At 40.6% G+C, this 72,089-nt stretch overlaps 1 protein-coding gene across 1 annotated transcript; it reads left to right on the top strand.

Annotated features, from left to right (window-relative positions):
- Positions 1 to 38,164: 38,164 nt before the first annotated feature.
- Positions 38,165 to 71,728, top strand: PLEKHG7 (pleckstrin homology and RhoGEF domain containing G7). The gene is made up of 16 exons (XM_074144238.1): positions 38,165 to 38,869; positions 40,042 to 40,064; positions 45,549 to 45,676; positions 47,022 to 47,062; positions 48,969 to 49,064; positions 50,197 to 50,346; positions 52,327 to 52,422; positions 54,541 to 54,636; positions 55,800 to 55,913; positions 57,193 to 57,367; positions 59,295 to 59,410; positions 60,169 to 60,262; positions 63,349 to 63,428; positions 64,750 to 64,909; positions 68,817 to 68,914; positions 71,621 to 71,728. Exons 1-16 carry the CDS (start codon positions 38,165 to 38,167, stop codon positions 71,726 to 71,728), a joined length of 2,280 nt encoding a protein of 759 aa, XP_074000339.1.
- The last annotated feature ends 361 nt before the right edge of the window (positions 71,729 to 72,089 follow it).

Here is a 72,089-nt window from a genome sequence, read left to right as displayed (position 1 = left end):
CTTACACTATTGTTAATAATGGTAATAAAAGAGAGGTCCAAGTGAATGAAAGAAGTGCATTTAAAGATAAAACAATGAAATGGTACAGTTAATGGGAAGATTTCGGGCCTTTTCTTGACTTGAAAGCTGATCCTTAACAAGGCTGCGTAAAGCTCTGGAAATCCCACTATAGGCAGCAAGAGGGGCGGTGGATTTGACTCTGCTCTACATTCCCTCTGCTTCTGTGAGAGTACCGTATGGATTCATGCAAGGAGTGGGAGATAGTCACTGCCCCATCACTATATTTACAGACCTCCCCAAATGGTCAGGGATTTGTTAGTGACCACTGGTGAACATGGCAAGTCTGTTCCACTTTCAAATCATAAGGTCGTAAACCTATAAGTTCAAGAGCACTGCGATGACTTCTACTTTATTGATCCATTTTTTAGGGCTGTTTTATTAATGCTATTTATTAGATTTATGAGTGCTATTTGATTACAGCCTCTGGACCCTGCCATGCAGAGCTTTATTTTATCAAGCAGAGAGACTATAAGGTACACCAAGGAATCAGATGATGGATAGAAAACGATTTCTCATTAATATTGTTTTTCCCATTTGCGAGAGTTTTCCTTATTTTGGAAGGAATAAACAGGGAATTTTCAGTAGTCTGGGGTACATGAAAGCATTATAAACTTCAAGCCATTTTTCTTCAATTTTCTGAAACAGTGGCCACTCCCACCCTGCTTTTTCGTTCTTCTTTTTCTGTCTCAGACGCCTTCCTGTGAACCTCCTTTTCTCCCTGTGCTCCCCTTGAGTTGGCAGAAGCTCAGTTCCTCCAGGTCGGGAAAGGAAGAACAGGCTGTCATTACTGGATGCAAGCATAAGCATTCATTTCCTCGCCCAGCGAAGTACCAAGCTGCTGCCAACTGACTCTACGTCTTCCAGCATTTTGCGGTCTCCTCTGAATCTTTTCACGACTCCCCACCGATTGTGACCACAGTTGGAGAAAGGCTGATGCAGAGTAAAAGTGAGAAGCAAAGGTGCACAGACAAAAGCGTGAAGGATCTTATGACTTGACAGAAGAGGGCAAGTCCAAAGGCGCAGGTGGCAGGACAAGTGAAAGGGTTCACAGGTGCCAACATCTCCCCATGAGGAGTGTCCGGGCACACAGGGCACTGCCAGGCAATGCCACAGCCTGATTCGCAGAACTCCAAGAAATAGTGTGACTAATTGCAGAGGAAAGGTTATGCTTTTACAGAGCAATAAGGAGGTCTAGAGCAAGTTTATAAAGAGATAAGATTCATCAAGAGACTAATACCCGGAAAAGTGCATTAAAACAGCTCCTCAGTACACTGGAAAGCTGGACATATCATTTACTCATCAGCCTTATTCTAAGCAGTATCATTCTTTGGTCTTCTGCCTTTAACACAATAACTGAAAATAAAATATTGAACTTATATTGCCTTTTTCATGTGGTAAGACTTCTACAAGGTCATAATACCTTATTACTGGCAGATAGTTGCCACAAGACCTATTAAAACAGGTCAGTCTGTGAGCTGAAAACAAGCTATTTATTTAAGGTTTTCTGTTTGCAATGAGTGCCTTTTCACCTCATTATATCATGGTGTTTCTGACCCTGGTTTAGAGTTTTATAGAGAACAGCATGGGCTCAATGGCAAACAAAACAATGATTGCTTTGGTACACTCCCACGTAAATAATTCTTTTATTAGGAGGCAGCTACTAAAACTTGACAATCTTTATCATATAAAAGAAGGCATATGGAAACAAAAATATATGGGCCAAGGAAAGGCAATGTCTTGCACCCAATGTTTTTCCTAACTCACACATTTTTACTAGAGAAAAAGTAGAAAGGGACAGTCTCGAACAACTTGAACTGGCTCTTGAACAGATGCATTTCATAAACTGAAAGAAATGGTGCAACATTTTTCCTAGTGTTGGACTAAGGCCACTGATCCAACAAGCACAGGGTTCTTTCCATTCAGCAGGTAGGGAGGTAATGCTTGTTATACATGGCATCTTTTTACCAATGTTCTGAATTATATAGGTAAAAGGAGGATCCATGTAGAGGATCTTTGAAGAGACATACCTGAAGTTTCAGAATAATTGCCAAGACACTTGTATGCATGGCCCTAAAACTGAAGGCATAGCAAAGAAATTCTCCTAAGTTGGCATGCTTTCTGCTTGTTTTCCCTGCTTCGTAACTGATATACTGTTCTCTTACTGGTGGCAGTGTGCCATCACCTCCTCTGCTTCTGACACGTTCTTGCATCTTGAACCTAGTCCGAGTCCCTGGTTGTGTTTGTTTTTTTTTCTAATGCTGTGGGGACTGTTAAAGGAAAAACAAACTCTCTAATTAGGACATTTTCCAGCTGGAGAAAGCAAAGTTCCAAAACTATATATTAAAAGAAGGGAGAACTTCCCCAAACGTGACTGCAATAATAGGTCACGTATTGTACAAGTGTTGAACTTAAGCTTTTAAATGGAGCCATTAGAAATTGAAGCTTTTAGTGCTGACTGTACTGTAATGTGCTGAATGCTTTGTAATCCTTAAGAGTAAAAGCAATACAATGTCATTTTCTATATTTTTCATCCTTAAATCATCAGCCTATTTACACTGGGGCTAAGGGTTATTGTCTCCGTTTATTATGTGATGAACTGTAATGAAGACAGGCTAGGTGCCTCACTGAAGAGCACAGAGAAGTCAGCGAGAAAGTCAGGTCTACAGACCACCGGGTACACATGCGGCACTTCCTACAGTGTAGATTTGTTGCCATTGACCAGCTCTTGTTCTCCACCAGAGTTTCTGTATTTGAGCAAACATTTTGCAGAAAAAAAGATCTGGCAGCATGAAACGCTGCTTGCTTTTCTATGCATGCTGAATAAATATACATGTGTATATAGAATCATAGAATCATCTAGGTTGGAAGAGACCCTTGGGATCATCGAGTCCAACCATCTACCCTACACTACAAAGTTCTCCCCTACACCATATCCCCCAACACCACATCTAAATGGCTCTTAAACACATCCAGGGATGGTGACTCAACCACCTCCCTGGGCAGCCTATTCCAATGCCCGACCACTCTTTCTGTGAAAAATTCTTTCCTAATGTTCAGTCTAAACCTACCCTGCTGGAGCTTGAAGCCATTCCCTCTCGTTCTGTCATTAATTACCTGTGCGAAGAGACCAGCACCAACCTCTCTACAGCGTCCTTTCAAGTAGTTGTAGGGAGTGATGAGGTCTCCCCTCAGCCTCCTCTTCCTCATACTAAACAGTCCCAGCTCCTTCAACCGCTCTTCATATGATTTGTTTTCCAGGCCCTTCACCAGCTTCGTGAATGATATGGACAAGTAGATATGATATGATATGATATGATATGATATGATATGATATGATATGATATGATATGGACACAGTAGTCCATAGTAGATATGATATGGACAAGTAGAGATAAGTCAATACGTAGATGGAAATGAAGAGTATAATTGCAAATTTAATTTCTATTTGCTTGCTGAAGGCTGATCCTCTTTTGTGAAATCAATGTAGAGTACGATAGCTGAAGTCATTATTTACTTCTTATTTATTCTGAATTCTTACCAATGGCCTAGAATGGGGAACTTCAGCCTTTACGCCCCTGTGAGTTGATTGCCAGATCACTGCAACCTTTGTGTTGAAACAGCTGACCCGGCAGCACACCAGCAGAAGTCAAAGTGGTGACACTTTTAATGGCAAAGAGATCCATTGGGGAAGAGACAGGGCACAGCTGTGATTATTCTGTGGCCATGACAAAGGACACTGCACAAACACAAGGAACCTGGGTGCTGAGTTTCTCGTAAAGATGAATACTGAAACCCACATCCATGAGGAGCAAGAGGTCTTTAGCAATTAGGAGATCTACAGTGGTGCAGCACAGCTAAGGTGAGGAAAGATTATTCAGGCAACTGTAGGTCACAGCAGAAAAACATCTTTGAGTTATTGGAAGAACAATGTCCTTGCCAAAACCCTCTGCCATTTTTCATAGTTTTCTCTGCAGCTGAAGCTAGACTACCCTCAGCTGAAGGTACCAAGTTTCTGTGTTGGCGTGTTTGGGCCACAGGAACTGGCAGGGCAGAGGCAAAAGGCAAATCAAGATGTGAGAGAATGTGGTGCAACGAGGAAGGAAGCAACCTGGTAGGAGATGAAGAAGAGAGTCAAAAATGGAAGAAATGTGCCAGTCTAACAGCTTGCTGCTGCTAAGGGAGTGGTTCTGCTTCCCAGACCTCCACTTTGGGTAGCACTTCTTCATCCTTTCCAATCGCTCTGGCACTTGGCACTGTCTCAGTGAAGCAGTTCAGCTCACTAAACCATAGGAAAAACAGCCTTTCTTCTTTCTCATTTCTTTTTTCCCTTTCTTTCTCTCCCCTTGTTCCCCCAGCTAAGTCTGTTCCCCAGCTGGACCACCAGCCTCAGACAGGGCAAGTTGAGTTTACAGGATTCAGGGCAGTAGATGCGGGACTGCCATGTTCCTGAGCTCAGACCCTGCAGATGGATTCAGTTCCCTCCTGAAGCTTCATCCTGAGCACAGCCATCCCATCCTCAGGCAGTTGCAGGCACATTTGCCTGCACATTGAATCTGTACTGAATTCCCATCCAAACTGAGGGAGGAAGGGCAGATGGTTGCTGGTCTGAAGCTCTTAGGGAGGCAATATTGCATTTAATAGATCTTTCTTTATTAAATCTCATGATTCAGAGGGTCTGAATCAATCTGTTTGTTGGATGCTGCCAATGCTGTGACTTAGGGTGCCTAAAGAAAATTCAATAACAGGCTCTGAGATTCTATTTAATCCTTTCAATCAGATCATGCTTGAGCACAAAGTTATTTAACAAACGAAAACTGTTTAGTAAAAAGTGTTATTGTTACATTATATGTGGATACATCCCTCACATACTGTTATTACAAGATTCTCTTCAGGTTCTGACCTCACAAGCATTTTAATCTCATCCTTTGAGCATTAACCAGCTTTTGTAAATACAGGCCAATGCTTCTATGCCAGAGTGGACACATATAGAAGCATATTCCAGCTGCTATTAGCTTCCAACAACTTCTACTGATGCAAAGATTCACACATACAAATCACAAACAGAAAATCTGAATTAAATGTGTCCTTAACTGCTCTGTCCTTCAGATACTGTTAAGATGTTGAATTCAGAAGAGGGTTAAAAAAACAGCTTGATCTCAAGAAAAATCTCTCTTACAGAGAGACTGGTAGGCAAAATAGTTTTAAATTCTTTAAAGAAAAATTCAGAGGAGATCTAGCCATGGTACATGGGTAACTGTATAGGGAAGATATTTCTGACAGACTAACCTTTGTGCCTGCAGTGTCAGAGCAAGATTCGGTGGCTGGTCTGGAAGCTAAAGTTAAAGAATGGTCATCACTCCCTCCCCTGCCACAGCATCCCAGAGTGAGAGGGAATCAGGATAAAAGAAGATTTGGGGTCATTTTCTTGCTTTCATGTAAAGGGCTCCTTACAGTGTGGTAAGTGAGGGACATCTGTCATAGGCTATCTGCTAGCGACTGTAACACCTGCTGGAGGAACGCTCATATGGCTTGGTAGACAAGGGGAGAGCAGTGGATATTGTCTACCTCATAGTTCAGTAAGGCTTTCAACACCGTCTCCCGTAAGATCCTCAGAGAGAAGCTGATGAAGTATATGCTGGATGAGCAGACAGTGAGGTGGATTGAAAACTGGCTGAATGGCGGGCCTGGGGTGTGGTGATCAGTGGCACAAAGTCTAGTTGGAGTTGGAGACCTTCAACTAGCGGTGTACCCCAGGGGTCAATACTGGGTCCAATCATCTCTTCATTTAAAGGGCACTTTCTACCACAGAGTCATGAATCCTAATACACTACAATACACGGCAACACCCAGCTTTACTACTGATCATCTTGTTAATATGTAATACGAACAGGTTGCAAAAAATATTTCGTAAATACTGATAAAAGTCTCCCACAGTTTTCCAAGGAAGGTAAGAAAATTGACAAGTTTTCATAAAAACATGCATCAGTCTAGCTGATCTACATGTACCATATTCCATTAATAAAATCCATCATAAAGCGCTTTCCTACTCAGCTCAACAGTGTTATCATTGTGGTTTAATGCATTTATACAGCAGCCAGATAGACATTTGCATTTTATTTGCATTTTAACATGAAAACCTGACTCAAGGACTGTACTACTTCCACTGTTTCTTCGGTATTGCATATTGCTCACTAGTCTTATCAGAAAACAAGAAACACTTGAGCTGATATTGTGAAGTACCTCGTATAAGAGAGAACATTTCAAAAACCTCTCTTTCATGTGGTTCTCAGCAGCACTTCATATGCAAAGAGCTGGAGCTGACCCTCAACGCTGTTGTTGCAGGAAGGAAAAGATGTTCTCATTCTCAGAGGCTTAAGAACTCCCTGCAGATGGGATCATCTTTGCCTGGTACCTTTGTACATTATATAACATAACAGAAGCACATTTTGAGACAAACTTCAGTAGTGATATAACATAATCATATTTTGGAGCGAGAGAAGCAGCCCTGTCAGAGTAACATTCATTTGCACATTAGTGTTTAACCCTGTACAGGGAGTCAGAGCTGCAAGGGTTTCCGCTAATTACAAGCATATTTTAGTTTCTCCCCAGCAGGAAAAAAAAAACAAACAAACAAAAAAAACCAAACAAACAAAAACAAAACAAAACAAAAAAACCAGCATCCTACCAGTAGAACCTCTATTTTGTAAATCCAGCCATGAGAAATTCAGGATGCTGTATTCAGAGAAGCAACCTGATGCAAATGTATGCAAAGTATAAGACTGCACGTTGCTTCCAAGGTGTGTTTTTGAGTTAGAGTTTGATACCGCAAATGTTTCTATAACTGGCACTTCTTAGCTAAGGCACTTGTATATTTCTTCTTTCCTCTTTCAATTGTTGATACCACCTCAATGCTGTGGAGACATGGCGGCCATTACCCCAGGACCTGCAGCTGACCAGCACCCAGGTTGACCAGCAGCCAGACCAGAAGTGTTGACCAGGTTGTTTGACACCCATGGAGCTAAACAGAAACTTCTTTACCTATTCTGTCAATTCAGATGTACAAGCTAGATACAACAACAGCTTTTGAGACAGTGGGTGCCCACTGTGGATCTCGAACTCACAGTTTACTGTTCATGTCCCCAGTATAAGGTATGCAGATGATTATAGATTAGACATCCAGGAGGCCCCTTTCTGTGTAATGAAAGATGTAGAGCTAGGCAACTGGAAATGGTAGGCACGGATGTCCCTCTGAAATCACATCCCTTATTACTTTGGAACTTGGACTTTAAATCTGGCATAGATGCATTTTCTCTGTTTGTTTTTAATGTATCAAATGTGATAAATCAGTATTTTTAACTCATTGCCTAGTAGTATCATTTCCCCAGAGAAGGCTTTTAACATTCCTTCCAGCCAAGAAAAAAGTGAACTTTTGAACCAGGGCTTCAAGCTATTCAGAGTACTGACAACAAAACTACACATTCATATTACCCAGTGAAGCCTACTACAGTCAAGTCTTGTTGCAGTGACCCATCTAGAGTAATCACATGGACTCACATGGTGTTTCTGTGGTCTCTCTAGCGCCAATAATAACTGCAAAATTCTGTGTGCTACCACTACTGAAGTCTCAACAATATAAAAAAATCTTTGAAGCTTTAGAAAACTTAAAGCTTCTGCTTTGGCCAGCTTTTTAATGTTGTTTTTTTTAATCACTGTAAATGAGCCAGAATTAAATGTAGAGTTCTGGGGCACCGCTGTCAGGCAGAGACAAGAACTCCATGCTGCTTTGTTCTATATCATGGATGTTACGTCCATGTGTGCCTGGAAAATTAACAGGTTGAGTGGGTTGGGTTTTATAGGAAGCCTTAGTTCTTTCTCTGTGTTTTCTTGCTTTATTTAAAACCACAACTTTCAACTTGTGGGTATGGCCTTTATGTAAAGCCAACAAAAACTCTTTAACAATAGTGTGATGCAAAAGAACAAACTTAATGACCTCTGTCTACTAAAAAAATTACATGTAGTCACATGGACAGAAAACAAATTAATGGCAGTCATTAATTTCTGGTGAAAGAACCAAATATGGAAAAAGCTTACCTGAACATGTAATGAGCTGCTTAATGAACTAGATCATAGACTGATCTGTTCTGTAGAACAGAAATTTTAGTTCCAGATTTGGGTATCTCATATAAAATATCGGGCTCCACATAAAATACCGATGGCAACCTCAGTCATATCTAGTATTAACTTTCCTCCCCTGCCACAAATAAACTTCTCTCCTTGTATATCTAATTCTCTATGAAAGAGTCAAAGGCAGAAGAAGCTGAGAAAATATAATCTCTCTAGCCTGGTATCAAACCAAATCCCAAATTTCTTCTGCCCTCAATGTCAAGCTACTTTTCAATCTTGATCATTATGTGAAATGGAATGCAGAGTTTCAGTTTCTTGGTCTCAGGCAAACATACATATCAAACCTTTTTCCTCAAAGCTCAGTAACACTTTCTTGCTTTTCAAAACAGAGATGAAACATGCCTATGATCCAGACCAAAACCAGAAATTCCCTTGAGAAGGGGAAATAACACTCAAGGGTTAATAGCAGGGCCATTGCTTGGCTTAAACTGTGTATCTATAGCCTAAAGCCATTGCCAAGGTGTTTAGGCAAAGAAAGGATGTGTTGAAACCTAAAGTGGTCACATCCGCCTCACTGGGAGATAAAGGAACAACTGGTATTCAAAGAAGGAACCCAGTTGTCCTGACAGAGCGATCATCTGGTTTCCCAATCCCGTGGCCTGGAGCAACACATTAACAGTGAGAGGTACACAGCGAGGAAGACATGGCCTTCATCCCCGAGACCCCGGCCCATGACCACCAGGAGACACTGCGCATGTGCAGCTGGGAGGAGTTAAAGGCGGAGACTATGGGAATGATGTCTCGTAACTTACTGTAATAAAGACCACCTTTTCGGGGAAAGGTCATGGATATGTATAGGCGCCCCTTGAATATGTAAAGTGTGATTGTATAAATCCTAAACTAACTGCTGCGGTGGGTGCACACGTTTTTGCTGGGGCGACGCCCCCCGTGCTGCCCGGCGCCGAATAAACATACCTACTTTGCAACCTCACAGGTTGTGGAGTCTGCTTTCCGCACGTCACCCTTGACATCTGGGAAAACGCCCCAGTCATCTATCTGGAGTCATTCTCATTTTCCCTTCTCTCTCCTTTTCTGCTGTAAGAAATCTCAGTCTTAGGAATCCAATAACAGAGAGCGACAGGGTTAGGTGTTCACAGCTCTAGAGCAGCTTTGGACTCTGGTTCTTCCCTCACAGAGTCATCGATTTGGCCTTGCAGGTAGGTATCTAAACCTGTTAGCAAGACAAGGCATACCAGCACCTCTATCTTCAGCATTTCCTATGGTTACTCTAAGCATTTTTCTTTGCTCTCCTTGTTCATTCAAAATTCTGATTGGAAATACCTGAACCTACATTTTGTGTAAAGCAATTACTGGCTTCTAAGCTAGAGGTGTCAGTGCCAGTCCAGGGGCCAAGAAAGGGTTGATGGTTGAAGTGTCACCATTGCACAAGCCACACTTGTGAATCTCTGAGAATTTGTTCTATGGTCCTGAACTGCATATTTGCTAGATGGTGCTACCAACACATTTGTACAAGAACATTTATGTCGTTAGGAATAAAACCAAACATTTCATAGGATAAGATACATGATCTAAACTTCAAATAGTTCATTTTTAAAAACGAAGTAGGAATCTAATTCTCTTACTTTGTGGTCAGAGCCAAGATGACTATCATTCACAAGATAAGGGATTCAGTGCCGATCTAAAATTTTTCTGCTATGAAATCAGAAAGAAAATATTTCATGTCCTTGACTACTCTCAAAATACTTGGAATGAACACCACAGAAAAAAAAAAAGTGGAGCCCAGCCTTTAAGGATGAGAAATGAGCTTATGATGTAAGAGGAGTACGCAGTTCACAGTATGCTAAATTTTTACAAATCACTTGCAAAGTCCCTTTTGTTGCCCTGGGATGACAAATCTCAGGACCTGAATTGCTCCAAGACTGTGTCTTTCTCTGCTTGTTTGGGGTGTATGTGGCTTCATGACCTACCATAAGAAGAAAAACTCATCCAATCTCTCCAACTTCCATTTAAGATACACTTAAAATTTTAATGCTTTTCTATGCATGAAAGCATGGAGAACTTGTGAGTGAAGCTTGAATCTGCAACACCTGTGTCCTTTTTATTTTCCAGAATTATAGAACAGAGTAGTGACTCTCTACCAAAAAGTGCAGCCCTCCCACTATTCACCTTCTTGTTGTCCACAAACCCGACTTCTTAAAGAGAAGCCCTGCCTCTGTGTACAGGAGGTGAATGTCACGGCAAATGTAACAGGCATACTCTAGTCCAGACTTTGTGCCACACAATAAGTTACTTAATTGGAGACTTGAAAAAGAAAGAGGTATACTTTTTATATGGTCCCAGAAGTTGCTAGTATTTAAAACAGAAATCCTTTCCGGCTGGTTTGCCTTAAACTGCACAGCAACTCTTAACAAGAGATGCTCAAGTCCGAACTTAGCTGTAACTAGCGGTTGCTGTACCAGCTTTAACTGAGGTGGGAAAAGAGTTGGAAATCGTGTGTTTGTATGAAAAAGATGTAATTGAGTGTATTAATTAGAAGCAGAAAGCAAGAAATACTTCAGAACGGACAAAATGGCCTTGTTCATGTGGACAATTTAACTTGCTTTCAAATTCCTCAAAGTATCTTTAACCCTGAGGTTATCCTGCCTCTCAGAGGAGATCACATTGTTTCTTACATGCATACAAAACACGGTTCATGCCAGAGAACTGCCCACTGTGTGGAGAAGCTTAAAGACTGAGAACCTGCTTGCTCTGTATGTGAACACGGCAGGCAAGCCTACGAACAGCATGGCAAGTCCATTCAGATAGAGCCTGTCCTGGCATCTCATCTATGCTTTCTTGTATAGAAAGCCTTAAAGAAAAGGAAGGCTTCCGAGTGCTGTCCACACCCACAAACAGATGTAGAAGTGGAAAGCTAATACAGCAACTGGCCATGATAAACTCTCAAGAGAGATTCTGTAACCCACAATTGGCCAGGATAGTCCCAGCCACGTAGTTTGTCTCCCATGAAAACTGTTTGACCTCAGATTTCTTTCTTGGAGCATGTGGCTGGGTTGGGTTTTTTCCACTTCCCTCCCTGGGGCATTCAATGGAATAGCTCTGTTTAGTAGTGTTTCAGCCATTCCAAGTATAATGTGAGGGTGTCAAAAACAATGTTATTTCAGGTTTATAAACTTAAATTAATGGCATGATTGGTGGCATGTGATTAAAATAAAGATAATGTAAAAACTTCAAAGGAATGTTACCAGATACTGAAAATCTCTTAGAGAGGGAGACCTCACAATTTGTTGGAGATTTTCAGAGAAGGTTTGTTTATAGAAGAATCTCCACTTTACATTTAGAAAAGTCACGTTTTGAACAGTCTCAGATTTGTTGGAGTTCTATCCAAGACAACTGCAGGTATATATCAAAGCAAAACACTTTTCTGATTTTATGATGCACTCAAAATCATGATACTGACACAAAACACTTAGCAAAGAGCTCACGGACAATAGCTGAATCCTAGGAAGATTCCCAGAAAATTCCTTCTGACCCTCAATTGTATTATTGTCTCAAGGAATCATACATAGTCAATCAAGCTGATGAGTTTTACAATATGTCATTTTCTTTGTACTCCAAACCCTATGTTCATGCATGAATCACACATTAAGAATAGCGCAAATACCAGTTTAAAGGTGCTCTGTAGGGGCTATTCTTCATGACAAAATCAAGATCGTAGAGTTGGGAATTTTCTTTCTGAAAAATATATTATTTTGCATAGTCCCACAGCTCATAATTCATCTCCAGGTGGCAAGTATTAAAGGGCAAAACTATAAGGAGTAAACAAGGGAAGAAGTAGGTCTGCATTGTTGTCTAACTGTATTTTGACATCAGAAAACTACTATATTTTTGACAGATGCTAAGGGATGCTTATTCCAAGTTGTGCGTATGATTCACATGCACAGGAGTTCACAGGATCAACACTGGTATTGGATTTTAGAAGCTATAAGTAAATCATTCTGATGGAAAACAAAATAACATGAATTCTGCCAACCAGTTCTTGGAAAATAAACCACATGTGTATAACTTGTGAAACAAGGAGGCAGAGTTTCCGTTAAATCAGCTTGTCTGAAACTTCTATAATTTTTCTTTGGTACTCAACACGTACGCTAGTGTGTAGAGAGGCTACAGACAAACCAAGTGGTCCCTGGGAGGTTGGGGTCATCCTGCTGAAACTCTGTTTCAGGTGAACAGCTAGCCAAAAACATGATGCATAAATGCTTCATAGTATTCTTGCATGCTGGGATTAAGACGGACCAGAAGCACCATAAATTGTCCCACAAGGATGAATGATATTGGCATGTTCAGTATCCCAGCCATGTTTTGAATCTGCTTTGGGCCTGCTGGAACATGAATATGAATAATAAAAGCAAGACCAGCTACATTTGCAACTTGCTGGTCTGCACTCAGGATCATTACCATATGATCTATATCTGTCCAGACCAAGAAAAAATCCTCTCTTAACATTGCCAATGGAATACTCTGGCACATCTCCTCTTCATTCCTCCCTCCCACTGCATTTGAAAAGGAGTTTATCACTGTAGCTGCTATTCTGTGCAGTGACACTAAAGTGTTTTCTAGACAACAAAGAACTGAGGTAGAAAGCTTTGTCCTTTCCAAAATGTAGAATTTCAACAAATATTGGGAATATTGCTAAATTAGAATGTGAGAATGTGGTAAGTTTCCACCTTTGCACTGAGCAGCCTTTATTTAATGTGCAAATCCTAAGGAAGAAGTAACAACACAAGGAAAAAAAGAGAGAAAAATACAGCATTTTTTGATACTGTCCACAGTATTATACAACACTGCTTACAATAATGAAAAAAGTCTTTTGGGATCTCATCTGGAGTATATTCTTTATCTGTGCATCTTTCTAAACTGTTCTTATTACAAACTCTTTTCTTTCCGTGCTCATCCATCAGGAGGGCTTTTGTTATCTGAAGGCTAAGTAAACAGGAGGGAAAACAAGCAGCCCAAGCTATTGTTATGTCATCGGGCAATGTCTTACTGCCACCTTGTGTTGAGTAAAAAAATATGAATAGCTCATATATCACAGACATTTAAACAAAACAAAATAAAAGAAAAGCTGTTCCGAAAATAAACAAGAAGGGAAATTTTCAGAAAGGTAAGTGTGAACATGTGAATACATATATAAGTTTATAAAAATGGTTTAAGAGTTCATAAAAAGAGGACAATGCTTCATTTCCATTTCAAACTTTTCTTCACAAGCAAGTCGCAAATGCCAACTAATGGTTAACAGCCTTTTGGCTGTTAAAAGCTGAAAAAAAGGGCAAATTTTTTTCCTGGGGAAAATTAATGGACATTTTTTATTTTATTCCCTGTGTAGTTTTGGGGTTTTTTTTTTTACAGTTACATCATGAATAATGGGATTTCTTGTGCGGCTGGAGAGATTTTTATCCCACTCTTGGGCTATTTTTCTAACATTACAAGCAACACTTTTCACACATCGGTACATCCAAGTAATGAAAAATTCCTACAGTGCTGTAGCTTCTTACAGTTGGGAATAAATCCGCATGCTGCTGACAACTTTCCCACCCACCAGATAAATCATATACAATGACAAGATTGGTCCTTGCACTTTAACAACTTAAAAAATCGTTGCTTAAAGAAAATCTGTCCTCTGGTAGCTCCACAGAGATTAGTTTTCCTTTTGAAGCAATCACTGCACAGCAACACATACACACATGCACACACATGCACAAGCACACACAGACAAAGCCAGGAGATGGCAAACTCTTCTGCAGCAAACATTTGACCTTGCAGAAAGATGATAAAAGATCATAGTTAATCAAGTATGTATTAAATATGCTGCGATTACTATGGGTTGGCTCTCTATCCATCTTTACTAGATAATGCTGTCCCTACTGTGATGGCTCACTGAACACCATCCTTTATGCTTTAAATCAGTGGTTTTCAACTTGTAGTTTGCAGACCCCTCAAAGTCTTGTGGACTATTTCTAAGGTGCCTGCAAAACCAGATTTTTACAAAGAGTACATTTTTAAAAGAGCACATATCTTTTGTAGTTAACTATATATGCAAAGTTTTCAAAAGGCCATTCTCCATTGGCCAAAATTTAAAGACCCACAAACAGAAAGAAGTAGGAAAGCACTGAATTAAAGCTCAGACTTGATCTCAAGGATCTGGGGGCCACTCAAAATCGCAATATTTTCTTTAGGACACATCATAATTTTATCTTCAAACCTGTTGAAACCAGTAAAAGCTACTATCAGCTTTACTGCTTAATATGATTCCAAGTACCGGTTATAAACTGCTTGAGGCTATTCAAGGTTGTGCTACCATGGCCATGGATTTCTTTAGTACAGTAGATAACGTAATTATTAGGCAAGTCTTCAGTAAATGAGAAAGTATCTTGGGGTGGTAATATTGATTAGTGAGAGGTAGTTCCACTAATTCCATCATCATCAAATGGTTCATATGAGCATTACGAAATAGTAATGGACTAAAGCTAAAGCTAAGCAAGTTTCACTTCCCAGAAAGTCAGTGCCTGTGATGCCATTAGTCCCAGCACAAAAGAACAGAAGTTCTATGGCTTCATGCAGTATGATAAATGGTTGAACTAGTTACTTAATTTTGTGTGGATGATAAAGACTCTTTTCAGACATTTATGACCGTTGCTAACCCCAAGTCATAAAAATGGGCTTGTTTAATGTACTTGATGGAGGTAAAATGCTGTCTCTTACAAGGGTTCACTGACTTCAGTCACTGCAGTCTGTCCTCAAGGCACTATTTGCAGGGTTGGTGAGAGTGCTTCTACAGCAATAAAAAAATTAAAATAAACCAATAATAATTAAATATGTATAATATGAATTACCACTTAGGTTTTGATGTCTGTAACTAGAATAAGTCTTCCCACTCCCATATTAACCCCTTGCTCATTATAAGAAATTTTTATCTGATACTATTATTTCTAACTAGGAAAATCTGTGCTTTAGGCAGTCATGGGAACATGTTAACAAGGTCTAGATGTAGTGAGTTGCAGAAGATGTTATGGCATAGCTTGAGAGGCCCAAAACAGGGGATTGCTTCATATCCAAGTGAACCCAAGTCACACTGCCTGTGATTGCTGAACAGACAAGACTTTTTTTTAAAAAAAGATAGCTCAAAGAGAGGGACAGAGATGAAAGAATCAGAAAAGGGGCAGAAAACACATTATTTGCACCACAAATCCTTTCTCTTAAGAACTTGTATAAGAGAGGAATTTTCAAACCCTGGGACTCATAGTCCTGAGCAATCTCTTAAAGTACCCGTGTCAGGCTCCCACTAGGTTCCACAGCAATGCTTCTACTTCCCCCAACCCTCTTTTCTTCTTAGCCACCTCTGTTTCCTCGGGAGTCCTTCAAGCTTTGTGGACAGAGTCATATCATCCGGTGTCGGTTCTGCTGGTCAAGGAGAGGTAAGAACACAACTCTCCTCTTACTACTGCTGTATTTGTTACTGGCTTTGCCTTCTTTCATTTCATTTCCTTTCTTCATCTTTCTCCTCTGCTCTTTACCTTCCCCTTTTGTGACAAAACGAAGCAGCAAGACGTACCCCTTTTTCAGTCCCATAAGTACTCGAGGTCACCTAAGTCAGAGACCCCTCCTGGCTATAAACAAGAAAGATGACAGTAACAGAAGTAACAGGGAGTTTCTCAGACTTGTTACCCAAAACAGCTTCCGTTCTGCTGCTCTTTTAAGTCTCAGTCAATTGTAGGGCTCCTAAATATGTAACGTTTCTATGAATGTCTCCCAGCCTGCATTACCTACTCCAGGTATATATTCACATAAGTGCCTCATGGTCTTATTCTAGATCTTGCAAAAACACTCTTGTGGTTAGTGTGCCTGCCTGTAAACATAAAGACCTGCAAGGCCAAATACCAGGAAGTAATTAGAGGTGTGTGCATTTAAATTGGAGAAGTAATTGAGCCGGCCTCTTCCATTGCAGAATTGTCAAATTACCAGTGCTCATCCAGACGCCATGCTTAACTCTGGCAGGATGTGGGTCTAAGTAAAACCACTAAAAATGGTTGCTTAAGACTGAAGATGTCCCTTTCTTCCACATTACAGGGAGAAAACTCACCCGTATCCACAGGTGAAATAGCCATTGATATCAAGGTTGCATAGTATGAATTGGGATTAGAAATCCACAGGAAACCTAACTGCTGACATCTGATCCCAGGAAACCCTTGACAGTGTGACAGCCTTGAAGGTGTTTGATTGGAAAAGCCTGTCTGGAAGCCCCAGAACATGAACTATGCCTTTGGTGCTCTTTGAATCAAATTTGTTTGATGGCAGCCATTGGTGACTTTTAGCAGACTAGTATTTTCTCCTGCTTCTGTCTGTAACACCAGAAGGTTAGAAGTCATTCATTTAATCATGATAATGAGGTTCAGTTGCTTTTTTTGACAAGACTTTGAAGGATTTCTTTGTTAAATTCTTAATTCCTTGCTCAGGGTTTGTGATTGAAAAAGCTCTATATTGTTTTAACTTGCCCGTGCTAAGGAAAACAGAAGAGAAAATGTATGCTCACACAGCAGCCTATTGTGCTGTGTAAATTTACCCACACCATTATGGACAATGGCTGCTCAGCTGCCAGTATTTAACAATAAACAAACATTAACAAATAAAAATGTTTGACAATAAATTTAATTACGGGGGAAGGAGGGTTTTTTTTTTTTGTTACATAACACCAAGGAAGAACTTGCTCAGGAAGGGCAGTCAGTATTTCAAGCAGAGGAGCTATGCAAGTAAATCATTGATGGAAAGAAAGCCCTGCATCTGGGACCGAGGATAAAAGGGAGCTAAGCAGCCAGCAGGATGCAAAATGACAGCTGTTTAAACCGCATTTCTAACTGCTGTGGCCAATGGTTTGATATCTCTGAGGAACAAGCAGGCAGCCATGGGGGGGTGGGACACAGAAAAACAGAAAAGATCAGCATATTATTATTATTTCTATTGTGACCAGGCTGTCTGTTCCTGTCCAACTTCTATAATAGCTAATTAGCAACTGCCAAAGTTTACCCCATCCAAACATCTGGTTATCCAGGCCCTGCTTTCCTCTCTAAAGCTTTAATGAATTTTAACATGTTTGAAAGAGCATTTCCCTCTGGCTTACTGAGATAAAACAAGATATAAACAGTCCCCTTGGGCCTGGTACATCTCATGCTCAGTAGTGTTCCCAAAATGGCTTATTCCTTCCTTTATCATCCCAGGCAACTTATTTGCCCCCAGATTTGCTAGCTCCTGACCTGCTGAAAAAAGCGTCTGGTGAAGTACACAAAAGCCTTATGCCTTATGAGAAGGACCATTCCCCCACTCTGTCCAGAGAATAAAGCCACTGGAGAGAGTACTTCTTACCACCAAATACTGTGATGAGACAGTCCAGCAATAGAGGATGGTACCTCCTGTCTCTGATACTTCTTCTGTGTGCTGCCTCCATCCGTGACGGAGCACACCTCTCCTCTGCAGCAGCCAGTCTGTGAATGCTTTCAGCCCTTGACTATATTTTTATACTGCCTGCATCAGCCAGACCTCCACAACTGTCTCTAAGCAAGAGTCTTCCTGAGCACGACCCACCCTCTCTAAAACACATGGATTTCATGTTAAATCTGTCTGTCTGACAGGAGGAGGTTGGGAATACAGTCCAAGTAGCTATGATCAAAACCAACCTTCTAAGAAAATATAAAGTCCTATATGCAGTGTGAAAGGATGAAAGGAAAGGAGGTGGGGGAAACTGACCCAACACTCCAGTAATTCCTGACATTACTCCAAATGTGCTTCACAAGTTTCCCATTAAACCAAACACTTGTGTACCTTCACATGATATAAGGCTTATTTGCTTATCCAGCTTCTTATTCTGAGCATCCAGACTACCTCACAGGTAGGAAAACTCTGCTTAACCCAGTAACTTTGTACTGTCAGCAGCTGGAAGCCAGAAGGAATTGTGCCACAAAGAAGAGTGAAAGTTTCCATCCAAATTTCAGTAAGGTACTTCTATGCTGCTTTGGGAAGTCTTACTCAGCTCTTCATCCATTTTATCTTACACTGAAACAGTCACACAAATGAAAAATCTGTCTGTGGTACCAGAGAGTGGTGGTAAACAATAAAGTTTGACAAGGTGTCTGATGAGAAGTCACAGGGTGCTGGATGAAGCTATGCAGTTTTTTTGCTGTTTGCACAGACCTACCACATCAGAGGAAGAGCAAGGTGATAGTACTTCTTTACACAGCCCTATAAGCCTGCTGCTGTATCCACTGAATCCTCTCTCTATCAAAGACACTCTGACAATAAGGAAACTCAGAAAAGAAGAGAGAATGAGTACATGGCTGAATGATAGATTTTTCTGCAGCCACTTGCTTCAGAGCATGGATGACTACCACAGCTACTGCTCCTACTGATTCCTGTTTCTCCTAGTTCCTAGTCTATTTATCACTATTATCTCTCCTGCCTTCTCGCTACAGCTGCCCTACAAAATGTCTCAGCTACCTCCCTCCACCACCTCCCAGGTGCTGTTGCATAGGCATCTCAGCTGTCTCTGCTCCCCAAGAATGCTTCACTGCAGACCCAGCTATGAGAAACAAGGCTGAGGAGAGCAGAAAGCTTGTGAGCTGCACCACTACATGTTAGGGGATCTCCTTCCCCGTTCCAGGACTCACAACACCCCATGAATCACCTGCCAATCCCTGAAAAACCCTTCTAGTTTGACCTGACCAGAATGAGAAGAGGTGAAAAGAGCACCAAAAGGGATGGTGCTATGAAGAATTTCTAGCATCCAAAAAGAGTTTAGACTGTATAGAAAGACAGCATAGCTAGAAATTACATCACATACTGGGACACTATAACTGTTGATTAAAACACAGCAGCCATTTTACTTTGTTCTTTAGTCAGGCAACAGTACAGGGTGACAAGTAAAGCAGAATTTGGTGTCTAGCTCCAAAACCCATTTTAGAATTGAGGGCGTATCTGTCTCTTCACCTGTAAAGTCATGGCAAGAAGACGTTTGTCTCTTTTGACTTGGGAATTTTACCAATTTCATTTTCCTTTCCCCCTTCCACATCCTTGAGACAATCGCTTGTTCTCCTAGGAGGGCTGTTCTTTCCTAACATTTCCTCTTTTTCTCTTGGATTTTTCCATACACATGGACATAGACACTCAAAATATTTCTGCTATAGTTTGTTAACTGAGTCTCGTAGCTCAGGTTTTGGGAGGGCTTATCAGAGAAAAGGGAAAGATAAGCAATTCCACTTGGTGGATCTGCAGCCTTCCAAAATCAAATGTGACAGTAACAGACAGGCATAGCAGGAGGTGGCACAGATGTGTGTCACAGGTGAACATTATCTGTAAATGTCACATGTGGTCTCAAACTGGAGGCCACCTCTGAAACTTCAACTACTGGTCTCTGTTTAAGGCACAATCTCATAGTTGCATGTCACATTCATTTCTGACTTCAATTTTCTAGAAAAAGCAATGCATTAACTTGCAGTCTCCAGAGATATATATTTTTTGTACTCCTTCACAGGCATATTCAGGTTATATTCCAGATTTCATCTAGAGATCCCCTTACAGAGATCTTTGTGGCACTGGAGATGACAGAGCTTTAACTTTTATTTTACTGGAGTTTGAGTCCTCTATCCACCTCATATCCACAAATTTGTCCCTGGTTACTGACACATCTTTGAGGAATACTGAACACATGCATAGGTTTTTATCTGTGCAGGGCCATTATATCTGATAGACTCTGTTTGAAGGACTTCACACATCTGTGTAATCAGCCTGTGAGATAATGCACATGAAACAGCAGCAACACAATTACACAGCCGGACTGAACTGTGGCATTTCTGGCGTTTAGTGGTTAACGGTGTAAATGTACTCTTGAGTTAATGTCAACTTTTGTATTTGATTCCCCTTGGATTTGTTGTTTGTTTGCAATTTTCCTTTGAGGATAACATTTCAAAAGGCTAATCTCTATTGCTTCGAAGCTATGCTGCTTAGACAATAATTACACAGAAACCACGTAAAAGTTGTTGGTGTTTGGCTCAACGCTAGTCCAATCCTATCATTTTATTCTATCTCCCTGTAACCAAGCTGCCTTAAAAGTAATATATAAGTGAAACATGAATACCATCTTTCATTACTCCCTGGACTCACTTTTTTTTTTTTTTAAATTATCTATTATCTAGTTTGTAATTGTTTTGAAGCTCACAGAGCTTGGCTTATACTATGCAAGCACAGACTACTTCTTTCAAAATAGCAACTTTTTTTTTCTAGTGACATGTTTTTCCAAATGCTTATATTTTAATCAATTAAAACCTGCTTTTCTTTGCAAAAATGCAGTGCCTTGCAGTCCAGGGAGGGATATTTCTGTATCAGTTCCAGTATTTAACTTTTAGCTTTTGTTATGCTTAAAAATAAAGTACCTTTTCCATTGTAAATATGCGTGGGTTTTTTATTCCATCTAGTATCACTAGCTGAACTAATGTTTCTAAAATCTTTCAGAGGCAATTGCCTTTTCATAGAAAACTCCAGGGAGGGAGTTAGTAAAATGGTTGTCTCTGTTCTGGGATCCCTAAAAGCAAGAAGCAAGAGGGGTCTTGATTAAAAAAAAAAAAAAAAAAAAAAGCCACAAAAACACACCAGAAACCTATAAATGTATAACTCTTGTGCTGGTTTGTATTACTTTTTCTATTGCTGCCTGCCAGATTAATACTGGGTTTTATCTTGCACGTACCTAAATGCCTCAGGGATAAATTCACTAGTGATTCAAGGTAAAAGCATGGCACTGGTTATCTTTACACTTGGGTGACTTACAACATACTGAATGTTGCTTCTGCCTACGATCTCAGAATTTAAGGCTCAAGGCAAATAGCGCTCCTTTTCTTATGTGTCAGTTTCCTGCTCTATAAACTGTGCAATAAGTATGCTGGTCAGATAAATGGGACTTGGGAACCTCTCCCACATGCATGGGAGATGCATATGGGAATGGAGAAAAAAGACTGATTTCACTATCCCAAGAAGAGCAGTCACATAGTACAGTCATTCAAGCACTGGAACAGTTTATCCAAAGTCTGTGCAGTCTCCATCCTTGGAGGTTTTACAACCCAACAGGATGAAACCCCGAGCAGCCTGGTCTGATCTCAGAGCCAACCTGGCTTTGAGCCAAGTTCTGTCTGGAGACCTCCTGAGGTCACCTGCAGCCTGAATTAATCTCTGACTCTATGACTGCCCTCATCTTTAAAGCCACAATGACATTTCTAAAGCAAAAACACATCTCGGAGATTGCTGGATTTGAACAGGTTCAGAAACTGATAGGGCAATTACTTCTACCCAGCTTCTGGTGCTGAGTTATGGCAGAGGTGTAACTTCACTAAGACAGGCATGAGATGCTGGGACTACTGCAAGAAGCAATGCCTGGCATTAGTGGTAGTTGAGCGGTGAGTGATGAGGGATCTCACAAGGCTGAGGCTTCCTTGGTGTACTGCAATGTATCTACTGACAGTGTTTGACAGAAAAATGAAGTGAACAATAGGCACTAACCCAAAGGAGCAGATCTTTCAAGTGAACCCATTGCGCACCCGAACAGGTTAATCAGTGAGAACCAAAGTGTCTGAAAGGGGTGTTTTATAAAATTAATTGAAAACAGAACATTTTAAGAGATTGAGAGAACAGCCTGTAAGAAGTGGAAGGTACACATCAAATAAAGAGTAGCCTAGAATAAATCTTCCTATGAAAGTGCCTGACCACTAGGCTATTTGCTATGTTGAAGATGAGTTCTGGAGTGATATTTTTTTTTAATATTTTTTACCATGATGATAGTTTGGGGGCTAAAGAAACTTTGGACTCCTTCCTGGCCAGTGAATGATCTCTAGCCATCAGTTTTCTCAGGCAAGAATTTATGTCCAGAGCTCTCCATTCAGGCTAGGAACACAGACCCTAAAATTCACCATGAACATCATAAGAAGCCTCAGTTTAAGCCAAGACATGACAACTTTCTGTTTCCTGGCAATACAAACTGAGTTAGTCGGTGACCAACTAGAGAAGTTAACTCAAAGCACAGTATTATTTCATTAGGAGAAATGCATCAAAGAGAAAAGATATTACAAAACAGTAAACTCTGTATGAATGCCAAGTTAACAAAACAAAAGTGTTGTCCACAAGATGAACAGCTACATGACTCAGAAAATCTTTTTATTGTGGGGCAGGTTTTTAGGGATGATCCCCCAAACAAACTTTAATCTCTCTATAAGCACTGCAGAAAGAATCATCTCCAAGGCATGTTGCTCTGACATAAAGACTAAGTATGTGCAACAGACTAGGGGAAAAAAAAACAAACTACATTACTTTAAATAAAAACTTCAACTCTTCTTTAACTATGGAGCTACAACCAGCTCCTTCATTGATTATATTCCATAATACTCAGTTTTATAAGACGTTGCTGAATCTTAACCATAAAGTCATTGGAAATTACGACCCATAACTTGGAAAGGATACCCAGTGACAGAACTAATTAGGATCACTAAAGACAGTTTGATTACTGAAAATTACTCTCTTATTATAATGATAACAACATATTTCTGGCCATAAAATGTCCCTAGTCTTTACAGTACATATCCATAGATACACACAAATACACACACAGAGAAAACTGTGGATGTGTACATGGATATTGCTAACCTGGGTTTTGACTCCAGAGCACTCACAAAATTTCTACTGTCGTGCATATATGAAATAGGTGCATCCTGCAGACTGGAACCTCTTCTGATAATTTGGCTTTTGGGTCAATACACCCCCATTTTTTATAAGCCCACTGCTAAAACTACCTATATAGCCAAGTGATAGGAAATGAAGAAAAGGCTTGAGGGCCAACAAATGCAAAAGAATAAAAGGGAACAAGGATTTTAACTAAAAAGTTAAAATTATCATCCACTGTAGTCAAAGCCACCAGTTTCAATAGACTGGATTTCACTATACATTTTTTTAAAAAGAAGGTTTCAAACAGCATGTCTACATGTTACTCCATAACTTCTTTTATTTTAAAGTGCAGTTATTGTGATTGCATGTTTTAGCCACTCCTTTCTTGCAAAAGGAGTTGTCTACAGACACAGCACAAAAGAAGAGAGGACTGATGTCTGTTTTATAGAGACACACAGATCATAGTGTCTCATCCAGACCACAAAGAAAGATCAGCGCAGACTCAAGCAAACTCTGACCAAGCAAATTCCAATCCAAACCACTGAATACACCACATCTTGGAAGTCTTACTACTGCTCTGAGAAATGCCCTGAACCAGAAGACAGAACTGACTTGTCAGAGGTTTCAGTGCTGTTTCCACATACATTCAATGTCCCACAATAGCCATAACCTGAATATCCCTGTGTGAGCGCAAATAAACCAGTAAAAGCATGTGAGGCTGACATCAATAACCCATTCTGAGACCTGGCTATACTTCAGGTACCACCATGGCAAGCCCTGGAACTGTGATGTTTTCTGCCATTTGTGAGCTACTTTCATATGTGATCTTTGCTGAATATGAGCCTCTCTTTGCTCTTTGTGGTATGAGATATGTGTCTTCCAGCTGAGTCCAGAAGGCTGCTTGTGCTCCTCTGGATTTAAAGCTAAATAAATGGAACTTAATATTATGCTCCTGTTCAGGTTAAAAGCAGTTTTTCCTTTAATTCAGTGTATTTCAAGGATTCCATCCAACTTTCAAGCACAATGCTATTTCACCAGTTTTAAATAAATGCAACCATTTCAATGCAGCAGATTGTCTGAAGAGGATAGTGTAATATGTATGTACACTAGTAGACAGGCATTTTAATATTATAGCATATTATTTATTATCCCTTGCATTATGAGATTAACTGACTATTTTGGCAGTTTAAATAGATTAGTTTTTCTTTTACAGGGATGAAAGTGATGCTGGCATGCTGCAGATGGCATCATCTGCCGACTGGAAAATTTATTCATGAGATGAGCTAGAAATGAACGGTGTTTCAAGCAACTTTCAGACACTGTTAGATAGTTACTGAGCCTATTTTATGGATATAATTTCAAGTACCGTTTAGGCAATATTTAAAGAAAGCAAAAAAGGCAACTTCAAAGAATTTTTCTATTAAAGAAAGAAATACGACATGGATTAAGTTACTAAAGACTGTTGGGTTGACACCTTCTTCAACTTCTTAGTTTCTGCAGAAGAAAGGTTTTTCTTTGGAAGGAAAATTGCATGAGAATTTAATTGCTTTTCATAACTTTTTAGAGATGGATTTCTTCAGAAATAACCCACTCGAGATTTTTTTCCATCAGTTTTCCATATTGAGAGATTCCTCATAATACAGAAATAAAGATGTATATAGGAAGGCCTGCTTAACAAGATATACTGTTAACAAATGCAGAAATATTCTGTGAAAATAATACTCATATATTTCATGATTTTTTAATAACTGAAAATTTTAGCCACTTAAAGACATTTATCAGAATTCCAAATTTCTATATATTTTCCTAAATATGAAAAATCTTTTCCTTCAGCCAAAATTTTAATTGGTTCACATTATATGTTAAAAGTGAACATACTGAAAGAGCAAAGTATTAAATAAATGTGACGTAACTGAAAGATAAATAATGAAATGATCTGCGGACACTGCCACAAGAAATTCTAGTGACTGATACATTAACAGTAAGCCAGGCTAGGGACCCTCCAGCCTGGCAGCCCTGAGGAGCTGGGATCATTCTCCCATAGAAACGAAGCACAGGGTCTAAACTCATTTGGATCCTACAAACCAAGTCAATGTGCAGTGCTACATCTCAGGAAAAGCAGAAAATCCCAGAAATGAGAAGTCAATCTCTCATTAGCCCCAAATTCAGTGTGTTCCAGCCTTGGCACAAAGCAAGGTGCCTTTTGGAGGCAACGACTGACAGGTTCCCAAAAGAGGTCTTATTTAGCAGATGGTGGGAGTGAATACCATCCGGAACATATACAAGTTATGTTACACTGGCAAGGCCTTAGTGTGAGCCCAAAATCTCAAAGCTCACCGATTTTAATAACAGAACCACTGCCACCATCACCGAAACAAGGATTTCAGCCCTTTCGCACAGCAGAAATCAATCAATCAGTTTTGTCATACAGGGGATGTGAAAATAGCCCATGAGACAAATGGTAGCTAATCAATATAAAAAATGGAGAACTCGGTAACTATCAGAATAATTTATCAGAATGTTTCAAATTTAAAAACAAATGGAAATTTCTTACCCTTTTCTTAACAAAGATCTACATACAGTAGCTCGCCACTTTTCACTTGATTCTGAGTTCTGTTTTTTCTCTGAGCAGATATACAAAACTCCAACTGGAAATAAAGGTAGCATTTCTTAGTATCACAGCTGTTCTTTTGAGATATTATACTTTTGAAAAGTAATAATTAAATATTAAAGATAAACACTTTGTAAGTAAGGATATCTTATCAACTGAGTTCTATTTGCCATTTCGATAATCCATTGTAAACTTGCTTAATGAAAGTATTATTTTGCACACAAGCTGGTTTTTTTCACTACTGCCCGATACAGTAAGGGAAGACACCCATCTGTATCTGTATTGGTTTTCTGCTGATCTTTTTGGACATTTTCACCAAGTAGTTTTTCTCAGCATGAGTCCAGCTGGCAAACTCCGACCATCACTAGATGGTTGTGGAATACTTTTTTTAACTGCCAAAACTTTTGAAGAAAAAAAAAAATCCAGAATAAAAGCAAATCCACTTGATGCACTTACACTGTTCTTTTCCCATTTAGGATATTACATTAAACTCTGAATAATTTCATTCTTTCTCCAAGTGAAGAGAATAGAGTAATCACTATACTAATTTTTGGATTGGGACTCTATTAATCCTTCTTTTAGATTAGCACGTGTTTGCAGGGGTGAGTGCAATTCTGGTCTAAGCAACACAGCTAAAATTCCAAGTCTTATTCCTAAGAGGGATGTATAAATCACTTAGATGTGTTGATTACCAAAATAGTTGACACCAAGTCCATGGAGCCTGCTATTCATAGTAGTTTGTAGCTGTAACTGTATGTTAGCATAGTGTGCTATCAAAGGATCAGACGTGTATGAGTATCTTGTTGAGATGATGATTCTGTGGATTTTTCCAAGGTAGTGGGCAATCATTAACTATTTATTAAATATCAAAGGCACAGCACTGAAGAAAAACAAGCAAGCTGCTTCCAGCCCTAGGGAAATGGCTGCCTGTTTTTGTGATGCACATAGCTAGTCAACAGCACCTCTGGATTTGCTCTCCAGCACACATGGACGCAGACCAGAGATTTTTAGGGGTGTTCACACATGGTTCATGTTGTAAATGAAGCAGCTCTTTTAATGACTTAGTCAAAGGGTGCTCTGCTTTATGGTGAGGATGAATGCAACAAAGAAGCTGCATTCTTTTGCTTGCCTTTGTATTATGTTGCAGTCCCTAGGAAACTAATAGTCAAATCGCTGTCTACTGACTGTCGACACCAAAACAACTTCTGAAGTCAGTCGTACCCTAATAATTTCCCAGGTGTTTTTAAATAGCTACGAAGAGGATGGTAAGAAAATTACCATGTGGCAGAAAGACAAACTACCACAACTATTTTATGTTTACATCTATTTTCATTATAAAAAATACCATCCCTATTTTCCTCCATTATCTTTTCTCCTTAAGCTAACGCTAAAAGAAAGAGACCATAGGAGTAGGTGTAGTCATGGTAATCCATAGTAGATTAATTCTCTCATCAGTTCATAGTAGACATAAATTTCCTCTCATCCCCATGAACATCCATAAGAAAAAGTGATCTATGTTTCCTCCATTGAAAAAATTTTGTCAATAAAAATTTAAAATAATTTAAAAACCAAAGCAATGTTTCCCAGTTTGGGAGATGGTCAGTCATGCCATACTTATATGGCACTATCTATGGTTGAGTCACATAAACAGGACAAATTCTCAGCCAGGATAACTCAGGGTAATTTTGCTGAGCTGAACCAACTACTTCACTTGAACATCCAGTCTTAGAGGGGTACAAGAAGCTGCGCTAGCTTTATGGTGAGCTTCATATCTTTTATTTCCATCATAAGACAGCATTTCATATGCATTTTTTTGCTAACATCCAAACATCACCTCTTAAGGCTTCAAATGTCACTATTAAAAAAGAATGATCCACTATCTGCATATCCAAACAGTGAACGGATATGTGCTACCCAAATCAAATAGTATTAGCTGGGCAAGGAGCTAACAGCAACATCTGCAACCAGGTAAGTAAGTGCAGCAAAAATTCCCTTGAACCTGCTCTTCTATTGTCCTGATACATTCTTCAGTTGGAAAGTGTCATTTATTGAAATTAGATAATAAATTTGAATGAACTTGATGATACTAGATATGAGTTTATAACTTTCCAAAATATTGGGGGGTTTTGTTCTAAAGTAATCTTCTCTCACAGCATATTAGGCCCTAAAAAGCATACCCAGAATGGAAAAATGTTTGTAGATATTTGATGAGAAGCCTGTCATTTTCATCACTGTGATGATCACAAGGGAACCCACCAATGAGCAAACAAGAACAGATGTCGTTCTTTACAACATGTCTTGTCTTGGCAGGACTACCATATCCACTAAATCTAGCTGTCTGGATAAACTAATGCCAAAGCATAACAGTGTTGGGGGGGGATTCAAAACAACTTCTTCCCAATGTTACATGTTTCCTGGTGGTATGCCATACAGAGCTGGCCAGAAAAAAATAAACATCCTTAAGGCTAGAATACAGCCTAGTTAACAGAAAGTTAATGTAAAGCTATGATTTTTCACCTACAATTTTATCATGTGATTTATCCCATAGCTGGCCAATCAGTATCTGTCACCAAAACAGCCTTACATAGTGCTCATGGTGATGAGGATGCTGGATTCTTCTGATTCAGTGTTACTCTTCTGCCTACAGCTTTTACATTGAGCTGTGAAAAAGGTGGTTATGAGGGTCAATGGGAGAAAACCTCTGCAACTTTCAATTTAATGACAGCTGTCCTGGGAACCACATTAAAGTAAAAGAATCAGTCTCATTTATCATCACTCAAGTGCACAGGTTTCAGGTCTGTGTTCCTGACTGATGATTTGCCAGCTTTCTTATTCCTTTCTCCATTTCAAAGTCACTTTGCTTTCAGCTGGAGAACTACAGTTCATTCCTTCGTTACACCTCTATTCCTGCAATAATTAACTTCCAGAGAGGAGAATATCACTGTCTGAAACCAAGGCGGCAAAGTTCAAAACCCAGGGTTGAAAATGTCTGACAAAGCCTCATTGAAATGTTGCTGGTTTATTTACTTTCTTTTTCTCTCAGTTTGTCACATGTGAAATGAGGTAAAATATTTTGCAGGACCCTTAAAACGCACATCCCCCAGATTATCTCAGGTCTTCTAAGTGCATCAACACACTCTGTAACCTCTTGCCCCCTCCTTGGGCACATTACTGGTTGTGTGTACCGCGTTACATCTGACCTATGTAGCACAACATACCCTCGTCCTAGCTGGTGCCGCTTTCAGCCAGGGCAAGTTCTTGTAGGTCTTCTCCTTGCTGACAAGAGCCCTCATCTATTGCAGAGTTTTCTGCCAGCAGGGCAGCAGTAGAGAGATCAGGCTCCATGAGTCACGCCCTTGGATCAGAACATAAAATCAAGATAAGGCACAAGTTTATCACTCCTTACTGAAAGGACAAGGTCAGGCAACCTCTAAGCAAACTTCGTGCATCTGACAGCATCATGCTTAACAATCAGGCCAGTAAACATGATCATTAGCAGCTGGGGGCCAGATAGCTGGAAGACCAAGGGAAGGATTGCATGTAAGATGGATAGGCAAATCCAGAATAGTCACACTTGAAGCCACTAAGGAGAAACAGTAACCTCTACTGGGGATTCTAAAATAGGTGCCTAATATAGGTCAGATTAATTATGCCCTGAGGCGCATTGCATGCATAATAGGCTTTATTATTGACTACAGAGGGACTTGGAGAATGGTTGCTTTAGATGTGTACATGTCTAAACATGGATGAGACGAATCCCTCTCCCAAATAACTTGAAGTGAAACTGGAGAAAGAAGGCCAGCAGCTCTTTGATCTGCCAGGTGAGATTCAGACCTGATCCCTTGGCTGCTGTCTCCTAACTCTGCTTCAGCATTCTGCTTTGCATGACAGCACGTGTTTTTAGATTAGGTGCTGAAAGATGAAAACCAGGCACAGCATCTGACAGGAAAGGCAATCTCCTAGATCACTAAGAGCTATCAATGTTGTGACCGAGACGCTAAAGTTCAGGCTGACACCCAAGGAATTGGTAAAGAAACTCTCAGAAGGGAAGAGGAACCATGAAAGGGAGTATAAATATAACTGAATAAAGTCTTCTTAAAAAGATCAAATCTCTTGAATTATGTAGTTTGGAAGTAACTCACATCATGTGTGATAAAACTCAAAAAACGATTTCTTCTAGATATATTTTTTGAAAGAAATTCTTCAAATGGAAGAGTTCAACTCTTGAAGTTTTTAATGTTAAAAGCATTACCTACCCAAAACAATGCTTCACTAGACCCGAAGCAAAGTTAGATAGAAGGAAGTTTTGCCAAGACAGTCAAGTCATTTCTGTCTTGCTTCAGCCCAAAACAAAGCTGCTCCTTCATTGTATTTTACGTATCATTACCCTAATACAAATACCTACAGATTATTGCAAACCAAATAGAAAGTCTCATAAAAAAACTGATAAATGCTTGAGAAATAACAACTCTGTTCCTTCTCTGCCTTTTATCCCTTTTGACTATTAGTTATATTGTGTATGTCACTGATTTCCAAATGGAAAGAGGCTTTTCTCCATAGAGTTTGGGATACACAGAAAAATTACCATTGAAGTTCCATAGAAGTTGGTTCTGAAGAACAGAAAAGGCCTCTGCTTTTAATATCATTTTAGAAAGTTTTTCTATTAACAGTGGGGTTTTTTAATTATTTTTTGCTTTGATTTTTCTTCTGTAAACCATATTTTAATTTGCTCCAGAGGAAGTTCAAAAATAAATGCCTTGGAAATCATTGTGTAAAAGTGGGAACTCACACTGTATCACTTGCTAACTCTTGTAGCAAAAGTAAAATACTACTGTAAAAGTAAATAATGTAAAAGTATTACTGTCTACTGATTTTTTAAAAAAATCCACTCATTATTAAATGCAGAACTGGCGGTGCATGTTAAAATCATCCAATACTTGCTCTTATTATTATTAAATTCCCATTTGCTTTGCCAGATTTTAAATATTTGGCAGAGATTTCGTACAATTGGTGTCTACCATTAACTGATGGTTTTGAAACTTTACAGGCAAAATGTTCCGTATTTTTGAGGGCAAATCTAGAGGATAAAAATGTACCATTTGTTCCATAATAACAAAATGGGAATTTCTTCTTTTATAAGTCTAGTTTTGGATTAGTCACTTGAAATTTTGTTGGCAAATAAAAAATGGGTTTTGTATAATTTATGATGGTCCCATGAAGTCTGCCAAAATTTGTCTAAGGTAAAGCCTTGGAAAAATGGCAAACAGCTTTTGCCTGACTAAATTTCAAAGGGTTTCTGTCCACACTTACTGAAAGGATCAGCTGAACTTGCATGCTCTGTGGCTGCAGCTCTGGGACAAGCAAAGACTTTCCTCTCTAACTGAAAACAGGAAGCTTCCTTTCTTTTTTCTTTAATTAGGGATGGTAGGAGGCTGTAGGCTTTTAGAAGACCAATATTTTGGTTGCAAAGCTACACACCCAACAATGACAAAGTACCAGAGCATAAATCCCCTTTCATACCTTTTTTGGTCTCTTTGGGGAAGATTCAGATGATGGAGCAATGGTTGCACAACCTGCACAGTCCCCTTCCCCATTTCATCCAGTTCTGGTACTATGATGGGTCTTAATCACACATTCACACTGCATGTTGGATGAGACGCTTCCTCAGGGTACAGGATGTCCTAGCTCTGGGAATGAATCAGCACTAAGGCATGTAGGAGACTGCTGTCTTTGGACCACTGCTCCTCATTTGTTCAAAAACTGAGAAGCATGAGGTGACTGAGGCTGGCATTCAGAGAGAAAGAAACGAGAGTGAATATTTCCCCAGAAAAATAGATTTTATCTCTTCATCTACCACGTAGTTTCTTTGTGGTGCTGCCCAAGCCATTTAAACTGAACTTTTCACAGGGGTCACTAAGTGCATGCTCTTTATTCTCTGGGTACTTGACTTGAGACCTGAGGTCTGATTACCAAGGGAGCTGAACACTTACAGCTGCAGCTGATGTCAATAGCATCTGTGCTCTGAGCCTGTTAACAGTTGTTCAGTGCCAAGTATATGGAAAGCAGGATCTCAGATGGTTTGATCTGAACAGCAGGGAAAAGTTCTTTTTGCCAAGTTACTTTTAATCACTGTGGCTACCTCTACCCTGTCTTGTGAAAGCATCCATGCCGAGACCCCATCTGCCAACTTTCTCACCACAGAAATACTCCTAGAGGAATCTCACTGATAGACCAAGAGACAAGACTCCAAGTGTGTTCTGAAGTTTTAAGCCTTCATTAGGATGCCCACACATACATACAGTGTAGACTATCTGACCTTAGGATCAACTCTTACCTGGTTTGCCCTGCAGCTCTTGGCACTGACTTGCATTCTGGCAGGAAGCCCATAACCTCTTAGTTCCTACAAGAGTACAGCAGATGATGTGGCATATGCAGCCTGATTTTTAAGGCCGGGAACTACTGCAAAGCTGCCACAGACCCCACAGGGTTACTATCAGGACTGCAAAGATACACCATTTGCTTCTCTTGTTTTGAAAGGGCTATCAAGTAGCCATAAACATGTCATGTGAACTCAGAAGTAAGCATCCACTCAAAGGACTAATCTGGAAGCGGTGCTCAGAAAGCGTAATTGCTAGATGAGTATGTTCAGGATGCACCAAATTCTGGAGGTTATTGGAAATGGGACATAGTAAAGCCCATTTCCAAACAGTTCCATCAATGGAGGATTGGAGGAAGAATAGTGGAGCAGAGAAAGCTTTTTACCTCAATGTAGAGAGCATGTAAGATTTTGAGGACAAACAGCCAAAAGGTTGGGGGCATTGTAATAGAATGTCCCTTTGGCTGATGCAAAAAGACCTTTCAAGAGGTAACAGATAATCAGCAACCTGATATTTTCTAGTATGTGGAAAATAAAGCATAGATCCATCTATGAGCCTATCCTATGACCTGGATGCAATCCAGGCCCCTAGCCAGCCAGGTGTAACTGAGATGTTGTTTGTCCTTGCCAATACATAAGAGACCTTCTACGTTTGTCAGCAGCAGGAGACAAGTTGCATCTGACACATGACCTGATACAAAACAAGAGAGAGACCTCAGGGAAACCCAAGAAAGAACAAATGCACCAAATGATGCTTGAAAACACAGGAAGAAAGTTGAGGACATTTCCAGCCAGCTCTGATAACCTACATATCTCTGAAGGACCTACAGGGACATTGGCAGAGGTACGTAATCCTGGACCACATTATTTTATTTCTGGACCTTCCACCCTGAAGAGGTTGTCAGTAGCGAAAAGGCCAGCTAGGTGTGTGACAGCTAGAGGGAGGTCCATGACAAAGCTGTGAGGCACTTGTAGACAATGCTGGACTCATTTCTCTGCCCTGAGACTAAGCTTCACTTGTGCTCTAGAGACCTATTTAGAGAGAGGAGCCTGAAGGCTACAGCTCAGCCTGAGTTTTGGTTTAGATAAAGTAGAAAATCACAAACTATATGAATTGCTTAGCTCTTAAGAGGCAAGGCAGCAAAGCTGAGAGCAGGTTTGGTCCACTTGGCTATAGTTAGTCTTCTGGCAAACAAATGAGTCTACCCTAATGCTAAGGCCAAACCAAATGAGAAGATAAGGAGTTGCACAGACAGAATCTGGGGATCTCCTACATTAAGAAATGACTTGCTGGGTGAAAAGGGGAGAGGGCTGGCTGGAGCAGCCACTGGTCTACATTGCTGAGGTTACGTGAAGCATAAGGTTTCAGCATACAGAGGCTTAGTAGCATGATTAATATGCAAGTTCAAAAGGTGACTGCAGAGGCTGGAGAGGACATCTGGCTGTGTGTATTTCTGGAACAACCAGGGAAGTAGAGCTGGAGAAAACACTTAGGACAGACGTGGTTCCGTTCAGTTAGCTGAGACCATTGACCTGAAGTATCATCTTGATCCATAAGGGGGCATAGGTCTCACTCGGAGATTAACCCTGGGAGGAGTCAGCTGGCAAACCCTGCAGCTGTTTAAAGGACCACGGCTAAGGCTGATTGCAGCTTTACAGTCCAGGTCAGCAAAGGCCAGTGAGCTGTGCTTAAAGGAGACTACCAGGAAAAGATGCACAAAAGACAACTGATTAACATCAGCTTCAGATCAGAAATGTATTTTAGAGTAAAGTTAGTTGGCAGAAAGCTGAGATTGGAGCACAAACGTTAGGATTTAGACCAGAAGAGGCCATTCATCTAATGTAATTATTGATTTTAGAAAGCACATGCAGGGTAACAGGAGCTTAGTCAGTTTAAATGAAGTGGCTAGATTTGCTTCTGAAGACAAAAATTACAGTTCACAGAATTAGTGCTTGGCAAAGATTTGTCCAGGGTCGAGTTTATAGCTGGAGCTAGGATAATACTTGTTTGGAAAGGTAGTAGCTTATGTAGCTTGAGAACATATGGTGATAGGAGCCAGTTAAGTACACATACATAGTCCCAGCTGAGAGGGGTACTTGCTTTATTACAATTAGGAGTAAAAGACAAATTAGGCAGTGCAAGTGAATTCTGGGCAAAATGACAGCAATTATTATTTCACCTACATCCAAAAATAGCCCCCTCAAGTTAAGCCAGAGAAGCACTTAAACCTTTAAGAATATTTTTAATTCTGGGCAAAGGAAGTTAGAGATAGTTTTTAATTCATAGCGCCAGCAAATGGGAAGGAAATGAAATAACTTATATTTATATAATTGCTACTAAATTAACTTAAGTATACCAATCACATTAAGTCTCAGCTAGAATTTAAAAAAAAAAAAAAAAAAAAGGCAAAAACCAACCAAACCAACCAAAAGACCTGCAAGTCTCGGTCAGAACTAATTGATCAAAAATGGTCTTAAAACAAAGTTTCTACCTAGTTATGCCCAAAGCCACCTAAACCAGTCTCAGTACTACATGTCAGAGAGTAGCTCTCAGCAGCCCTGATCTCAGGTTAGCACTCTAACGTCTTTCTTTTACTAACATTTACCTAACTGTCTCTTCCAAAAATGATCCCACATGGCAGCTATCAAGGCCCAAGTGCGGGTCTTGGTATATGAGAAATGTACAACAGCCTTATTTCTAGCCCAGCTACCTCTGTCATCTTCTGAATAGCACGTAGGCAAACAGAATAGCTGTATTTGAATGTTTAGACATTCAGAAGTTGGGAGTAGATTTAGATTTAGGATGAGGCTTCCATGAGCTGAAGAGCAGGAGTAAGGTCTGGTCTGGTAGACCCCGTACTAATGTGAGGACTGGTGCTTGGAAAGGGGCACCTTGATACTTTCATATAAGAAGTTGTGGAGGCAAAATCGTAGTAGCAGCTTTAAAGCACATTCAGAGACTTCAATTAAGCAGCAAAAGAGCCTGTTTATGCACTCCACACAAATGTAAAGAGTTCCAGGAGTGGAGGTAACAGCTCTCAGTTCTCCCCCTGAAAGAGGTGGTTTCCCCCACCCCAGGAAGGGGATGACTGTACTTGCTGACTGTCTGTCCTCTTCCCACAGAAACCTGCACTTCTTCCCGAGACCCTCAGCAACCCAACCAGCCCAGCTGCAGTGCACCTAGGTCTCTCCTGTGGGGTTGGAAAGGACAGCTTTGATCACTCTAAAATCTCCAGAAATTTGCATATTTCATCAGGCAGCAAGGTCTGTTCCACTTCATCCACTTCATCTCCACTTCATCTGATCGTAGTATCACTTTAAGAGCAGCATAAGGAGTCAAAAAAAAAAAAAAAAAAAGTCTTGCATTCCTAAAGCCCCTACTTAAAGCAAATACACTTTTACTATCAACTATCAGACAGGGTGATCACTTTTTTTTTTTTTTAACTTATCCTTTTTTCTTAGAAGCCAGACTTGATGAATACTGAAATAAATATTGTCACAGTCTTACAAATAAAGTATTTGAGTTTGTTTTCTTCTGTCAATTTTCTTGGAAGAATCCTCCCTCAATCCACAGTTGCATCCAAGGCTAAGGAAAATCAAAGGCATTGATACCAGTTTTGGGTTATCATATTTTGGGTTTGGATGAGTTTGGAAAAAAAAAAAAAAACAAAATTTACAGAAAATGAAAATGTCTTAGTATAATCTCTGCATTTTGATGTGTTCACTCAGCCCTCTGAAAACTTGTGTTAATTACACAATAGATCTGAACATTTGTGGAGGTTAGTGCTTCCTCACAAGTTATCTACCAAATAAACCATCTTTTCCCGAGTTTTACTTCCTATTCACCCTCCCAAAGAATGCCTAAACCAATTCTGATGGTTTCCAATCAACACAACAAAAGAGTGGATTATCGATGTTTGGATGAATTCTCAAATATTCCAGTACTAAAATACTACTATCTCAGATAGTTAGCATGTTAAAATCTCATTGTAAATAACATAACAAAGGGATATATCACTATTATTCTTCCATGAAGGATGAACAATGCATAGTTAGATCCAGCCAAATGAATCAAGAAAAAAAAAACAAAAACCACAGATTGTTGGAGAGGTGAAGGCATTTCATCTGCTCTTGCAACTTATTATATACTTGACAGATCACTCTTGCCAAACTTTATCAATGTGAAAAGTACACCAAAAAAAATTATAAAAGGAATGAAGTTTAATAAAATGTATGGATCGTGTTACCTTTTGTAAATGGGCATTGATCCTGAAGCCACTTCCGTCTGACCTGATAAACAAATCCCCTAGAAACAAATCTACAAGAAGAAACACTAGTTCCCTATACCAGCATTCAGCAAGGAGGCTTCAAAAGAGAAAACGCTACTGCTAAGCCTAACACCAGTTAATCAAGGACTTATTGAAAATTTTACTTAATTGCATATGAAAAGGATGTGACATACTGGAAGTTGGTAAATCTTCATCTGGCTACCTTGGTAAGTTTAATCATACACACTATTTTTTCTGCATGTGTGTGGCATATTTCTGCACTTCTTTTAACAATGTATTTTCTTTACAAATATTTTGCTGCTGACAGATTCTACTCGCAAAAGTAACTCATAAAGAAACTATTAAGTTTTGACTTATCAAAAGAAAGCTTAGTAATCTGAAAAGGGAAAAAAAAAATCATATTTTTAATATAATATTTCCAAGAAAAAAAGTCTTTAAACTTTTCTACGTCTGCAACAGAACACTAGACACATGAATATCTGGAAACTTCATGCCGAGTTGCAAAATTCTGCATGGAAGAGGTGGTTATTATTACAAAAAAAAAAAATTAAAATATAAAAAAGCAAAAAGAATGCCTGGCCAAACAACGATCAGTTAGATGTGATTGCACTTCACAAAATAAAAGTATTGAAAGATTAAAAAGCAGTAACAGCAAATCTCAGACCAATGGTATGCAATCATATTTTTGCTCTGAAGTGGAAAATAGTAATAATTTGTCATTATTGTCATTCATGATATATCTTGAATTTGATTTTTAGTGCTTGTCCATTTTAATAAGCATATGTGTTAATTAGCCCTTATCTATTAAGGAGGAATGAATAGATGCTAATATATTTGTGGCTATTCACTACATTTGTGAAAGAAGCCATTTCCATCATAAAGATGTGCTTTTTCTTCCTGCAAGCATCCGAATGATTGTCCTAATGGTGAAGAGTTTGTGAAAAGCAATTCTTTGAACTAGAAGACTTGATGAAATAATTTGTTTCTAATCACTTTATAAATCAATCTGATGCAACTATATAGACAAAAATCATATTCAGTGTGTGATATTAAATAGCTCCAGAAAAAAGTCAAGATATGTTCAAATAAACTCATTCTAATAAATAAAAGTGTCCAAAAGAATCCAGCAATCATGAACAGATTCAAGATTCCTCTTAGCAACAAAGAAGCTGACTGAAAGAAGAGGTTGAAGAGATTGAATTAGTAATCTTCAGTTATAACTTGAAATGTCAGTCCAGTTTTAGAGAGACTAGTCATCAAAATACCTTAAAATAGAGCTTCATGAATGACAGAGCATAAGATTTTTTACTGATCAATCAACACATAAGTTACTTTGATAAGTTGCGGTTTTCATTATTTGATTACAATGCATGCATAATGGTTACTACAAAATAATTTTCCTGCTGAAAAGAAAAGCAAGAGTGATTAGACTCACCTTAAATAAATGTTAAATTGTATTTGCTTAAGCATTCAGCAAGTAATTAGTATTTGTACATAAACAATTTTGCAACAGGGAGTCCTGAGAGTTAGTGACTTCATTTTTATCCCATGTACAGCAGTGTCACAATGGCACTTATTGGTGGGGGAGTGGCAACAGGAAATTAGGCGGCTGCAGTACCAGATGAGCAGAGTTCCTTTACCATCTAATTAGTTCTACCAACTGATGCTGACACTGCTTGCACACTCAGGATTAGCAGCTGTTTAAACAGCATGCTGAAATTGGGTCCTGAAACTGTTGAAACCTGCTTTTAAGCAGGATTCGAAGTGCAGGCAATTGTTTCCATACCAGTGCACATACCTACATTATGTTGTTTAGATCTTTTTTTTCTATTTGCATATTTTCCCATATAAAAATTCATATGGCAATTTTTAAAGAACCTTTTCTGATCATGTTTCCTAGGTACGCAGACCTGTAAATCTTCATGCTGCAAATAAAGAATGCAACAACCAAGCTCTAATTATTCTCCAGACCTAGTCAGAGAAATCTGCATCAGTGTGGAATTTCAAAACAGGGAAGCTGATCTTCATAAAGAAAATGTTGTTTTGTCTGGAAGCAGCAGTCCAGAAGATGCCTCCAGTTCCTGTGAAGAGCAGGCAGTATCAGTTTGTATGGACAACACCATGCTTCCAGGTGACTACATTCGAAGACGAGGTTATACAGAATCTTCACTTCTGAAGCTTCCCACGGAGGAGTGCATTGAGAGCCACCATGCGCCTTTCCAGTTTGACCGGCATGCTCTGGCCAGAATTTCCACTTCTCCAACTTTAAGGCGTCTAAGGATGGCCTCTGCCTCACAAGCACTGTCATTTCAGGACTGCTGTGACACAGGTCAGCTGGGAAATCAAAAGGAATACATTGGTTCTCTTCACCACATTTGTAAGAGTCCACCTCGGTGCACTACAGCTTCCTCATTGTCATTGCCTTCTTGTGTCCATGCAAAATTACTGTCTTCCAAAGCCAAGTCTGAGACAACTACAGTAGATCCAGAGTCTGCCAGCCCCAGATCAAAGCTGCCAAGCCAAAAAGATCCTCTCAGCAATGGCAGTCCCAATGAGACACGCCAAAACTCTTGGAGAGCCAGCTCTGCTACGCTGCCTAGGAGACTCCCCCGCCCCAGTTCTACACCACAGGACAGTGTCCAGGTAAGAGGAATGGGATGATGCAACCTCATTTTCAGTCTTGCATATTCAGTGTTGATCCATCATGGCCCAGTGCGTAAACAAAACCTCAGTTCTTAACCTGAACTGCAACCTGGCCCATATTCCTTTGATAAAACAGATCAACTTCTATGCTCGTCAGGAAGGGCGATTTTTCCTTCCAAATCAGCAAGAGACAACAGTTCCAGCCTTGTCTCCTGGTGATCAGATTGGCCTAGTCTGTTCCTGTATATGGCCACTCTTTCCTACCTCTGTCCATTCGCCCTGGTGGACCAGTATAACTGTTTGTGAGACTATGAAAGAACAAAACTAAGTAATTTATCCAGCTCTGGTTTGGGTTTTAGAAGATTATTTTCTTTCCAGTGTCCTTTAGCAGTGTTCTTCCTAAGCTGGGGCAGTTCTCTATTCTGTGTTGCCAAATAGCGTTACTAACCCCAACAAAACCGAGACTGAAGTCATTCAAGATGGTTGAGCCAAATGGAAGGTGTGCTGCTACCAAAGGCAGAGGTCCCATTCCCTTTCTTTTTTTCCACTTACCTAGCTCTGCCACTCACTGCCCCCCTCCGTTTTTATGTTCAGCTCCGTAAATGAGCAGGTAGTTGTGCAATCTTTTCTGAAAAAAACAGAAACTCCAGTCCAGTGAGTGCCAGCACCAATAAAGAGAAATAAGGAAGGGAGAAGCTAGCCCTCTTTTTTTCCCTGGCAGCAAACTACTGTTCAGCTGTACCCCGTAACTTCACCCCAAGGAAGTTATGCACTGCACAAGCCAGGTTTGCTACTACATCTACTCTCGAAGACCTTGCGTTACTTGCACAAGCAGTTAAATTCAGACACGTGCTTGACTCTGTCCTTATGCAAAGCACCTACACTGTCACTGAATGTGGATGGTGTAAAATAGGCGTATAACTCTTTACTAACCAGTTAGTTTTGTGCCACAGATCAAAAGCTATTCTCCCCTCCCCCCCCCCTTCAAATATAGAGAACATTCTGGATATCAAATGAGTTCTTTTCCTTTCTCCACAACAGTGAAAATAACCAGCCAATGCCAAAGTCTATACAGTACTTTTCTGTTAACAAATGAGTACTTTTTTTTCCATGAAATCAGATTGTTTGCTTGCTTTCTGACCAAGTAACAAGAATATCTCACTTTCTTTCAGAAGAGTGGATTGCCTATACAGAGGTATGAACATATTTGTTTTATCTTACTCTAACCTTCGCCTCTCTACATTTTTTATGAGCCCGCTTCACTCTAAGGCAAAACTGAATGGTGAGGCAAGTATGTGTAACTCGCCTTTAATTTGTAAATTTGCTTTGTGAAATGCCTGTCACCAGCTTGTTAAACTAAACCTTTTTATGAAATTTTCTTTCAAAGGTGGCCCTCACCCCAACACGTTTTAGCTATATTTTACGCAATATTTCAGCTGGACCATAGGAGAGCTCTGCACTAGGAACCAACTGCCAGAAGGTCTGGCTGCTTGGATTAGCAGTGTCAAATTTCAGCCTGAAGAATGTGAAACATCTCATAATCTTGAGCGACATTCTTCAAAACTTTATGGGAGGGAAAAGGGAGCAAAGAAACTAGCAGAACAGCTCAATATTGTTCTCCTACATGAGCAAAGCAGATCTAGGACTACTACTCGATGGGGGGACTGTTAATCCTAAAACTGAGATGAATACTTGAATTTTGTAAATTAGTACAGACAAGATAAGGCGTTGCATACCGTAGACCTGGGCAGTGAATTGCATCGAGCTCTTACAAGCAATTATCAAAAAGTAAAAGCCTGATTAGAAATTAGTTTGATTCAGCGATGTTTGTTTCCTCAAGATGTTTAAATGTTTACAGAAGGGAAACAAAGTTTATTTTCTCCCCAGACAACAAGGAAGTGGGAGCTAGTACCTCCCTTAATAACCATACCTCTCTCACCAGCGGGATGGGGCAATGCTCACTTTACTGCCTAATGCCCCTAAAGATTTCAGGTGAGTGAGGTATATTAAAAGCACCAGCACTGGTGAGCAAGTCTTGATGAAAACAGAAGTAGCCTCGCAACAAACAGCTTCCATGCTTCTACAGTCACTGCTTCTGTGACTCTACCATAACATGTTTCACTTATTTAGGCAGTAGACATCATTAGTTGAGCTGTATCTTCTCTTCTTCCCAGTATTTTCTCATTTTTCAGGTAAAAGCTCTGTTATAACCTGCAGTTTACAAGCAGGTCTGTGTTTCAAAGTACATTTATGTTTGGGACTGGGTGGGTTGGAGCAGGCTGATACAGCCTGTGAGTCATTACACAATGCAGTTCCCCAGACAAGGCTTAACAGATGCGTGTATACATCTGAAACCACACGTTCATTGTAGAAGAGGCTTCCTAGATTTTCTGAATTGTTGCTATTTCCAACCTACTCTTTTTGAATTTACAATGGAGATAGAGGAGGAGGGGGAGAGATCTCTGCATCTCAGTGCAAAAACAGGTGATCTGTACCTTTATGGAAAAAATCTGCTCATCCAACTCAAAACTGTAATAGATAAGCATATCTCACTGACAGGGTGAAGATTTGTGTGATCTGTAGCAAACTTCAGGGGAGAATTTGAAGAATAATGAATGGAAACGGCTGAACAGGAGAATACTGAACATTTAACATACACACCTTCTCTTGTTACCACTTGCCTGGCAGCTTCAGAGGAAAGCCACTATGTGCCAGCTAGGATATTCGCTCTGGACTTCTATCCAGACACATTTTAAAAATCAAGAAATCACACAAGGAACAATGCAGGCTTTGTTCCATAGCCACCAACAGGAAAGACTGCCAAAAGGAGGTTTGAATGATGTATTATGATTTCTATTTTTTGTCTTGACCAATATTAGTGTGTGCAGAAATATAAAACAAAAATCACCAGTTTCTGCTTTAAACTTTTTTTGTCAAGTTGAATTTGGTCCAAGGTCTGGGCAAGGGCTTTATTCAGCTCCTCCTTTATCCAAATCATTAGCCTAACTCCTTAACAGCTAATCCCTTCTTATTACAGCCAGCAAAAACTGTTGAAATGTCAGATTATTCTCCCCATCTAGAAGCACATTGGGACAGTTGGCAACCCTCCTCCAAGACTGACATATATCATCCAGGGTAAAAACATACCTCCATTCTTCAGTTTTAACGAACATCTCTTCTCCCTACTCCCAGGCTGTACTTTCAAAAGTGCTTTCTTAAAGCAGCAATACTCATTTTAAACAGCCTTCCCACACACAGCCCTCAGTCAGGAATGCCAGTACATCTCTGTCGGCATGGCAACATGCTGAACTGATGCTGATTAAAAATAATCAGCCAAAATAAACAAACAAAAAGGATAAGAGGGGCAACACAGAGATAAGTGTGTGTGGTGGAGACAAGGTGAGATGCTAAAGCCAACACTGAAGTGGAAGGAAACATTGATAAAACAAAACCTTTAGTTTACTCTGAGTTCATTTTCTCCATGCACCATTCAGCATCTCAGAGATTTGGTGAAAAACTGGATTGCACTATTTTCTAAAGACAACCAGATAATGAAGAGTCTTCTCAGTAGCTGCCAGGGCAGCTTATTTTCAGTGAATTGAGGGAGTTGGGCTCATCTATCTTGAAGTGCTCATCTTCCTCTTTTAATGCCCCATATGCCCATAAAGTGTCATGCTAACTCTTTGAATCAGGGAGTACAAATATCCTTCCCGAGTGGCCTGGGTGACAGTGTCATCACCTGGCAGCTACCTCCACACTGTGACCACCCTATAATATTCGCCTTTGTAACCTCTTCAGTTGCTTTTATTCTCATCTAGTGGGTATTCCTTTAAATAACGTATCTGTTCTTTAAGTCAGGTGATTTATTTAGATGGCTGTTCCCTGGGACAGCTAGTTAAGCTAAGAGTATGGACATATAAAGATACAGACCTCCAAAAAGCAAACAGCTGAAACTCTACATGCCCTAGAAACAACTATATACACAGGATATTTATTTTTCCAGACGTGAGCTGCATCAGTGTCTTTAATAATTTCCCATAACTTTGTAATACAAATATGTGACATTATCTTGTTTCACAAAGCAAGAAAATTTAAAGGAGGAATTATTGTAGGCAATATCTCCTCAGGTGCTTGAGTTCATTCCTAAAGTACAAACATTCCTTTCACTCAAACACTTCAGTCCTCTGCCCCTAGTAAGAAAAACAAACAAAAACTGAAAAAAAAAAAAAGGTAAAGCTACAGGGTCTGCAGGTATGAAAAGATAATAAAACATTGCATATAGACTCAAAAACTGGTAAATTGCATTACACAGCACTTCAGTAGTTTAATTTCTCCAGTAAAACCAACAAAAGCACCTAATTTATCTAATATGTCTACAGGTATCAGGCAGGTGATCACAGATACCTGTACCTTCATCTGTGAAGCATGAGTACATAATTTAGGCATGCGATCCATATATCAGCCCAGGCATGTCAGATTGCAAAGGTATTTTGTAGATACACATCCAAGTGACCTTGGCATGCTCCCACACATCACAGGCTTGCAGACCTATGTGAAGAGCATGTTTAGACACTTGTGCATCTGAAGTTCAAGGCCTTTTTGATCTAGGGAAGCAACACCATTTAACTTGGTTACAACGAAACTACGCTTCCTGTTACTAATCTTCATAAGCTCCTAGTCTCCCAGTTCATAATATATTCTAAAATTGCAGTAGGCAAGTTACTTTAAAAATCAATAATACATTGGCAAAATTTTACTGTGAATCCAACCTGAAATAAATCTCCTGGATTTCCTAGTACAGTAGTGACAACTTTAAGAATGATCCTTGTACTATATTGCAGCATCTGGCTTGTATAATAACCCACCTGCCCAAGAGATTGCATCGTGGACTCACTAGAGGTTTCAGAAGCATCTTAATACAATTGTTACCAGCACTGAAAATTTGCACTGGGTAGCACTCAGCGCACCTCAACAGCAAGCGGTCTCCCTTGCACTGGTATGGGCTTGCAAACAAACCAAGAAACAGACCCCATCCACAAAAGCTCTCAAACCACGTGTTAGGTTCAATTTCATGAGAAGCCTCAGAGTTTCATTGTAAATCACTAAAGTTAAATAAACAGATCCTATGTTCCCCATTCAGTAGGGCTATCAGAAAAGGAAAAGCTTGTGGAGAATTCGTATGTTCCACATTGTAAACCCCTCGGCATGTGTTTTTCAAGCCCTAATATGGCCATGTTTCATGTGTTAAAAGTCCCAGACCTGGCATTCCTGGTAGCCTGCAGCCCACTCTGTTGTTAGGAGCAGTCTTTCCTTTTGTCTCTGCAGTTCAGTCAGTTTAGCTAAGGCAATTGCAAACAATGTCACTGTCAGATCACAACAAAAAGCATAAACTCCATGTCCTGCTATACACATCCAATCCCAGTTCTCTACCTCAGAGGTCATCTGCCAGTTGACAAGTTGTCAATTTCATGCACTTAAAGTGAAAATATACCTGCCAGGTGTTGGTAAATGGCTAGATACACACAGTAAGATATCTCCCTAAGCAAAAAAAAAAAAAAAAAAAAAAAAAAAAGATTACACTTAACTGACCAAAAATACCATACATAATAACTATTGACTGAAAAAGAGAATGTTTATATATGTACACGCACTTCAAGCCTCCTCCCTCAGCTACTTAATTACTGACCCTTTGAACTTTAATGCAGTCTTCACGCGCAGTCAATTGAAAGTAGCACAACAGCAGCTGTAGACAGCAGTCACTTTGCAACAGTACACTAACACAATTAATTGGTATCGGTGTGAGTTATTAGCAAAATCCAAAAAGGTTTTTGATGCGCACCAATAGTTTTTGTATTTGAATTCAAGCAGTCCCTGGCACAAACATGCTGTTGGATACAGAATGCCTGTGTCACTTCACTTGACGGATCTACATCCTGGACAATGCCCTCTGTCTGTAACAACAATAGCTGGAAAGAGCCACTTGTTTTCAACCAGCAGGGCCATTAAGTCATATTATACTCAAAATACGAAATATTTGAATTAGCAGAAACAACACCAAAGACATTTAGAAAGAAAATAACACAAACTAGCCAAAAAATTAAATACTAAAAAAAACCAAACCACAACATTTTAAGGGTTTCACTATTATGCTGTTTTTTCTTGAAATCACCTGAGTTATATGAAGGTTGAAAGTACAGAATCACAGAGTCATTATGGTTGGAAGAGACCTTTAAGGTCATCAAGTCCAATCATTAATCTAGCACTGCCAAGTTAATACAAAGTAGTAACAGAGTAATGACAACCCACGTATCAGTTTAGGACATGGTACTTCACTGCTCCTTTGGACTCCAGTGCCAAAACATAGATTCTGAAATCTCGACTTTATGCCTAATCTCAGAAGAACCTAGGAATTTCCAATATTTAAATTCTTCAAGTACCTATTATCTGAAGCAAGCCATGGCCATGATCTCAGCAACAATGTGGAGTTGGAAAGGTGATTAGATATTTTCTGTCAATCACTGAAATTTTCTACTCATTGTACCTTTACCACATTATGCCATAGCCACTGTCATTTGGTTTTTTAGCTCATTTCCTCCTGTATCAGCAAGAAGCACTACAGAAGTTTCCTCTGCAGCCATGGGAGGAGAGAGATGATGTGTGTTGTTGTTGCGTCTCACAGATTAACCGAGCGCAGGCGTAGCTCCGTGGTAGTGAGTCTGCCGGGACTCGAGGTGTTCCCTGGAGACCTCCTGGTCTCAGATGGTGCCATGGACTACCTGCCCCACGCGGCCCTCCTGCTAAGCGCAGGTCAGATACAGGGTTGGGTTTGGTCGGCTGAGCCCAGTAAAAGCCACAATGAAAACATACATGTGGGATTGGGAGGGAGGATTGGTGCAACGATGACATGTGAGGCAGCACAGCCTCCATGGGGGATCCTGTTACCCCACACCAAAGTGACTGCATTGCTAATTTTAAAATGCCTTTCTTTTTATTGTTTTTTTGTTGTTGTTGGGGTTTTTTTTTGGTTGGTTGGTTTTGTCTGCATTTTATTGTTGAATGCAAAATGTAAGAGGTAGATGAGGGGGGCCAGACATGGATCACTTCGCTCCTACACAGGCTAGAAGCAACCAGAACCCAGGCCAGGATCTCCATCTGCAGGCAGTTGAGTTGCAAATTCCTACCTGCACAGCTTCAGGCAGAGGGAAGAGAGAGGCCTGTGCCACCCTTTCCAGTAGTGCTCTAATCACAAGGGCAGCAGGCCCAATTCATTGCTAGAGGTTGCTCACAAGACCTTCCAACACTGAAATGTAGAACTGCAAGTAGTTTCCACAAGCAGCTATTGTGGAATATAGTATAGCGTGATTGACAGAGACCAGACGATGCTGGTGACCAGAGATGAAAATTTTCTCAAAAAATAAGTAAGTCAAGGTCACAACCAGCAGTTTCATGAAAGCAAACAAGACAGCCATCCCCAGAAAGAATGACGAAGGCTTTCAAAATCCAAAAGGGGAAAGTTTCAACTGTGATTCCCAGTCACACACAGGTGGCACATGTAGAAAACTCTTTCAAATTTCTTGCTGAACAAACAGAGGCATTCCTCACCTCTTACCAGTGCACTCCTACATCTGGATTCCCAGCTCTCCCGGTGCCTCACTAAGGACTATGAGTTACAGCCTGCACCACTGTGCCAGGCCCATGACAGACCTGAGACTTAGGATTTACAGGATTGTTTACTCACAGGAGTTTTAAATACCTGCATAGCTCCAAGATATTACTAATGAGCAGACATACCCTAATTCTTGCCTCAAAACAATGATTATCTTCAAGAATTGGCTTGAGGCATAATGTGTTTTCCCATGTAAAGTATTGGCAATCAGACATTGATCATCTGCAGCAAGTGGGAGTGTTTAGCATCATCCAAGATCCCATCATAGATAGATATAATTCTTGCTGGGAGGAACCCAATAGGCTTAATGGGTTTTAAGTCTGGTGCACAAACTGCCTTAACACAAGTATTAAATCTGAGCCAAGTATAGTATATCAGGCTTCATGTAAAAAAAAAAAAAAATTAAAAATAAATAAGTATATAAATAACAGTTTTATTTTTAGCTATTTGTTTCTTTACTGATAACACATTTGTTTTACCCATTAGAGTCCAAAAAGCCAAGGTGGCCATTTGCCAAAAAAGGAGTTGTGAGTATTTCACCATGTTTTTTTCCTTGCACTGACCTTGCTTTCTCCCACAACTAACCTGTTTAAAGACAGTTTCTTTACTGCCCTTGGACCAAGGCAGACAGCAGATGAGCTGAACTCAGAGGTCTCAGCCCACCCTGGGATTGCTTGGACATTAATCTGTAACAAAGGTAGTGCAACCCTCTGCCACTGCACGTGATGCACGTCCCCATAGGTGGTGGAAGGAGAAGTGTCCTTGGTACCAAGAGGGCAGAGTGGGGTGGGCAATGCAGGAGACCCCCTTCAAGGTGCTCAGTGGTGGCAGCAGGACCAGTGCAGCTCCTCAGGCTAAGAGAGCCCAAGGTGGGTAAGTCAGTCACATCATTGCTTTGACCACATATCCCGCATATTCTGCAAGCCAACCAACCCCTTAGTACCTTAGGGCTTTGGAGTATCTGCCTAACTCCCACCTGCACGGAAAGGATCTAGGCTTTACCTATCAAAGTAGCTTTTTAGATGCTTTCTTAGGCCTTTCCTGTCCTCATGGGCACCCTCACACTCGCCAGTAAAAGCATACACACCAACACACTCCAGTTAATTTCCTCATCTAACATATTTCCTTGTCTTTTCTAGTTACAAAAATTTTCACTTACTACGGTGTCCAAATTTCCTTTCTGAGCATTGTTCATCATTCAAAAAAATCATTTACAAGTATCTTGATAACTTTGCACCCCTAAACATGTAATTGTAAACAGTCCCTTCCTAATATTTTCTGCATTTTATCTTCTAAATCTCAGTTATCAAAGAAGAGTTTGTGCAAGTGAAACCAATGCAATTACTCAGATTAGCCCATACAAGAGTTCCTACTTCATTTGCAAGCATTTCTATAGCATTTGAAGGAGCATTGCCTAAAACTGAGAAATTTTAAATTCAGAAAAATATTTGAAATTTGCAAAAAAATTTGATATCTTGCCAAAAGTGGTTTCTGAGACTATTAAATGCCGTAAAATTTAATTTATGAAGATTCATTTGCTGGTGCATTGGTTAAGTGTGGGTGTATATGTAATTGCATTATTGTTTCTTCTCCATTTCAAGGTATCTTTCAAAACTAAGAGTTGAGCTTGAACTCTGAATTTCTGATATTATAATCAAACACATATTTCAAAATTGGCTTGAGATCAGTGCCTAAAGTTCAGACAATGGAAATCCATGAAGTATGAGTATACTGTTCCAGAAAGCGGATAAAACTTAGGCAAACACCTTGTAAGTCTATGATCACAGCACTAATTTAGAGTTCATAAATATTGATTAAACTTTTTACATGGCACTGTCGGCCTGAAAAACAAAGCCTAACCAAAAGCAATTGTTTTTATTTCATGATCCCTCACACAGACAAACTCCTCCTGCTCTTTAAGCTTTCTAAAAGCTTATTTTATAAATGCTACTCAGCAGCTGACCAAAGGAGTTTTTTTAATATGTAGCTCAACTAAAAAATTTTAAACAATAAATAAATAAGCAAACACTCAAGGTTTGTATACATATGCCAGGAGGATGATTTCAACTATGAGTTTTTTGTCCCCTACTTTTGACAGTGCTGAAGGAGGCAAAATTTTTTATTTGTTCTGTCTTCTGAGGACAGCCCATTGTCTGTTGCCATACCAATGATTTGCCCTGCCAAAGACTTCTGCGTTACATAAGTAAGATCTTACACATCCACACCTAAGCCACCTACACGCTCCATCCATTGCCACAAATAAACCTGCCATCACTGCCTCATCTCTGTGTAGGAGAGCCTGGAAATACAAGGAAATCACTCAGTTAAGGGCAAGCTCCTTACAGATCAGAGCAAGGTTACTGAGCTGGGTAAACTTTTTAATGGTCTTTAAAACATTGTATGAATCACGGGTGCTTTTTTGTCATTCAATAGGGTAAAGACAAACAGAAGCAAGCATCTGATCTGGAAAACTGTCTTTCAACCATTAAGATGATAGACTGCAGCACATATGAATTTTTCTGCTTTAAGGTAACAAAATACTCAGTATACTGTAACAAGGATAACTTGAAGAGCAACTTAAAGATGGGGATAAAAGTTTTCTGTTCTTTTCAAGTTACCATTTTTCACTACATTAATCTGGATGAGAGACCTTTCTGCAAAATTAATGTATAAAGCATAAGGTATATTTTTATTGTTTGAAGCGGAGGAGTGACCGGGAAACTGTGAGTGTTATAGAGGGTTAGCAAGGGCCCTCACAACCACCGGGATTTTGCCAGACTTCCAGACTGCCCTAGATCAAGGAGGTACCACCTTCAAAAAAGGCATCAAGACAACCCTCTCAGCGGTGCCTGCAGATCTGGGGAAAGAAACTGCAACATCACAGAGATGCCAAATGGGGCAGGGTGACCCCTACGGCTGCCTTAGGGGAGCGTTCAGAGGCAGCCACGGAGTGGTCAGTGCCAGCAACAGGGTTCAGCTGAAGAAATCCCACTAAAGATGTCTGCCAGATAAACAAGGCTCCCGGCCTCCAGGGCCCCCTAGCCATAGAAATACCAAGATCGGGCTACTAGGGTGATATTCAGATAATCACATCTAAAACCATCCCCCCTCCAGGGCAGACCTTTTGTTTCTCCCAGCAGGCTATTATATGCAGTTCCCCATAGACTTGGTTGTTGAGGACTCCTATCAGTGCCTGACTTATATGTGAATGTCTCACTTTGGAGCAAGTCAGTAATGTGATAGTGTCCGCCTTAAGACCAAACAAAACAATATCCAAGTACCTATGAAGACCTAGTGCTTTGGTACCTTGATTTTACCATCTGGAAAAGAGGAAGCTACTATCTATCCCTGCTTTCCAGCAGCAGCACGACAGATTAAATTCCTTAGCATTTGCAAGCAGCCCACTATTTTTTGATACAGCATCCTACAAATAGACTATCACACTGTGATACTTTCAAATTGAGTGTGTTCATACTATAAATATTTTGGAGGAAAATGACAGGTTTTTTAATCTTTTTAAAGGAATCTTTAAGCTTTCAGAAGAATCGCTAATACTGGCAGTCGGGCTCTTTACATGGGCAAACAGATCATAGATTCTTTTCATAAGGTCTGAAGCAGTTGATGCAACAGTCAGTGGTTTTCTTTCTTCTTCAATCAATAGAGTAAATCCTGGCATGAATTTATAAAGGCACAACAGACTGAGCAGAAAGATGTCAACAGCCGGTTAGAAGTGCAAAAAGAAGCAGCAGTGTGGGAACTTTTCACAAGTGAATGCACTTACTTTCTGGATCATTTGCTGGTTCTCAAGACGGTAACTTCAGATTTCAATCCTCACAAATAATGAAACATTATTTTCCCTGCTGTCAGCACTGCAGACATAAAGCCACCTGTAACAGCGCACTGGGTGTCTATGCGGGAATGATATAAGCTCTTGATTTTTCTCCCATCTTGCCAGCTCATCCTGTTTCCACAGTTCCCTTTGTGTTTTATCCTCTTGATGGCATTTCCTGTTCTGGAAACTACTTTATAGTGCTTTGCAAACACTACCTGATTGCAGATCTTTCCAGTAGTTTCAGCTGATACTCCACTGTTCCTCTCACTAACACTGAACTGAAGCCACTCTCCAATTGTCTATACTGGATTTTTCTCTACTGCTAGTCTCTAACATTATACTCTTCGTTTAATTTCATACAGAGCTGTGGTTAGATTATCCTGACTAGAGCATGAAAACCTCAGAATTCACCAGACTCATAGTTCTAATATTACCAGAAATCAAGCAAACTGAAAAACAAGTACTGTCCCCAAAACTCCAAATTGCTTCCATCATGGTAAATTTTAAGAGCTTTGAAATATGGACAACAATATTGCACACTGTTAGAAGAATAGGTATATCATTTGCATTCATCACACATCAAAAGTTAACGTATCCGTTTAAAAGGATGGAGTTTCCCTATATATCTTCCTATCATTTTTCTCTTATTTTGCACAGACAATTTCTATTCTCTTATTAGTCAAAAGAAAAAGATTAGTGAAACATTTTCCATGTTGCAGAAATGTTAGCCCAGGCAGTACAAGAAGTACTGCAAAGGTAAGGGAACAAATAGAGGAGTGGGCTGTACTCCATGGCGGGGCAGAACAAGGGAGGGAGAGGACAGTGGATGACAGGACCTTTGACCCAAGCCAGGATGGAAGTGTCTTTCCTTCTACACACTTTGTTTAGAGATCTGAGAAGATTAAAAACAGGTGAATGCTGGGACAGGTGAGGATAACAGAAGACAGGCAGACCCCCTGCTGAGTCTGCTCTAGGAACTCACAGACAAGCCTTAGCCAGCCCTGCATGACCTGTGAATGATAAACCATTCAGTCTGTAGCAGCTTCCCAAACTCTCCTGCCAAAGAAAGAACCCATTGAATTTGGACAGCCAGCTTTACTGATACCTGCTACTCTAAGTACTTCCCAGTATAGAAATATTCCAGTGATTTTAATGAATCTCCACAGGGAGCTTTAAGACCACCGTAAATCCCCTCTAAGCTCTCAGGTCAACTGTTCGTGGCAACTGAAGAATTACACAAGGCTAAGCAACCACTCTCACTAGCTCTTCAGTCTTGGCACCTGGGTGATGGGTTTTTTCATTAATGCTTTTCACACATACACAAAAAATTCTACTTGGTAATCTACATTTTTTAAGCTTTCGTCAGATTTAGGTCAGATTCAGCACAGCTCGAGATCACCATCAGAGCTTAAATAATATAAGAACTTAGCCAATAAATACACATAGAGTTTTCACTCAATACAGGTTAATAAAACAATCCAAAGAGATGAAAAACCTTCATAAGCGCTCTACTTAATGCTATTGCAACATTTTTTTTTCCCCATAGTAACTTTAAACAACTTATATAGCAGCAGTTGCATGGGGTAGGAAGGAAAGCATTTATAAAGGTCATAGAAAGCTGTTACTATGACTCTGGTGTTATTATTAATTCCTTCACACGGGTCTGCATGGGGCTAAGTTGCCCCTACTCAACCAGAGAGCACAGCAGGGACATAGCTGCCTCCGTGGCAGCCACAGAGACATACCAGAGGCATCACTCATACCCTCCTCCTTGCACAAAGCCCAATATTTAGCCTTTAGGCAAGTCAGGGAAAGTTTCTCTTCTACCTTCCCCAAATCAAATGATCATTTCATGAGAATTACAGTGAAAACATGCTCTTTTGGGAAAAAAAAAATAAAAATGAGATAGATTGAATTGGCAAAAATAGTAAATAACGTGGATTTGTTTTGTTTTTAAAGATATTTATGAACACTCTAAAATGCCTCCAGAGTAATGAATTTCTCTTGGATGTGGATTTGTGGAGACTTTTTGCAAACTTAGAGGAGTTAAACAAGGTGAGTAAAAAAAAGAAAGTCTTACTGAGATCAGAAATCAACCAGCACAATATAAGGAGATGAGAAACCATCTACAAAGCTTCTATACAGATTCAATGATCACATTTGGAACTTAGTTCAAATAATTAGTCTTTCCTTCATTTCTATTTTGTGTATCAGAGGGGGTCAAATTTCACAAGTGCAAATTATTCTCATATGCCTCCAGCAAAAGATAAACAGGCATTTGAATACAGAGGAGAGCTCATTTAAGAGTAGTTTCTAAAGTAAACACGAGTTTGAGACCAATTCCCATAAGCAGCATCCTTTCAAAAGGATTTATGAAAATAAACTCTGACTGTACCAACCTCACAGAAAAACAGTAAGAATGGCAAAACAACTACAGTAACTACAAGTTTCCTTTCACAAAAAGATGGGCACAAAGGCTTTGCTATCTACTATGCCACTCAGGTAGGGCAGAATGATGGCCACCCCTCTCTAGTTGAGGTTTCCAAAATAGCTTTTACATATATTTAGAAGCAAAACAGAAGTTTTTCTTACCTTGATAGCTCTCTTACAGGACACCTCACCCTTAACCGTGAAGTGAATATTGGAAGGGGCTCTTCAGCTGCGTAAGCTGAACGACTGCTCTCAATCACATCACATACCCTAAGCTGGTGGCTTACTTCAAGTTCTTTCCCTTATTATAATTCCCTTGCCTTAACAGTTAACATCTCCCTTCTTAGCCAAAACAATAAAAGCAGGAAAACTCTTCAGAGCAGGAACAATTAGCCAGAGCTCAAACACAAGAGCAAGTCATCTCTGCTCAGTGACTCACCACTCACCAGATGAGCCACTGTGAGTGACCACCTGAGCAGGTTTGGAGATACAAGAAAAGAGATTTTTAGCTGATGTGTTTCACCTTGCGCTTGGTGTGGGCTAAGACCATACATGCAGCCAGCTGCTAGAGTTCAGCTGACGTGTGGCAGCTGATTCCTTCATTCTTGTTCAAAGAAGGGAGTGGGGTATACTGCTGTGTGCCATTTAGCAATCACGAAAGCTTTGAGTTTGGCTGGAGTTTGGTCATATCTTGAGACAATTATCTTTAATGCATTTCCTATTTTGTTTTCTGATTTTGTTGTCCTTATTAATGAGGATGATAAGTGATCATCGATTATTCATACTTGTATATGAAACAGTGATAATATATAGGAGAAAGTAGCTGCTTTCAATGCCTTTTATGCCTTTTTTTCATGCATTTTATAGCAAGCATTTCTTCTTGACAACAGGTTGAATCTATGAAAAAAAATGCATGCTGTAAAAGGTGTGAAATGCACCCTTGTCAAAATGAAAGAATAAGCATCCTCCTATAAGAAACCCTGCCTCATAAATACACCAAAGCAAGCAGTGTGTGCAGCTACAACAGCAGTTTGTAGCAGTATCACAGAGGATGATGTTCCCTTCTGGACTAAAATTTGGCCTAAAGCTGAGCCTTGTCATCAATTTGTGTGCAAATACTGTGTTTAGAAGGCAAGTTCAGGTTAGGAGCAGGCTTTCACCCACATCTGACTGACTCTGCAGGCACCCTTGAATCCAGTGCAAACATATAAAGTTAACTTATAGGGAATATGTAACTTTTTACGGCATTTTATCAGTATTTCTCTCATCTCTGATAGCATGAAATAAACTTAAACTATGAAAGATGGTATCTTCTTCAAATGACCATGAAGACTTCCTTAATTGTCACAGCTGTCCTACAAAATCAGCGTTTTCCAGTAGACAACATTCATCCATTGCAATTTTTTATGTCAATTCATGTTAAATACAGCTGCTACTCTAAAATAAGTTTAAATAGAATAACTGATCTTGTTTCAAAGCTTTTGTCATATGGCATTATTATGATGTCAGTGGATATTTGTATAGATTTGTTTTAGACTCTGACTAATTAAAGCATTCTAGGTGTAATTCTGAAGCTAATTCTGGCAATGTTGGGTAGATAAGTATAGACGTCCCGTTAGGCTTGAAGCGTTTGAAGAGGCTAGGGATGGGAAATAAAGTTGTTTTAAACTTAACTTCAGAAGATCTCTGATGCTTATTTCTTTTTGGGTTTTTGTTTGTTTGTTTGTTTTTCCCCTTATTTAGATAAGTCTCGGTTTTCTGAAAAGTTTTTTTGAAACTATAAAGGAGCATGTCAGCAAGTCAGACTCTCCTATGGATTTCAGCTCCATACTCAGAAAGGTAACGTAATTAGAAGTATTCTTGCTTAATATCAGCAAGTCCTTGCAGCAGACCATTTATCATAGCGTGCAGGTGCTTTAGAGCAATCAAGTCAATCAGGGACAAGCCATCTGTCACAGGCAGTTTGGTCTCAGCCTCAAGCACCTCCTGTCAGTCGGATGTTTTACTTTTTATTCATTGCCATGTTTGAGGTGGTCATGGAAAGGTACTCTATACGTGGAACAAAGCGTGGAAATATTTTCCCTTCCTGGGGAACAGCAGCCCAGACCTTGAGGAGACTTTGCCACCAGCAGAGGTGAGCTTCTTGCTCTACGTTTCCCTGAGACCAGACCCCAGCCCCATTGCTGGATGTTGCCTACCTCCTTCCACTCCTTCCTTTACTCCATGCACCAGATCCACAAGTGTATTTAAATGCTTTATTAAGAGCTCAATGGGATTGAAATACCTCTTGCAGTGTGGCCTGTGTCTGCTAAGCAACAGAGAGGCAGAGGCACAGCTATCCAGCCACTGCAGAGCAAGTCCCTGAAACCCTTTGGGGCAGTCTGCACTGCAAACAAGGTGGTTGTCCAAACAGCACTCTCCAGGGGCTCTCCCACATGCATAGTATTTTCTGCACAACTTCCCAAAGACTGAAAAGTTGGAATTACTAATACAGACAGAAAATCAATTCACAGACCTGAACTTTCCCCAGCAGTAGGGGCCATTAGAAAACTTCTTGGAAAATACTAAAACAGGGTTAGGATTTTTAAAAGGGAAAGTGAGGCTAGAGCTTGGCTTCTCACCCCCATTACCTCTAACTTCAGGCATTCTTATCAATAATGCTTGTGTGAGACAGACAAAATCTCAGACAAAACTGTCACGGATGGCACTCAACATTTCTGAGCTATGTAACACACTCAGATATAAAGTGACAAAGTCTAAGTGCTTCACACCTCTGCTGAGCTGTTAGAACTGTGCTCTCGTGCATTGCTTGAGTCCTGTTGTGTTTTTTTACTACTTTACCACTTCTACTACTTTTTAACTTTACTTTTTTAACTCCCCCTTTACCTCTTCCTCTGTTTTCCAAGGTCCAAGGAAATGCACGTTACAAAACCAAAAATGTTGTTCCTCCCTTTGTCTTGACGTTTTTTCTTTCTTGATAAGTTTCCAAGTCTTTTCTGCAGTTTTTCCAGGGTGACCTCTGCCAGACACACCAGATTTATTGCCTTAATTATACTTCTGCTGTCTTCTACTTGGAAAACCTGAGACAGAGAGAAGATTTTGGCACCTACTTGAAAGTAAAGTGATGGTTTTGTTGTTGTTGTCATTGTCTTCAGCCTTCCTGCCTTATGACAGGATTTTAATAGCAAACTAGGAAAGTTCATTGGAAGCAAAACTGTGTAGATTGCATTTTACACAGATTTTTTGAACTGCAGGGGGTTATCTCTTATGAGCTTGGTTTAGATGTTGGGTGGGACCACTGTGCTGCATCAGCAGTGACATACACAAACCTCAAAACTGGAGAAGTGTACGATGGCTTCCTTCTGCTTGAGGAAAGGAGTATATGATACAAGCCAAAACAAGGGGAATAAAATCCAGGAGGATGTCAGTGCTTTCATGGGTCTTGGGAGTCTGTGATGAGAGAGTGGGGTGGGTTTTGGCTGAGCCCTGGAAAGAAAGCTGGGCTGCCTTCCTCGCTCATGGGTATTCACTGACCCAATGTCCTGGACAGAACAGCAAGCAACCCCTCTGCAATGGCAGTGTTTTAGCTCCTCTGACAGGTTTTGCTTAACCATAGATAAAGCAATTGTAGAAGGTGGTATCAAAATACTACCAGTAAGTGAGCATTTACCTCCCTCTAAGGCTGGAAAGAGCTATCAGTAATGTCTTTGTAAAGTTACAGCACTAGAGCAGGCTCTTTCTTTGTGACACTGCATCTGCCTGAAGCAACAACCCCAGCCAGAGCAGTGGTGGGGCTCCCAGGAAGAGAGCTCTGTTCTTTCTGACTTCTCATTAGCAGACCAGTATGTCCTGTAAATACTTAAGATTGACCTTCAAAATTACAGGCTGAGAAAGAGAAACCTGAAGAAGTGGGCTTTTCTCACAGGCAGCCCAAAACTGGGAGGAGACCTCTCTGTAGCAGCCAAACTCTGCAGCTTTTAAGGCCTGGGAGTTTCACATCACTTGCTCCCCGACAAGGATTTCATGCACTCGTGCCTAGGAAAATGGTCCCCAGTGGGAAGTAGCAGGTGACACAAAACATAAAGTGGCCCTCAAACATAACTAAGGTTTTCCTGATGAAATTAAAATGGCAGATAAATAAGAGCCCTGCTTGACCTGCTCGTATGGCCACAGCATCTGAAATGGGAAGCAGCAATGCAGAAAGAGAACCTGGAGGAGCCATGTGATTCCCCTTGTATAGAGCTTTTACCCTGTCCTTGCTCTCACTGTGTGAGAAGTTCATCTTTGATTAGTCCCTGTCTCATTACAGTCAATTGACGATGCAGAAAACTCTGTGCTGCCTCTCTGCCAGGAAGCAAGCTGAGGCCTAAGGCAGGTTTTCCTTGTCTTCAGCAGTGGTGTGAGCAAAACGAACAGTGCAAGAGGCTGCATCTGCCGGAGCTGCTGGTCGCTCCTTTGCATCGACTGACGCGCTACCCCCTCCTCCTTAAAAACATCTGGAAGAGGAGCACTGATGAAACAGAGAAAGGCTTTATCTGGTCACTTAAAGAGAAGGTGGAAAAGTCCATACGTAAGTAGCTAAGGTGAAAAGTCAAGTGCGCAATTAACAATTAGCAAGTTATGCAGCCGTTTTGTTCATGTCCTTTGAGAGTGAATGGGTCCGGTCTCCCTGCAGAGATGCAATGAAGATGTACATGCCTTTCTACAATCCCAAGCCCTTCTTTATTCTGTAGGAAATGATTGGTGCCACCCTTGTGCTGTCAAAGCCTCTCTGAGCAAGGTCACAGGACTCCCAAATCAGTGAGTCACTTGTATTTGCTCGGAATCCCCTGCAGTGACATGAAAACAATTAAGAGCAGATCACAAATTGGAACAAATTAAGAAAGATCTTCAAACAAAGAAGTCTTTGAATTGGGTTTATGTCTAGGGAGGATTTGTTAGGGCTAATCTTTAATAGGATAAAATTGCACTCACAAGGGGAATATTATGTCAGTGACCTTTCACTAAATGACAGGGTCCTAGCATGTAAAGCAGCTGAAGAGCTATCTCAGCTTCAGATTTTCTCTAGCTATTGTGGAAAAAGAAGGTATTAGTCCAGGAATATTTTTTTTCACTGCATTTTGTTTTAAGTACATAATTTATTAATTCAGTCTTGTTCAGGAAGCTATAAATGTATCTCTAAATATCTTATGGTCATATACTACATCAGCAGATAGGTTTATTCCCCAAAGGCCTCATGCAGCCCTCACTGAAATCAAAGACAAGGCAAAGCATCAGCAAAACACTTATTCTGCCAATCTTGGCAGGGAGAGGCGTTAGGCAGTGCTTCATCCTCACCAGCAGCACACCAGGGCTTTGAGCCACCTAGCACGGTGGCTTGCTCTCTGCCACCATCCTCCCCCCCATCCTGGAGGCTGAAGGTTTGAACATCTCCTTGGGAGATGAAGCAGAGAGAGTTAATGTCTTGTAGAAACAGATAAATCTGGGGCTCCTTCTTCTTGGGCAAATAGTCCAATGACAGAATTACCATCTAAAAGAGAGACATGGATTCTTTCTCTTCTTGCCAAGTCTTATGAGGAGTCTAGCCTAATGGCCACACAAGGAGCACACTTTTCAGTACAGAACGGGTCCCACAGGAAAATAAGATGGTTTTGTCATTAGTCTGGGGTTTTCTGCTGGGAGGACAGCAGTTTTAGGTATATGGCCCCAAAAGACCATGGGATATCTGGGGGATATTACTGGCAAAGAAATAGATCCTTCCAGAGTATAGATACCTCTGGGACAAGGAAACCAAAAATAGAGTAGCGACCCCTCTTTATTCACAGACACCTGATAAAGATCTGCCTTCATTTTTTGATCAGTGAATCTGTGACATAAGGAACAGTTGTAGTCCAGCATTCTCCTTCTGGTGTGCATCTGAAACCATTATTTGTAATATGACTCAACACAAAAACTTGGAATTTAAGCTGCAGGTCCATTAAAGTTTTCCTCATATTGGCCCTGAATCAGCAACAACTTAGTCCCCATTTTTCACATTTTGAAGCTCCCCCGTCCCAGTTAAATACTTCAGTCACTTTCGGTACCACTTACCCAAAATTAATTCTCATTAATTTCAACAGTCTTTCGATCAGGCTGTATATAATGAAAATTATTTCTTTTTCACTACCTCAGACAATTTTAAAAGGCAGGATTTTTTTTTAAAGAACTTTTTAAGATTACAGTTTAATTGAGTTTTATATGATTCCCCCTGTTCCCCAATCAGATTAGTAAACATAGCCTTTTCATTTAACAGTGAATTTAAGAATGTTTGAAGGCCTGGTTTGAAATTCTGGCTCTGCTGACCTAAGAAGAGCTTAGGCACTTTTTACAATGAGACCAAGATTTCATCTGGGGCTTCATATATGAGGCGCTTTGGCTTCTGAAAATCAGTATTTAGCATCTAGAAATGGGACTGGTTTTGCCAGCCTTGGCAGTAACTGATGTTTCACATATTTCAGGGGATCTGGAAGGTAAAGTCAAGTGGCTGGACAACTTTCAGAAGCTCAGGCAACTGCAAGAGGTCATAATTTGGCCTCAGGTCTGGGATCGTGATAAGAGATTCTTTGTCCCAGAGGTAAGAAGTTTTTTAAAGGGCATTTTTCTTTGAGGAAGGTTTAGTTTCCTGTCCATCTTTATAGCATGATAGTCACTGGGGGTAGCTCTGCTCTAAGAGGAGCTGCTGCAGCCTGAGCACTGCAAAAAGTGTAGCTGAACACACAATCTGTGCAAGAGCCTTGGGTAGCAGCATGGGTTGCTCTCAGCTAGTATCCAAAAGAGCACGATCGTATGATCCAGGAGGACTCTCCAGTGTTTGCTTTTAGGGGAAAGAATGAAATGGGATAGATGTAAGTATTACTACATTTTTATAAGGATATGAAGTGGAAATTATTTGCCCCTTTCACTTCTCAAGCTGAGCCAAAGGAATTTCTATTTATATTTAAACAGCATTACAAAAAATTACACAGCATACCAGGGAACATGGGCACCTTTCTGCTGTGGTTACTCCCTTGCCCATACAGACAGACTTTAATCAGCTTTATGCTAGTATCATCAAGCGAGTCAGATTATGTCTGTTCACATGCAGAGCTGCAAAAACCATTAAACTCACTCTAGAAAAGAAAAACCCAGCTTAACATTTCAAAAGAGTAAACGCATTTAAGCAATAGCAGTGCTGAAGAGACAGAGCCATGCTCAGTTATTACCTGTGTGATGTATTTAGCCTGAGATAAGAGCACACCTGTGCTCAGTTTCTTTAACTGCTGGTTGCCTCCCAGTTCATCATCAGATATGTAAAATGCCCCATTCTTCCTCTCTCTCTTTTTTTGGGTCAAGTATTTGAAGCAAAGCTTAAGAGAAAACAGCAGTGAGAACATTTTGTCTTCAGCCAACAGACTTCTCCTTCACGAAGGGAGGCTAACGCTAGCAGGTAACATCCCTAAATGTCCTGGTATCAACAGTTACCTTAACAGAATCATGTTTTATTATGGCAGGCCCAGAATGAACCTCTGCAACAGTATTTGGGCAGGTGCGGGAAAGAAAAAAGCAAATGGACAGCTTGTCTGAGACAGACTGAGGAACAGCCAAACCACCAAAAGGATGAGTAATCTGCATGATTGTTTATAATCGCATCTGGATATGCAGTCTGCCAGGTGCTGAAGAAATCAGCTTGACAGGCCAACGCCTGCCACTCAAAGGGAGCAATTTACTGTCACGTTCAAGAACGTGGCAGTGGGAAAACAGGAAGTTTAGGCTGTCCCATACAAGGTGCCCCATGTGCCTGGGGACCAATGTCAACATACCTCGCCTCTCTAGCACCATATCTGTTATGTGCTTCATTGAAAATTACTGAAAAGTCGAGATCTGTCCTTTTTTTTTTATTTCATACTTTGTCTCCACTAAGACTGCTGTTTTGATGGATACCTTGGAACAAGAACGTGTTCTCCTGCCGGGTGTCTTCCCTTTTATGGACAGAGCTCTCACACAACATGCCATTAACTCCACGGGTAGCACAGTAGTCGCACACAAGCGTGTTGATTTCTACAGCACTGGTCAGAGCTGTCTGTCACCCTGGCAGCGCAGGGACTCGCATCTCCGGAGGCAAGGCTGTAGCAGTAGCTTGGCAGAAAGGAGCACAGCTCCCGCCTTCCGTTTTCTTCACCACCTCCTCAGAAGCAGAGGTGAAAAGAGTAAGGACCTAACACTTTCTGTCTGCTGCCACCACTGCTACTGTTATAAAGGGAGCAGAAAAAGCGACATGTTCCATTTTTCAGTGTTTTTCCTTTTCTTCCCACGTGAGGAGAATTACAGTAGCAGAAGAGAAGACACAACATCAGGGAGAGCAGAAGAAAAGGTTGCTCCTGATGTTTAGGGGGTGGTGGGGAGAGGAGAAAGGAAGCCACTGAGTCCTCTCTTGCCAGTGCTTCTCTCTGCATTCATTCCTCTCTTGATGAGACATCAGCCGCAAATGAGGAGGCAAGGGTGGCCATCAGGTGTCCGCATTTATTCTGCAATACGTAATTAGAAAACGGAGACGGAGGTATAAGCATAACTCTTACCCAGCAAGACAGCCAGCTGCCTGCAATCTGGAATATAAAAGTGCCTGGCATTGCCCACTTGTCTGAATGAAGTATCTTTCAAGACAAAAATGAAATCACAAGTCAAGTATAATGCTGCACAACAGAAAACACATCCTAAAGTCACAACTCTGAACAGACACACACAAGTTTGGTGATAAGGTGAATTGTGCTTGTTTGAATGAAATTGAGATCACCAAGACCACAACTGTGTGTTTTTTTGATAATCCTGTAGTTGGAGCAGCTGAAAAAAGTGAGTTTGTTCAAATGTAGGGAGAGAAGGCTCAGGGAAGACATTATGGTTGCCTTAACTGCCTAATGGCTGGTTTAAGGCAGATGGAGCTAAAGGGTGAGACACAACAATTGCAAGTTGCAGCATGGGCTATTCCCCCATTAGATATTTGGTATAACTTGTTAACAATTAGGGTGGTCAAACACTGGTACAAGGGACCAGAGAGGTTGCAGAGTCTCCTTTCTTGGACATACTCAAAACTTGGCCTGCTTGGAGTAGTGGTTTGGACCAGAGACCTCCAGAGGTTCATTCCAACTGATGACATTCAATGACTCTGTGAACGCAGCATAAATCAAAGAAACAGGAAAGTCTGTCTACAGCAGTAGACAGAGTATACAACAAATAATTCTTTCATGTGTAACACCCACAAAAGCCTACTGCTGCACAAGAGATGCTGTGAAGAAACCTCTACCAAGTTTTTGACTTCATAGAAACTTAGAGAAGGGTAGTTTTTATAAGGTATCTAATGCATATTATCTTGCTTGTTTCTAGTCTTCTAGATTCTGTATTCTCCATGCAGCTCGCTGATCCATGACCTAGTTTGAATTCTAATTTTCAGTAGCTACTGATGTTGCTTTGTGCAACATTCATGAAAGAAGTTTTCGAGCCAAACCTTTCAGAATCAAACACCCAAGAAAGTATTTTAGGATCCTGCAAGATTGCCTGGAAGCAACAGCTCTGACCAACCCCGGTTGCTGTGAAGAGCAGCTCAGCATTTCATGCCTGCTTTTCACGCCCAGAGATGCCCTATTGGTACAGAGTAGCCAGAGGACAGATTGTAAAGGATAAAGCCTGCAGCAGAGAGAGGAGGTGATTCTGGAAGTGAAATAAAGTTAGGACCAAAAAGGGAAATGAAAGAAAGATTCGTGGAAAGGGATAGAAAAATTATAAACAAGGAAGAGGTCAAAGGACCAAGCTCTGCAAATCCAGTAGAGTCCAGATTTCCTGCAGTAAGTTGCTTAAAAAATTACTCTTGCTTTTGTTAAATTGTTCCTTATTATTTATTACAATAATACCTGGGTTTTCAACTTGGAGATCAACCTGAAAGACTTTGAAGTATTCTTACAGACATTTGTTGTTATATTCCTCACATCCTCATGACCTCTAAGCTGGGAAGAAAAGATAAGCCAACACTATTCTGTGTAGTTTTTGAAAGGCTTTTGTGATGCTATCAATTAGCATTTTATCACTGCAAAAGCCTGTGAAGAGGGCAGCATACCACTATTTAAAGGTATCAGGAAAAGGTGGCGCTTCCCTGTTTCTTTATCTCTGCCATTTTCAGAAGGTTCACTGTTTACCTAGTAGGATTTTCTAATTTATAGCAAGCTGATTGTTGCACTCGTAGGCACTCCAGGTGATCCAGGCCATTATTCCTGGCAGACAAGTAGTTTTTTTTTTTCCATAATGAGGTAGCTGCTACAAGGTACAAGTATTAGTAGGCAAAATCATCAAAAGGCATACAATTTTTTAAGCGGTGCCTTTGAGAGCGCAGACTGGGAGATGAGTAATTCTGTACTATGTTGGAAACCAAGCTTCTTTGTTAAAAGCATTTTGTAAGATGCAGTGATTCATAGATGTGCCTCATCTTAGAAGTAGCAATTCCTTAAAATAATCACACCAAATTGACTTTTTTGTTTTCCTCCTCAGAAAGCACAAGACTCCTTGACGTCTACCTCTTCCTATTTGACGATTTCCTATTAATTACCAAAATCAAACGTAACAAAAAGGTAATAATAGATAGAGATATACATGGTTGCAGTTGTTATGTTTTTTAGCTTGGTAAATATTTTGAATGTACTTTGGAAGATTAACTTGACGATAAAAATACCAGATGACTAATCAGCATGAAGGACAGGTGATACTTTCTTATTCTAATAGCAAACCATAACACTGACTCAAAACCCTGTTCCTAGGCTCAGTATGTTAGAGGAGCATTACAACAGGCAGAATTTACATTACAAGACCGTAGTATTTTCCTGGTGGTGTTCTGATGTGCTGGAGTCCTAAACCTCAGAAAAGTTTCAAGAACGCAAGAAGTTTTCTAATGCTCCTCTCACGACTCAGTCCTAAGAAGTTTTTATCCCAGAGATATCAGAACTGTTGGAAAGAAGGAAAAAAAGGGGGAAAAACCCCACAACAAACCAAACCAAAAACACAAACAGGAAAGTGCTAAAATAGATGGAAAGCTGGATTTATTCTCAGTTCCAACACAGCCTGTTGCATATGGCCTCTCTTCATTTTGCTTTCTCCTAGTTTAAACTGGAGATTATGACTCCTCTTAAGAAAGTTATTATTGATGAAAGATGCTAGATAGGGAGTTCTATAGATGAAAAATCTCTGTATTTGGCCACCTAAAAAAGGCACTGGATGACCTGAAATTCCTAAAGCTTCAATGTAGAAGTGTATCTAGCTAATTAAGTTTATGAAGCTGATCTAAATTAAGGCTAAGGGGACCTGTGCTAAATCTCAGGAAGTTTGTGTCTGATTTAAAGACTTCTTGGCTTTTTTTTTTTAAAGAAGCAGGTGTTCTGCTTTTGGAGGAGATGGAGAAAGCATGCAGTGAGAGATTCTAGACCAGCAGCACCATGCCTTAGCAATGGGGGGGATGAAGGTAGCAGGGATTCAAAGGGACTTAGTGCCCTTAGGCAAGTCTCTTCGATGGTTGCCCCACATACATGTACTGGTGAACTTTCTGTGAAGAGCTACAGCCCATCTGGAGCCCCAGCAATTCTGTGTTCCACATGTATGCGAGGGGAGGTAGGGAAATGCATATCCAAGGAACAGAGAAAAAGTCCTGCTATTAAAAGACGAGGAGAGGGGTGGGAGGAAGGGGAGATAAAAAAGGCCTTTGAACACATGTATTGTGTTTCTACTGTGGTTTATTCGTACAAGGTGTGATCTTGCAAGAGAACTCCAGGTACCGATGAGTTCTGAGGTTCCTCAGGCAACTTTCATAAGAGAAATCACATAATTTAGGGCTGTTTAGTGCCTATAATTCATGAGCAGGTGAAAAACAACCAGCTAACCAATTTAATTTTCTCTTCCCAGAAATATGGGGGCTCAGACACTGGCTTAATCCCTGGCAGTCCATCACTCACTCCCGAGCTGCAGTCCTTCATAAGAGAGGGTGGGTTTTGCACAGTCCTAGACCAGCCCATTCCGCTAGACAGGCTGATACTGAAAAATGTTGACCCCATCCACATTACAGGTACGTGTCCACGTTACAGGTACATGCTCACATGCATTTGAATGTCTTCATAAATAGCACCTCAATGCACTGCGTACGTGGCAGTGTAAGGATACAGACAGTTTGTCCACAAACCACCCCCAGATGCCTGGAGTGCAAACGCTGGTGCCTGGGCACTGTTTGGCTTCACAGCTCTGCTCTTACTGCAAGGCATGACCTGCTAACACAGACATGACACTCCACGTCCCCCTGCCTCTAACAGTGACTTTCACATACACAGCAGCAACTGTCTGATATTCTCCATTCACCCCTAAGGAGGTATCAAGACTCCAATGACTTCTTTCTCATGAACCAAGTATTTCCTTGCCCTAACTGTCCTAACATGCTCTGCCAAACTCCAGGCCTCTTTCCCAAGTACACCTTTAATTCTTTAGCAGTTATGCAGTATTTTTTCAGCTGTTCCACTGCCCAGCACCCCAGCTCACTGCTCTCCTCGGTGTCCCCACACATGCGCAGCAGCAATTCTTGAGGAGGCTGGAGAGGAGATTTACCCCCTGCTGCTGCTCCTACTCACCTCCCCACCGGCTACGAGGAGGATGGAAATCACCCCATCAATGCTTCCTTGCTCACGGACATCCAAATGCATCACCAGGGAAAATTGCCCCAATAACATCTCCTGCTGCATCCTTGGGGGAGGAGGACTGACCTCCACAGAGAGTGACCAGCCTTACCCTGCCAAAACAACATCCTTGGAGTCACCAAATTAGAGCTTGGGCGAAGGAGCAGGCATGAAAAACTCAGAACTCCCCTTGGTCTGAGCTATTCATGCAGGCTCTCACACACCTCAGTCTAACAGTGCCCAGAACCCAGAAGCCTCCTGTATCAAAGGGATATAAGAGAAATGGCCCATCAGCCATCCTAATCCTATTGACTGGGAGGAAAAGCTCAGGGAGATAGAGTGCTTGGTAGGAAATCAATAGATAGGGAAAATAAACTTAAAGCCCATAAATTGTATGATAACTTTGAAATATATTCACCCAGAACAATTAACATTCAGCATCAATGGTGACAGAAAATAAAAGTAGGCAATAAAAGCCAAATGACTAAATATGAGATAAGGGGATGAACACAGAGAATAACCTTTTTTTTAAAATGTGCTCCAGGCACTGTCTGTCTGCCTAACAAGTCTCCCTAACAACCCAGCAGAAATGAAGCAAACATGCAGCCACTTCTCACCCATGGGGTGGAGGGGAGGGCACCCCCATGTTCCTGCCTAAGTCCAGACTACATGCAAGGTCAACAGCTTCAGGGTGCTGGAGAAGGCGGTGCAGCCACCCTCTGGTTTGCTCATACAAAATTGGGCATAAAATCCATCATGAAGACGGGAATAAGATTTGTTGGGGTTTTTTCCAATCCAGCATTTCCTGCATTCAGAGATTTCTAACCAGGGTCCTTCTAACCAGGGTTGCAGCTGTGATCCAGCTGCAACCAGCAGAAAAGACAAAGTTACCTCCTGCAGCCCAGGCTCTGGTTGCTGGTTATGGCCCTTCCTTGCACTTTGGACCTCATTGCCTGACTTCTCTCCCATATATACCTACCAGTGGTATTAAAGCTGTAGCTATGGCAGTTTCCGTTACTTCCCTGTAGTCTTGGAAGCCCCATCCTAATACAGGACCCCTTGGAGTGGGGTACAATAAAAATAGTGAGAAAAATGACAATAGGGAGTTTGCAGTTCAGATTTCCATCCTTTTGTGTAAAACAAGCAAAAGTTCCAGCGTCAATAGAAAATGTCCCTTTGCAGGGAAAAAAAAAAAAAAAAAAAGATTAAAAGAAAAGATTAAATATTGTCAGAAATGTGTGACCTTAGGGAATGCTGCCAATTTATTTGCAGTCTCGAGACTTTTACTACTGGTGGCAGTAAAAGATTAGTTAGCATGTTCTCAGAAAGTGCAGCATGTGACTTGTAGTGATCCATCACGTTAATCAAAATGAAACCCTGATTTTTGATCTAACAATTACTTTTGCATACATTAGTTTGCTGAGGGTTGATCTCACTTTGGAAATAAAAGTACCTCAATACAAGGACAAGAAAAGAACCATATATTGCACTATCATAGAAATATCCCTTTGGCAGCAGGCAGGAGGCTGATAATTAAGCAGGATAATTCTAGCCTGCTATGTATCAGGGAAAGGATAACAGATATAATGGTGTGCTCATAACACACCACTATACTCTATACTATTATATGCTACTCTAAAAGCAGAAATATCTGCAAATGCCAGGACCTTGTACAAGAGATGTAACTTTACATGTAAGTATAATAACAGGAACCCATCTCTGAAGATCACAAGCAGCAACATACTTTCTGATTATGAGATCACTTTCCTTTTAACATTCTGCTTTGGATTTAATCTTTGCAATAACTTATTATTGCTCCACTGATAATGCTTTACACTAAGTTTGAAGACCCACTGGTATGTCACTATATCAAAGACTTGTAATTTTTACAGCCACAGAATTTCTTCTAGAAAACTACTAAGAGTCTCATGCCGAGCATTACCCAGAAAATTCATTTTTAGAACTGTAAAGTTGTATTTCCCATTGACCACAGACAGACAGAAGGCATGAGTTCTGAAACATACCCCCTTTGCTGCTACAAATTTCCGCTGCTAACTGATTTGCTGCAGTAATTTAACCAGTCTGTGCTCCACTTTCCTTTTCTATAAAAGGAGGATTACAGGATACTTTATCTTCCAGAAACATTTTGAGGTCTGACTGTAGAGCACTTGGAAATGCTTGGACAAGAAGCATTACACAGCAGCAAGATATTCTACATGGTACAGGGCTTTGGAGCAAACTGTATGAACTAGATAAGTTTATCAAAAAGGTATGTTAATTGCAGCAGACTCAGAAAAACGCTGCCTTGCCTTGGCAGCTCGAGCACTGGGCTCTCCTTGGGCTGCATGGACTCAGGAGCAGGGCTCCGCTTAGGGCCACTGCTCACAGGGAAGCAATCCCACACCTTACTCACCATCGCTTAGTTGACAGCAACGTCAACTCCAGCTAAAAAAAAAGCAATGCCACGTGAATCCAGTGCATGGTTACAGGTTACTGTGCCCTCCTCTCTGCCACAACCAGCCCACCCAAGCACGCCTGCTGTCTGCCACAGGATTTTGACTACATGAAGATGCTTTCCCCTCCTCTTCCCCCAACCTCGCTTTGTAGCAAACTTAAGCCACCACTTCACTCCAGAAGTGTGACATTGGTTCCAATTTGTTCCCTTGCAGGGAAACCTGCCCCATAATGCCCAAAGTCACCTGCAGGACCCAGGAGATGCTGCTGTCACACCCAGAGTCACCAATTAACTTCTGCAGAAATTTGACAGGAACCAAAGGGCAAAGCCCTGCGAGATTGCTTGCTGGCAGCCGACCGGTGGCACTGACTCATGCACATGCCCCAGGGAGAACCCAAACCCACCATCAGTCCAAGTATAGCCCTACATAGCAGCCATCATGCAGACTTGTTTGAATTAAAATAAAGAACGGGGCCTTTCTCTTCAATTTTTGATATTTGTTTTTCTCTAACTTCAGTTACGATTTAGTCCACTTTGGATGGAATCTTCTCTTAATGATCTTCAGCTAGAGTCAAAAGCACCTTAGCTGCACAATGATAAAGGAATTAAAAATAAAACAACTGCAAGCAGAATTAACTTCTTCAAATAACAAAGCTTTGCACACAGCAAAAAACTAACCCTATCAGGGTTAAGAAATCAGAAAATTAAGAATTCTTCTATAAATTCTATTAAGAATCAGAAAATATTATTACATATATCATTTATTCAATCATAACCAGACAATGTGATATAAAATCAGACTGACAGCTGCATGAGGGAATTTATGTCATTTTTCCATATTTTTCCTCCCACAGTCTTCAGCCTGCGAAATGCTTTCCTAATACAGCATGAAAATAGGTACCGTCAGTGCATAGCAGTCTTCTTGCTACAAGCTCAGACAGAAACCGCCAAGGTAAGTAGCAGTAGCATACCTTTATTTTTCTTCTCTGATTACACAACTACACTTTTCCTAAAGGAAGATCTCAGCCTAACAGTGGCCGTGCTGTGCTAAGAATCTATTACAGTTGTGACACTTGACCAAAACCAAACCAAAACAAAATAACACCCCAGTGCTCTGGCTCACACCTTTGTTATAGAATATTTGCTGTTGAACATGTACCAATTTTATACCAGGGTTCATAGCAGGTCGTGTTCTTGTTGAAAAACATTATAATTTCTGATTGTTAAAAAACCCCAAAAGCCATCTCTTCTGTCGCAGAAATTAAGACCATCAGCCCCTCCAGAGAAGTCAACACCAAAACAAATCCTCCCCTCCCCAACTCACATGCAGTAGTACTCAGATCACAAAACTGTATCACGCTCATCTATGCATGACACACATCTTGCAATTTCAGATTGAACAGATGGTGTGATTAATTCCACTGTTATATAAATTTACCCCTCATTTTCACACCACATCACATTTCTAGTAACAGCACTGCATATAACATCTGAAAGTGTGGTAGGCACTTCACAGAAGTATGGTTTTTTTTCCTCCTGTAAATTTAATTTCATTCTCTAATACCTAATGCACAGAAATTTAGCTACCACTAATACTAATTCTTAAAAGCAAATTGCAGTAGATAGACTTTTTCGGGTGAAAATTCACAAGTGAATTCTTTCCATTTCGAAGCCACTGGTTGGTACTTGGAAGAAGTATCTACTATAGACATCTACTCAAGAAGTCATTACCTTCTCCTGTTATTGAAACATTACCTTTGCCTTCCAAAGCTGTCTTCACACCAATGTCTCCCAAGTCCAGTTTATCAAAGGAGAAAATGCTGCAGTGAAAGGTTCTTTTCACTTGGATGTGGAGGCATTACTGCATTTTGTAGAATGTGGGTACTCTGGGCCCTAGGAAAGGTAGACTTTCCAGCACCAGTCGAATGAAGTCAACTACCTTATTTCAGCCCCCAGGAAGCCCAATCTCAGCACGATCAATATTTGCTAGCCAACATGAGCTCATGGGTTTAGCTGACGTGATCCTGCAAGGCAGAACGGAAGATGATCTGGATAAGATTAATACTGGTGAGGACCATCGGAGCAGGGCCTCGAGCTAGCTAAACTGTATCACAAGAGAGAGAGCAAACTGGATGCAGCCATACACGTTGTATTCCTACTGACTCATCCCAAGCAGAGGGTTGTCACGCTGCGAGCTACCTCTTAGACCTCCTGATTTTTTGTGATGTGACTGTCTCGGCTCTTGGCTCCCTTGCAAGGTCAGGGCTCACCCTGACCGCCTGCCTCTCACTGCCATACTGCATCCTACTGACTGCATGGGGAGTACATGAAATCCACTGAACAGTGCAGTGAAACCCTTGTCCCATTCCCACCTCTCAGAGACTCAATACTCAGCAGACACATGAAAACATATGTCCTGGTTTGCCCAAACCATGACAACACAGACCTGATATACGCTGCTGTTGCTCATCCCACCCATACCACTGTCCTGCCCTCTGTTTTCTTCCCCCCGGCCCCTACTCTCCTCCCTGAGCCTTGAAAAGCTCAACAGTTTAAATCCTGCCACCTATGGGTTCACGACTGCCTGGCAAACATCTGTGTAACCACCACCACCCTGCACAGTAGGGCCTCTTCCATCAGCAGCTCCAGGGGGGCCAGAGCAACCACCCCATGCCAAAGCCGGGCTCTGCCAGGCACATGCAGCCTCTTCTCACATCACCTGAGGGGACTCCTTAGACCTGTAGGTCATCCAATTTATCTCTTCAGCTTTCTAGTTTTCAAAGTGATGTTTTTAACTTATTCAGGGTGTAAACACACAGAAGAAACAACCAGATGGGTAAATAAGAAAACTGATGAATCCCAGCATAACATGAAGTAGAACAGGCTGCCCCTTCTCGTACATTTCTACTCTTTGCATCAAAGCTCAGTGTCTCTACGTGCCTTAAAGCAGGGAGAGCAGCTGCTGACCAGGCGAAATAAAAACCCTGGGGTGGGAGAAGCACAGCTAGCTTGTATTGCTGCCAACTAATCTGTAATGTCTAATCATAGCAATTCAGAGACAACTCAGCTTCCACAAACCCAGACCATCTGGACTAGTACAGAGAGAAGGAAGTTATGTATTTTAAATCCATCTCTCCAGCCATCACCCCCTGCCCTCATACCTGGATGACAGCAGATACAGAGCTGAATGCTGTCAGCGTGATGCTAGAAACGGAAATTCAAGTAGCAGCACATGACAGATCTCAGAGGGGGACAGAACTTGTGATGCTGATACCACTGGGGCTGTCTTAATCAGAGGCACAGGGAGCTCAAACTGCAGGGACAGCATTAAACTAATAAATATTACACAAAACCAGGTAAAAATAGCCTGCAGCAAACTTCACCATTACAAAGAATCAGAGCATTAAAATCCTCCCTTCCAACCAAAAACGAAACCTCCACTTGAAATTCCCGGCCCGGACACAGACTCCAGCAGCGCGTAGTGGCCTGAACAACTGGGAGAATCTCGGTTCTGGGATAATTCATGTTCACTTCAGGAATTATGAGCATGGGCCTGAAGAAAGGCTAAATAAAACTAAAGGCTCTGGGTGTTTAGGTATCTGAATTATTGGAACTTTTTTGATTGTCTTGGTTTACAAATTATTTTTTCGTGTTACAGAAAACATGGATATCACAGATAGAAACAGCAATCTCCAATTACACCACGCAACACGAAACCAAGAAAAGCACTGCTTTCTGCTTCCCATCTGAATCCTCTGAAATTTGATGTCAGCACAGCACTGAGAGAGCCAGTGGAAGACTATTGTGGTGATAATGCAGTTATTTCTTCCAGCATGCCTTAAGTTTCTGAAGCTAACAGACTTCTGACTTGACTAGACAGAAGCGAGTTTTGACTACGGGATGTAGGAATAAACTGGAGAGGGAAAATGAGACATGAGATAAATATATCGCTCTTAGATGCTCCTTTGCTTCAGCTAGGGGAAGGCTCTTACCATCTAGGGAAGCTTTAATACAGCTTGTCACTTCCTAGAAGGTGGGACAGGGGAAGGAACCTATGTTGGTGAGGAGAACTCATTCACCCCAGAAAATTCTAGAACAGCTATTCAAAGATCACTCAAACTGTATTA

Source organism: Numenius arquata, chromosome 2 (assembly GCF_964106895.1).
Source record: "Numenius arquata chromosome 2, bNumArq3.hap1.1, whole genome shotgun sequence".
Classification (NCBI taxonomy): domain Eukaryota; kingdom Metazoa; phylum Chordata; class Aves; order Charadriiformes; family Scolopacidae; genus Numenius; species Numenius arquata.
This window is presented reverse-complemented; position numbering and strand designations above follow the sequence as displayed.

Excerpts from the sequence above, each read along its gene's own strand:
- PLEKHG7 (XM_074144238.1), top strand. The coding sequence starts at position 38,165 with ATGCAACAACCAAGCTCTAATTATTCTCCAGACCTAGTCAGAGAAATC. Across the intron at positions 45,677-47,021 it reads GGCCCTCCTGCTAAGCGCAG|AGTCCAAAAAGCCAAGGTGG; the intron begins GTCAGATACAGG and ends TTTACCCATTAG. Across the intron at positions 55,914-57,192 it reads ATTTTGGCACCTACTTGAAA|TGGTGTGAGCAAAACGAACA; the intron begins GTAAAGTGATGG and ends TGTCTTCAGCAG.